The sequence below is a fragment of the Ursus americanus genome, chromosome 9 (assembly GCF_024610735.1).
Source record: "Ursus americanus isolate L20-20 chromosome 9, mUrsAme1.1.p, whole genome shotgun sequence".
NCBI lineage: Eukaryota > Metazoa > Chordata > Mammalia > Carnivora > Ursidae > Ursus > Ursus americanus.
Window position 1 is genome coordinate 22,075,566 of NC_142135.1, and position 72,089 is coordinate 22,147,654.

Consider the following 72,089-nt stretch of genomic DNA (forward strand, 5'->3'; position numbering starts at 1 on the left):
TCTGATTATGTTCTGTGAAAGAAATTAATCTAATGATGTGATGGAGGGTGAACTGGGATGTCATTTTGACTAAGGTGGCCAGGGAAGGCCTCCCTAAGCAAGTAACATTTTGGTCAAGGCCTGATGGCTGAAAAAGAATCAATTACTTGAGCAGCTGAAAAGATTTGGTATCAGTATTCCAGGCAGAGGAGACAGCAAGTGCAAAAAGCCACAAGCGAGAAGGAGCCTGGGGTATTGGAGGGACAGAAAGCAGGCCAAGTAGCCACAGAGGCTAGGGCTACTGAGAAAGCAGAAGAGTGGCTGGAAGAGAGAAGCAGGCAGCAGGTCAGTGCAAGGGCTTAGATGACTCAGAGGCAGAACGAGGAGCTTGAACTGTATTTCAAGTGCAGTGGGAAGCCATTGGGATTTTTTACACGGGGGAGTGAGATGATCTGAGTTTTGTTTTAAAATATTACTCCGGCTGCTCTGTGGAGAGTGGATCATGGGAAGGCAAGAATGGGAGCAGGGAGACCCATTCTGCTAGTTTATCGTAGTCTAGGGAAAAGATAATGGTGGTCTGGATAGAAGAGTAACCAGAGAGGTAGATATAAATTATCCAACTCTTGACATATTTTGGAGAACGTGCCTATAGGTCTAGGTGACAAATTGGATGTGTGTATGGAAAGGGCAGGGAGGGGGAGAGAAAGGGAGTGATTGGGGATGTCTCTTAGGTTTTTGGATGGATGATACTTCCTTTTACTGGGATGGAGGAGGGGCATATTTTGGAAGCAGAGCAGGAAATCATGAGCTTTCTTTTGGAAATGCGGAGGTTGGGGTTGCCTACAAGAAATACAAGCCAAGATCTCGTCAGGTAGGCAATTCCATATATGACTATCTAGCTCAGAGGGGAGGTCAGGGCTAGACAGTAAATTTGGGAGGAATGAAGACATTGGGGTCATTTAGAGCCCAGACCTGGATGAGATCACCAATGAAGAGACAGTGTAGACAAAGAGGTGAGGCTGTAACGAGTTGGGTGTGCTGACATTTGGAGTTCAGACAAGCATGTTGAAAATGTGCCAGGCCATGTGCTGGTGCTTGGCCATGCATCATTTTATTCAACCACTTAGTCTCAATTTGTTCCATAGTATTATTGGTCATCTCTATGCTTTGCTTCTCAAATCTGACCAAAACTGGATAATCTAGTCCACATGGCTCAAGGACTAATAACTATTGGCTGAATTCAACACAGGATGAATCTCTTATGACTGTGAGTTCTCACACAAGAGAACTGCTTCCTGGAACTTACTGTGAGAAGAAAGAAACAAGACAGGCAGCTGGGGGAGGGGAGCGAGGGAGGCATCCAACTAAGAGGTCTCCTCACCCTACCTGACAGAAATGCTTGCTAATGAACCCAACTCTTGGAAGAAACGAAAGCCAGGAACATTGTTGCTGACAGGAATATTAGGGATAGGCTGCCTCGTTCTGAAATTTTGACCAATCCAGTCACTGATCTTATGCCAGTGTAGAGACAAAAGATCACAACAGCATGGTATGACAGTTAAGAAGGTGGAGAATTTTTGTCTTTCCTCATCTCACCTCCACTTTCTGCTCCCCCAATCAATATGGCGCCTATGGATATAAATGGGTAACTTTGCCCTCAAGCTAATTCCATAGATCAGAAATCGTGGAACAAATCACCTTGGAGTCTAAGGGGTGTCTTAGTAGTGAGGTTGACAATTTACCCTGTAAGGAGAACTACATAGTAATCACTCCAGCACATGACATACAGGTGGCATCCTTTTGGTACAGCCAGGGTTGTCATGTGCCGACATCAGTAAAATGTTAGAGAATGGATATTGACACTCAGTTTCTGTCTCTTTTAAGAACACACTTAAATGTAGATGGAGAGCTGCCGGTAATAAATACTGACTTCCCTTCTACCATTCTTTCTTTTCTTATATAGACCCTTAAAATATTTATATTTGTATATATTTAGCCATATTAACAGAAAGATACATGTGTTCTATGTTTTAGATCAAGGGCTCAGTGAATCCTGCATTTTTCCCATTTTTAAATAGATCCCAACAAATTCTAGACTCATAAGTAGATGACTTGGGTTCTAGCCTTTTCTGTCTTGCTGTCTGATGATCTTGGGCAAATCATTTAGCCTTATTGAGTCTCGGTTTCTTAATGAGTAAAAATAGCAGGGGCTGATGAAGCTTGAGGTAAAGGTTAGTGAATAATCCGGAAGCAGAAACCCTGGGAGGGTTCTGTGAAATCTGTATACACAAATGAATAGACAGGAAATATTTATAAGGAATGTACATAAACACCTGGAACATTCAGATATCAGGCTGCTCTGGATCTCATCAGACAAAATATTCCATCAGCAAGTTGGCTTAGGTTGCAAGCTATAATTATCTTTATAAACAACAAATGAGATACCCCCCAAACCAATTATTTTAATTGAAATAACAGAAATAGCAAATTTTGCCAAAGGGCAGGAGTATGAGTTATTTCTGCAGTCAAATCTAGAGTTAGCTAATATTATGTTTCCATGTGTTCTCTGGGATGCCTTACAGAATGACACATTTGGAGCACATATTCAGCAAACATTTATTGAACACTTACTATGTGCCACTGGGCTCAGCACTAGAGATAAGAGAGCAGACATAAGAAGCTGCACGGTGTCACTGCCCTCATAGAGAAAATAGTCTAATGGGAGGTACAGACAAGGCAACAGAGTCCCAGTGCAGTGTGGGAAGTGCTTCCAGAGAAGAAATAGAAGAGAGAACTTAGTACAGATGTGGAGGTGAGCATGTCAAGGAAGGTATCTTAGTCTGCTTGGGCCGCCATAACTAAATACCAGAGCTGGGTGGCTTAAGCAATAGGGATGTATTTTCTCACAGTTCTGGAAGCTTGAATTCCCAGATGAAGGTGCTGGCCACTTAAGTTCTTGGTGAGAGTCTTCTTTCTGGCTTGTGGAAGGCTGTCTTCTCACTGTGTCCTCACATGGCAGAGACAGAGAGAGTGAGCAAGGTCTCTGGTGTCTCTTCTTAGAAGGGCACTAATCCCAGTATGAGGGCCCCACCCTCATGATCTCATCTAAACCTTTCTTCTTTCAGAAGAAAGCCCTATCTCAAAAGACCATCACATTGCAGCTTAGGGCTTCAACATATGTCTTTGGGGGGTAGGATGCAATTCAGTCCATAGCAGAGGCTTCCTGGAAGAGGTGAGCTCTAAGCTCAGATCTCCTGAAGGAGTTTATTAGGGAAGGTAGATGGCTTAAGGAGAGATGGAGGCAGGAATGGAGAAATGTTCCAGCTGAGTATCCCAGATTACTTACTATTTTCCTACTTCCTGGGTTTTTAAGCAGGATTTTTTCACCACCTGGAGGCTCCATTACCCCTGCCCCTGCCTGATGACCTTGTACCTGTGTCTCTGCACCCTGAACTCAGGTGCTCCTCCCCGAGCACTTCCCTACTCCAGCCATAGTTAATCTCATCGTCCTCCACACCCTCAAAGCAGACATCAGTGCCTCTCTGCAGAGCTCATTTCTATCCGTCCGATCTCATATTTATATATATCTATATACTCCTATAAGGAAATAGACCTGTACATATGTAAATATGAGATAAGATGGACCCAAGTAAGCAAAGGCAAGGTCTTATTTTTTCTTGCCTCCCTGAAAGTGTCTCACACCATACCTACATACAAACCATCCCCAAAACTTAGTGGCTTAAAACAATAAACCTCTTATTTAGTTCCTGTTTCTGTGGGTTGTCTGAGCGGTTCCTCTGGTTTAGCAAGGGCAGGTGATCTTTCCTGGGCTCTCTCAAATGTCCATGGACAGCAGGCAGGCAGACTGATGGCTGGTGATCTCAGATGGCATCACTCACACGTTGGCTATTGGCCATCTGTAAACAGGGACACCTTGATTTTCCTCAGTGTGGTCCTCATGATCTGGCTTCTTTACCTTTCAACATTTTGTCCATGAGCCCTATCGGCCAACCGTCCTCATTTGTCCACTCCCTTCAGAAGGCAGGGACCATGTGGGTTTTCCTCAGTGCCACGCAAGTCCTACTGGATGAATGAGTGAAGAAACTTTGTTCGCCTGCCCAGAATAAGCAACCCTTGCTGCTGAGGGTAAGATCAAGGATTCTACCAGGACATTTTACACCTCTGCAGTGAAGAGTCTCTGCAGGCCTACTCCTTCTTCAAAGCTCTGTTCGGATGTCATCTCTTTGGAAGCTTTTCATTATTTCCTAGCCAAATTAATCAGACTGTCTTCTGTATTTTCACGGCACTTTGGATAGACCTTTACTTTAGCATGAGTCATATGATTCTACTTACTACTTTTGGGTCTCTTTTGCAACTAAGCTGGGAGGTTCTTGAGGTGGTGTGATAAGAGGGATCTGCTCATAACATGTCTTCAGTGTGTCTGCATTTTGAATCCTGAGCTCAGTTATTTACTGTCATGTGACTGTATAAAATGGGGTCCATTCAATCACATTAGTTCTACAAATATTTTTAAAGCTTCTCCTGTCTGCCAGGCACTAAGCTGGCATGAGGGATAAAGCAGAGTTCCCATTCTAGAGGATGAATAAATAGGGAAGCACATAACAATGTTCCTATTTATGCAAATGTGATATGTGATGTGAGAGGGAATAACAGGGGGACCCACTTAATAAGGTGGCCTGGAAGGCCTCTCCGAGGAGGTGGTTTCTAACTTGAGACTAAAGACAAAGGGAGGCCAACCATGTCTAAGTTGGATGAAGTGTTCTAAGCAGCAGGAGTGATGAATTTGGAGCCCAAGTGAAGGAAAGAGCTGAAGGAAAACTAATATGGCTAAAAAAGCAGGGAGCCAGAGGGAGCATGGAGGGATGTATTTGGAGACATGGCCATCTTGTAAATAGCTAAACCCTCTTTGTCTGTGTGGGGCATATCATTGGTGCTTAATAAGTACTTGCTGAATGAAGGAATGAATGAATGTATAATTGGAAGATTGGAGTCAGTCCTGGTTCTCAACCAAAAGTTGGGCAATGACAGGGTGAGAATTCCCTGTGGTACTTTGCTTTGTCTTCTTACCTGTGTCCAACAGACTGTGGCACACAAACCTATTCTAATGGGCTGGGCAATGTGGAAAACACCCCACAAATGAGTTTTGTGGGCTCTCATTACTCTACTCCACCCCAGTTCCCTGTGCTGGGTGCTGGCTTCCCCAGGACAGGGCTGCTGTGTCATGGGGTGCCATCACTCTTGCTACCTTCTCTCAGTACCACTGTAACTGCTGGTCTGGGCTGTCTTTTTTGCCAATAACAGGACCAATAAACAGGGGTCTTCAGGGATCCAAATTGCTATCTTCCGTGGGTAGCAATTCAGCACTGTCTGGCTACCACTTAAATAAAGCTGTTCCTGATTTCTCTGCACAACCACTCCTCTGAGGAACAAAGTGGAGACAAATCTGAGTGCAGAATTGCTGGTACTTCACTCAGAACTGCATCTGTTTCCCAGTAACTAGCGCTTTGTCACTGGTCCAAGCTTCTCTGCTGATCCCCTTCCTAGTTAGGGTGATAGCCCTCCCAGAAGGCTTCTCATTCCCTTATGCAAATGTCCTGCTGGCAGCCCAGCCCCACCAGCTCATTAAATATGTTTAGATAAATGGGAATCCCAGAGGTGACATAGCTTAGCCTCAGGCTGGGATACCTGGTAGGTTTGAGGCTACCTTCTGTTCTCCTCCTCCCTCCTCAAAACCCTTAATCGTCTCTTCCCTCTCTGAGGAAAAGTCTGGTAAAGGCATTTGAGATACGGGTTATTGATGCAACATAATGTTTTACATCTGCCAGAGACGAAGCTGAAATCCGAGAGAGTGACTCCTTACATGGAGGGAGGTGTTCTCGAAGTCACATAACATGGGCATCTCTCCATCTCACCCTTGCTTAAAGCTGCTCTTTCAGGGTATCGTGCTTGGTCCTGCCAGGGTAGGCGGAGCTGAGGTGAACAGCAGCTGCTGTGCCAGCGAGCAAAACGCAGCTAATCACTCTGAAGCTGAAAGGAAGTTGGGTTGCTCTGTGAATTTGTCCATCACAACAAGACTAGGGCTTTGGAGCCAGGCGTAGTTGGTGTGGAATCCCATTTGATCACTTACCAGGTTTATGAACGTAGGTCACATTGTCTCCCTGTCCCTTACTTTCCTCATCTGTGAAATGGGTACAGTAATAATTAAGAGCACTGACGTCAGAGTCAGGCTCCAATACTTACAATCTGTGTGAACTTGAGCAAGTTATTTTATCACTCTGCGCCTCAGTTTCCTAACAATTAGCACACCTGCCTTATCAGGTTGTCGTAAGTATTACACTAGAAGCACTTAGAACAGTGCCTGGCACAGAGCAAGCGCTGCGGGACTCCTGGCTATCATTGCGGATATTATTCCTGTTAGCGCTTACTGTGTAGGCTGTGTGAGGATGAGTGAGAGAAAACAGGTAAAGAGCTTGCCGGGCTCCGACCGCATTTCAGCCCGCGCCTTTATTAGGGTAACAACAACACGGCGCCCTGAGCATGCGCGGCGCCTGCGCTCAACTCTCTGTGAACTTCTTGAGGTGAGGTTTACAAGTTTAGGAGAGGCAGGGCTCTCAAACTTGTTTTTCACTTCCACACACTCACTCCAACGACCCGGTTTTCTCCAGCATCTTCTGTGAGGAATGTCGAAAGCTTTCATGCGTGTAGGAGCTGCCCTTAATCACTGATAAGGGGAATAACGAGAGGAATACAGCCGCGCGATATTAGAGCACGGTGGGTTTACGGTGTCACGTTAGGGGTGTTCTGATTTCTCTGCTCTATAAAACACCCCATATAAACTATAAAATAAAATATTTACATTTTTACATACCTACAAGTACTGGGTGGGTAGACTGAAGGGACTTGGTAGATTTCCAGATCCATGAGGCTTGGGGGATTCTGGTTTTGCTTCACCTGATGCAAACCGATACTCCATGGATTCTATGGAAAGCACATTTTTCTGCTTAAGTTATTCTTGGGGTGGGGGGAGTAGGAGACCATAGCCTGAATCAAGCCTGCTTGTGGCACTTTGAATGAACAGTCACTCAAGTTTTTGATAACTGGAGCAGGGGAAATGTTGATACATATATATATACACACACACACATACACACACATATCAATCATATATATACACACATATATATAATTTTTCTGTTTATATGCAAAGGAATTTTAAAGACATGCAATCTAAAAATTTCTACTTGCAGCTGGTTAGTTTTCTGAGCCACCATGAAGACAGAGTTAACACCCTGCCAAAGTTTAATCATAAACTGATAGCTGTAGCTTGGGGTGGGGGTGAGGGAGGACCTGATTTAATAAGACGACAGATAAGACAAACACCCACAAATGGTAATTTATGGCTGCAAAGGGCAGTGTTTTAAAATCACCCTGGTGAATTATACGTTTCTGAAAAAGTAACTATGTATCTGAAAAATTATGTTCTTTGGTAATACTTTAGACAATATTTTTTTGGCCGTGTTGCCTCACTAAGGTTATAAATAACATACTCCTTTCTACTTTTATTTTCCTAGATTAGCTAGTTGCCACCAGCTCCGGTTTCCTGGCTGTAATTGAACTGCATTCCGTTCAGCTGCAAATGCTGTCATTCCTCCTCACTGTCACCTCAAGGAGATGTGTGGGGCACAGATTTCAGCTGCCCCTGTGGGAGCTGAGTGCCTTGGGGATCCTTCCTTCTGATCCAGTTGCCCTTGTTGCTTTTCCATGTCTACTCCAGAGGCCACTCTGTTGAAAAGAAAGCACAGGTATTTCTCGCTCCTTCATTCACTCAGTTATCTGCTTGTCCCTGAAAGTCTCCAGCGGCAGAGCGTTGTGCTAGGAGGAGGGCTGGAGCACCTGAAGATGTGTCCAGACGGGGTGGCCAGCTGTGGCAGCTTGCACCGCATTCCCCAGCTGTGTATTGAGGGGGAGCAGAATACACCACCCCAAAATATGCCACTTTGGCATGTGGATTATTTTGAGCTGAAGACAATCAAGGCCCCACAGACTCAGGAGGAGCTGTTCACCTTCCTTCCCCGCTAGGACCTGCACATAGTAAGTGCTGTGTGACTATTTGCTATTATTGTTGATATTACTACTGGGCGTGCCCACCTTGTAGGTCATGTGAGAATGAACGAGATAAAAATCGTGTAAAGGGCTCAACTGCTTTGAAAGAATTTAGCTACAGGACCTGCACCCGGAGAGAGCTAATGCAAAAGTAACTTTTTATCGTAAAGAGTTACCTGCACGGCACAGCAAACATTTGTCTACCAAACATTTGCTCTTCTTATCTTCCTGTGAATGATCTTCCTCCCCTTTGAAGCCTCAAACCCCCAACCCCTTCTCCTTAGCTCAGGATGGCATCTGAGCCTCGATTGCCTGTCTTCGGGTCTCGTGTCTTTGGGGCTCCTGTACGTCTGAAGTTTGTTTTTCTCCTGTTCATCTGTCTTAGGTCAATTTAATTACTAGACCAAAGAAACTAGAAGGGAAAAAGAGAAAAGGTTTCCTCCCCTAGAGCATCCACCTGGAAGAAAGGGCACCTTTGTCACAGGTACGTAAAGGAGCTTCATCAGCTACTGAAGAGCCTGGTTAGGAGCACTGAGAGCCCACGGGAGAGGCTTTGTCTCAAGGAACATCTGCTTCTCGCTGCCATTTAGCCATGAAACCCTGTGCCAGTGGGACCTAGGGCCTGAGGAGTTTTCTGCATTTTCTCACCTTAGTTTGGCTAAGTAGGGATTCGTAAGAATGACGCTAGCAGCCTCAGTGAGGACAACAACAGACAGTGGCCGATTGTATTTTCCAGACTTGACTGCAGGAATATCTCATCCTGCATGTTCTTCCAAAATGTGAACTTGCCACTCCTTCTCAGAAGATGGAGTCCATTTCTCTACCCCCTTGGGTCCCATGACTGCTTTGGCCAGTAGGATGGGGTGGAAGTGACACCGGCATTTCTGTAGCCCTTCCACGTCCTGGTAGCCCCCATTTTCAGCCTCTCAGAGGCCGGCATCCATGGAGACTGAGAGACTCCCCTGTGATGCCCGGGTTGTGAGAAACCCATGTGGGGAGGCAGGGGAGGAAGGCGCAGACACCCGTGTGAAGGAGACGTCTCAGAGATCCGGTGAGCCCTCAGATGACCCCCATCCCAGCTGTCCTCTGGCTGCAGCCACACGAAAGCCCCCAAACGAGACGTGCCCAGCCATGGCCAGTCAGCCCACAGAATCATGAAAGAGAAAACACTGCTATTTTAAACCACTAAGTTTTGGGGCACCTTGTTGTATAGCAGTGATACCCAAAATACCCTCCCTCGCTCCTGCCACTTCCTTTGAAAACAAAATTCCATGTTTTCAAACTGAATGCTCTTTTGCTTCTTGCAACTTCATTGCCAGGAACTAGAGCCATGGAGGGGATGAAGAACGTAGGATGTGATAGAAATCTCAGTGTAATAGATTCCTGGTCCATGGTGACCCCATTTCTCATGAGCTGGTTTTTGGTTTGTATTTTCTTACTTCTCGTTTTACCTTGTTTCTACCTGTCCTGCTCTTTGACATAAGATGCATGAGAACCTATGAACTCCATTCGTTCATATATTTATTTTACTTGTTTGGTCATAGAGGAGACAGTTACTGAGAGCCCAGGACTCCTGGCTATGGGGTGTCAAAGAAAAGAAAGCACCTTCCCTGCCCCTGTGTGACGCGCTGCTAGTCAGGGAGACGTGCGTAGAAACAATGAATGACACCACACGGTAATGCCACAGGAAAGGTACCTAGGAAGTACTTCAGAGGAAAGGAAACTTCCACCATCCCTCTCCTAAGGCCGCCCACAAGAGAAGACTTCAGGGGATTTAACTGGGCTGAGTCCACACTACCACACTCTGTCCTTGGGATGCTGTTGTCTGTGAGGATGGAGCCTGCTTTGCGGTCTGTGAAGATGGCGAGTGGAGCCATTGTTCACTCGCTTGCGATGCTGCGCTGGTGACTCACTTCCTCTTTGGCCATTTGAAGCCATTCTCTTTCCCACTCCACACAAACACTTCTAGGCTCAAGCTCCAGGGGCACTTAATGGTCTGACTTCCTTGATTTTCCTTGCCTTGTATCATTCACTGTTTCATATGTACCTGTTTGACTTCCTTAAACAGCTGGATGTTTCTTGAGGGTCTTATTCTTCCGTTTTATCCTGGTGTGGGTGGTATGGGGCACTTAGAACTCAATAAGCACGTCACAGTCGATTGGTGAATATGGAACTGGATTGGCCCTATCACAAAAACAAAATAAGGTGTTCGGATACTGAGAGAAAGTCTCAGGGGTATTAAGTCATTTGCAGAACTCTTAGCATGTGTTAGGTGTGGTGTTGAGCACTTTCTAGTCATTGACTTATCAAATTGTTACAACTCAATAAGGTAGGCAACATCATTCTTTTTTTTTTTAAAAGATTTTATTTATTTATTTGACAGAGATTTTTTTTTTTTTTAAAGATTTTATTTATTTATTTGTCAGAGAGAGACAGCCAGCAAGAGAGGGAACACAAGCAGGAGGAGTGGGAGAGGAAGAAGCAGGCTCATAGCAGAGGAGCCTGATGTGGGGCTCCATCCCACAACGCCGGGATCACGCCCTGAGCCGAAGGCAGATGCTTAACCGCTGTGCCACCCAGGCACCCCTAACATCATTCTTATTTTGTAGCTGGGGAAACAGTTTTGTTAGAGGGCAAATTACCCTGGTCAAGGTCATGTGGCGAGTGAAACCTGGGTTTCGAATCCATGGCACTTCAGCTCTGAAGTTTATGTCTCTACCCTGCTGCCCCCTTGCCTTACCTTTGGGGTCCAATGTGCCAATCCAGTGGGGCTGTCTGTCAAATAGAGTGCAGTTTTTATGTGTCTGGTTTCCCAATTTCCCCATACTTTCCAGTTCGAAAGCTAATACACTTGGGTTTAAATTTAGCAGTCTCTCGTTCCCAGCCCCTAACTTAGTTTGGATATCGTATCCAAAAATTTGGATCCAATGTGTATATTTCTTGTGGAAGCAAAAAAGTGCAAACCTTACAGCATCTGTTACTTATAATTGCTCTGCATTAAATTACAATTTTGGATTTAAATTTGAAAAAGTACATTTCAGTACCAATACTTTGATGTGGAAATGAACAAGGGTAGGAAGTAACTGATACCCTCCATATTTTTCTTTAATAGAGGAGGTGTGTAAAAAAAATTCAAAGTCAAGGGAAGGTGCCCTGGTCTTTGTCCTTAGTCTTTGGAGGAGACTGTGGATTGTCATACTCGTGCTGGTATTGAGGACCAACGTTTACACAATACATCCTTAAATCTAGGCTGGTTAGCCTTAAAGTTTTACCCCAAACACTTCCTGATTCCCATTCTCAGTCTACAGTTGTCTTTCCCTGCTGGATCTCACTCAGCTCCAGGTTGGGATACCCACGTAGAAGCCAGTACACACATCCTCAGAGTCCTTTGGCCAGCACGTCTGTCCTTATAAATCCAGTGAACGTGACATGGTTGGTGGAACTCATAGAAACCAATTAGAAAAAGACTAATTGGATAGAAAGATGAAGAAAAGATGTAAATAGGGTATAATCATTTGCTAGGGCTGCCATCACAAAACACCACGAATTTGGTGGCTGAAACAACATAAATTTATTGCTCGCAGTTCAGGAGGCTGGGAAGTCCAAGATCAAGGTGCCAGCAGGGCTGGTTTAACTCTTCTCTTGGCATGTAGATGGCTGCCACCACCCTGTGTGCTCGTATGACCTCTTCTTTGCATGAGTGCAAGGAGAGAGAGTGAGCCATCTTTCTAGTCTCTTATTAGGACACTAATCCTGGTGGATTAGGGCTCCACCTTTATGACCTCATTTTACCTTAATTATTTCCTTAGATGCCTCAGCTCAGATTCAGCCATGCTGAATTTGGGGGGCGGTTAGTGCTTCAACATATGAATTCTGGGGGGACACAAACATTCAGGGCATTCACAAAAACAGTAATGAAAATAATCAGAATACAGGCTAAAATGCTTTCAACAACATTAATGATAGCTAATGTTAACGTGGAGATTACTGTATCCTATATGTTGTTCTAAGCATTTGGCATTCCTTCACTCATGGTATTCTTGTAAGACCTCATTGATGAGGTAGGTTCCACTACTATCTTATTTGACACAAGAGGAGCCTAATGCACAGAGAGGTCAGGCAACTTGGCCAAGGTCACACAGCTAGGAAATGTCAATACCAGAACTCAAGCTCAAGATCTGGCCTCTGAACCTGTGTTCTTTTTTTAAGATTTTATGTATTTATTTGACACAGAGAGAGAGAGCGAGCCAGAGAGTAAAAGTGGGGGGAATGGCAGAGGGAGAGGGAGAAGCAGGCTCCCTGCTGAGCAAGGAGCCCCATGTGGGGCATGATCCCAGGCCCCTGGGATCATGACCTGACCCCAAGGCAGATACTTAACTGACTGAGCCACCCAGGCGCCCCTGAGCCTGTGCTCTTGACAACTCTCTAAGATGCTCAGACTTATTCGTAGGTACAAACCAGAACAATACACTAATTTTTAACCATTGGATTAATAAAAATTTAAAACCTTGGTATATCTAATGCTGGCAAGAGGGTAGGGGAAATGACATCTTTACACACCTTGGGCGGAAGTGGAAACTTTTGAAAGGCAAGTTGACGATAACTATTGAAATTAAGTGTGTGTGCACATATACTTTGAGCCAGCAATTCAGCTTCTGGAAATTTACTTTATAGATATGCTTATAAAATTCTGCCAAGATAGTTTAAGGATATTCTCTGCAGCTTTGGTGTGAATTAGTCAAAAACCTGGAGTCAATGTAAATGTCAGCCGGTGGGTCGGGGTTTAAAGAAATCTACAGACTGGGTGGCATCAACAGAAATTAACTTTCTCACAATTGTGGAGCCTCGAGGTCCTGGAGGCTTCTCTCCTTGGCTTGTGGATGGCCCCCCTTTCACTGCCTCTTCGTGTGGTATTCATGTATGTGTACCCTTGGTGTCCCTTCGTGTGTCTTAATTTTCTTTTCTTATAGGGACACCAGTCGCATTGGATTAGGGTCCACACTAAGGGCCCCTTTTTACCTTAATTACCTCTTTAAAGACCCTATCTCCAAATACAGTCACATTAGTGGGACTTGGGGCTCCAACATAAGAATTTTAAGGGACACAATTCATCCCATGAGATAAGTGAAAAAGAAAGATGGATAATCTCGTGATTAGTATAATCTCTTACGTGTAATTTAGAAAGATGCATATAGGCTGGTATATGCATTGACAATTTTTTTGGTAAAGCTTTCCGAGGAACTTGGAAACAGCCTTACTTGGGAGGCAAAACACTAGAAGAACCTGGAGTGTGGTTGAGAGTAAACGCCTATTTTACTTTTCTATCTTTCTGTATCTAATATTCTAATCATGTGGAAGCATTGCTCTATTTTATTGTTCAAATGTCAGGAAGAGCTGCCTATATGGAGGGATTGATGATGATGCATCATTTTCATTTTTGTTGAAAAACTTCATAGATATTAGTAAGATAAAAAGTATATGTTCTTAAAAAGGAAAAACAAGAAAACCGAGGGGAAATGGGCAGAATGTATGCAGAGAGATTACTGGCTTATGCTTAACTTTCATTGTTTTCAGTATGTTGTGATATATTGATAGAATTTTTTATTGTTTTTTTTAAGATTTTATTTGTTTATTCATGAGAGACAGAGGGAAAGGCAGAGGGAGAAGCAGGCTCCCTGCGAAGCATGGAGCCCAATGTGGGACTCCATCCCAGGGCCTTGGGATCATGACCCGAACCACGGACAGGCACTTAACCGACTAAGCCACCCAGGTACCCCACTGATGGGCTTCGAAAAGAACTTCTATAAAGTTTCATAAGCCATGATCCTATCCCATTTTTCTAGTATTTCAATTTATAAAGTTTTCTTGAAGGTTAGCTTATATTAGGAACGTGTTGTGCCTTCTTTTCCCTGGAAACAGTCCAACAAGAAAAAAAGACATTACTATCAACTTTTGACTATCTCCAGTCTATCGATCTGCTTTAGGGATTAAGCATAGCGAATTATTAATCACTGCCGACCTTCTTTTACCAGCAGGCTCCTGGGTCACCTTCTCAGATCAACAGTGTGTTCATTAAACGTCAAAGAATTTTAACATTCGCTCAAAGGAAGTGCAGTCCGGAGGGAAGTCTGGAAGTCTGCCGCAAAGGGGAAGCTACACAACCTGTCTCCATAATTTTTCACTGCTCGCTGCTGGGTATTGACATACCACCACTTCCCTCTAATAGCTCAGAGCCTTTGAATTGAAATATTTTAACAGATTTGACCCACGGGGAAGGGAGAAGAGGAAATGACTTTTATCGAGGGCCCACCACATACCGAATACTTTACATATATTTTCTCATTTAACCCTCACAGCGACCCTATGAAATGAGTATTATTACTTCCCGTTTACAGATGAGGAAACAGAATCAGAAGGTTAAGGAAGAATTTCAAAGTCTAGCAGCTGGGGTATGGGTGGAACCGAAATCCATTACTGGGTCTTTGCATTCAGAAGCCTGTGTTCAGCCCTGCCTCTGCCCGCAGTTCACACCCAAGGGCTCCGTAGGGCCCTCTGGCTACGGGGCTTTGGGGATTGGTGAGACAGAGCAGGACAGCAGGTCCAAGGCCTGGGTTTCCCTTGGAAACAGGACAATGGAAGAATCTTCACTCCAGGGAGCGTCACCAAGGGAGACACTGGTTGGAAGGAAGAACAATGCAGCTGGCGGGGTTTCCACTAATTCCTTCCTTTTGTTGGGGGTGGGGAATGAGGCCGAGAAAGGTTAAGCGAAATTTGCTTTTATTTCTTGTGTTCCCAATTTCTTCTTTCTTTTTGCTTTTTTGTGGATTTAAAGAACAAAGTAGCAGGTTCGGGAGTGCCGGGAGACAGTTTGCCAGGGGATTCTCTGTGGGCTGTGTGGCCTCATTCCTTTTTATCAGTCCGCCGCCTGGGTATACTTGAGTTTCATCCTGGGTTTTCCTTTCAAGATTTCATTAAGAAATGAAACTTTGGAAATCCTTACTTATTTTATTATACATGTATTTTCATGGGAGAAAAGTAAACATATACAAAAATGTGAACCCGAAAATGAAATTCCACATAATTTCTCACTCCAGAAATCAAAATTTGGGGTGTAACCTTTCAAATGCTTTGCCATGAGATAAATGAATTCGCCTCATGCCAAGCCATACTGAAGTCTGAAGCAAAAAAAAAAACCAACAACAAAACAAAACCAAATGTCAACAATACTGATCTTTTCTTTATTTAAAATTTTGGTATTTTGTTCATCATGGGTTTTTTTTTTTTTTGCATTACTTTGATTTTTTAACACCACATTGAAATATTATCTGTTACTTTATTTTTTAGTGCCCGTTATATTGTATACCTGAGGTGAATTCTGTTCTCCTGTGTCATTGTCTCATGCTCGTCCTGGCCTGGGGATACATACAGTACTATTAAAAAGGGTTTCATTTTCAGCTTATTTTACATTAAAAAAAAATCATGCTATAATAAGAGTTTACACTTCTATAGCACTAACTGTTTATTTCTATAGAATCACTGTTCTTTGTACTGTATATGTGTTAACTCAATTTTTCTAACAGCCCGATGAGGTAGGTATGTTTATATTATTTCCACTTTGCAGATGGACAAACTGAGGCATTGAGAGTGACCATGCCCAAGGCCCCATGGCTAGTGAGGGGCAGAGTGGGGATTTGAACTTATGCAGTGGGGCTCCTGTGGTGTGCTCTAACCTCCAGTGAACTCTCTGTCTCTCCTTGAGCACAGTGTCCTGTTGCCGACATAGTTTTCTTACTCTATCATGGGCGTCTTTCAGTTTTCATGTGAAGGACTGCACCCATCTTTAGATTCCTGATATGAATGGAAATAGCAAGGAAAAAACCCCAAACAACTCTCAAGAGCACCTTGACAATCCCCTCTCCTTTAGCCCATGGCACTCCCTCCACCCCTGCCCTTTGCCTAGCAGGACCATTTCTCTCGAGTGGACTTTTGACCATTGCAACTCTAGCGTCTCCTCTTTTGTGCAATGCTCTTATTGTGAACAGAATTGACTTGAGCCAGCAATCTGCCTGCTGTGTATGCAGAGCAAGCCACCTCTTCACAAGCCTAGGGGAAACATTTGGAGCACAGATTGCAAAGCACCTGAATTTGAAATGTTTATTTCTTGGCTGGCTTTTATTTTCTTCCAACTATCAAAGGAACTCTGGCTGAAGTTGACGCATTAATCACTTGTCTAATTTCATTTCTTAAAACCTAGTTATTTTTAAATGATAAGTAACATGATTTACTGCCCTTTTTGATTTAGAAACCTGTTCAAAATGCAGAGTGGTGTCTGCCTCTTTGTTAGCATAGTCTTGGGATGCTTTTTCTTTTGCTTTTTGGGATAATTAAATGCTTATGGTTCTTTCATCTAAAATGCATGTTCATTATTGATATAGTTCATGCACTCTGGACCATTTAATTTAGGTATTGGCTATTTCTAGTAAAATGCAATACGGTTGGCATCCCTAGATAAGTGAGCTAAGAGAAATACCCTGACCCGTTGTGCTTATTTTGCAATATGGTACCTTTCCGTTTGTGGGTAGTTAGCAAATCCTGCTAACAAGGCCACTAATTCAATCCCTAGATGGCTCACTTCCGTGGTCAAAAGTCTGTGCTAGGATTCTGTGATGTGGAACACTGATCACAAAGTGTGTGTGTGTGTGTGTGTGTGTGTGTGTGTGTGTGTGTCCCTTTAAATCTTACACCACTTCCTTTGGTCTGAGTAGAAAATAGGCCAGGCATGGTCAGTTCCCTTTAAGTGCCAAGAGGTGAGACATAGTCTGTGTGTATCACCATGTGAGGGTGGTGGGGTTGGAGATGGTGGGTAAGTTAGGTGGTGTTATGGGCTGAATTATGTACCTCAAAATTCATATGTTGAAGTCTTAACCGCTAGTGTCTCAGAATGTGACTATATTTGGAAATAAGGTCTTTAAAGCAGGCATTAAATTAAAATGAGGAGACCATGACTGGTGTCTTTACAAGAAGAAATCAGAGCACAGACACACACAGAGGAAAGATGATGTGAAGACACAAGGAGAAAATGACCATCAGGCTGGGGGCCTCAGAAGAAACTAACCCCGCCAACATCTTGATCTCAGACTTCCAGCCTTCAGAATTGTAAGGAAATCAGTTTCTGTTGTTTAAGCCAGCCAGTCGGTGGTACTTCGTTATCACCGCCGTAGGAACCTAATTCAGGTGGAAAGTGGGTAAAACAAGGTGGACTTTTGAAATGAATTACATACATTTTTGGTAAGCTAGTCAAGTTAAAGATCTCATTAATTTTACCGTCCCTGGTAATTTATGTGCCTGGAAATAGATTTCCTATTCTTGAATTGTTGTGATTCTCCATGTTATAATGAAGCAGCTTTTGTAGCCAAAATGGACTGAGTGTACTAAGTGGTTGGAAGTTCCAGTGAATCACCTCTGAAGAATGGGCCATGGAGGACTAAGGAGCAGAGCTGTCCTTCTAAGGCTGCTGCTGAAAGACAGGGCGCCACTCCCCTTTGAATAGAGGAGAAGAAAACCATTGCTCTCATGCGACAAACATTGTACTGTGAGTTTTACATAATGGTGTCCTTTGATTTTTGCCACAACCTTACAATGTATTAGCCCTATTTTATAGTTAAGAAAATGGGGCATCTGTGCAGTCAGTTGATTAAGTGTCAAACTCTTGATTTTGGCTCAGGTCATGATCTCAGGGTTGTGAGACTGAGCTCCATGTTGGGCTCTGCTCTCACTGGGGAGTCTGCTTGAGATTCTCTCTCTCCCCCTCTACCTTTGCCTCTCTCCTTTCTCTCTTTCTCTAAAATAAATAAATAAATCTTTAAAAAAAGAAAGAAAACAAGACATGGTAATTATAAGAATTTGTGACCCAAATAGATCTGCCTGTATCCAAACTCCATGTTGTTTTTATGACACCATGATGCCTCTGATTTCTTTTTTTGAAACATTACTGCTTGGTCCCTATGATGGCTAATTTTATATGCCAACTTGGCTTGGTTATAGCGCCTACTTGTTTAGTCCAACAAGAAATTATTTGCCTGGTTGTTTAGCCAGTCTAGAAGTTGCTGTGAAAGGCATTTTAGATATGATTATCATTTATAATCAATAGACTGAGTGAAACGAAGATTACCCTCTAATTGGATGGGCTTCATTCAATCAGTTGAAAGCCTTAGAGCAAAGATTGAGGTTTCCCTAAGAAGGATACATTCTGCCTTAAGACTGCAGTATCAACTTTTACCTGAATTTCCAGCTTGCTGGCCTGCCTACAGATTTTGGACTTGCCAGCACCCACAATTGTGTCAGCCAGTTCCTTAAATCTCATTCTTTCTACATACGTTCTATTGGTTTTGTTTCTCAGGAGAACCCTGGCTAGTTGAGTCTTTAAACTTGAGTCTTCAGCCTGGAAGGTGGGAAGTCTCTCCAGTGCATCAGAGTAAGTTACTTGATGCTACCAAACAAGATCTGAATCTCGCTGGGTTGACACAATAAAAATTTTATTTCCTGCATATCATGATCCAACAGAGTATTGGCAGGTTGGTCTTCTCCATGGTAATTAGGGAACTGGGCTTCTACCCAGTGGTTCTGCCAACTTCCAGGGTTTCTGATGTCCACCCCCAATCCTCTGCATCTGGCTGGGAGAGTAGGGAATTGAGTGTGTTAGAGGTCAGGCCTGCATGTGGGACACACTTTCTCCCATATTCCACTGCTCAGAACTCCAGCATATGCCTGCCCCTAGCTGCAAGGGCATGGAGTGTAGAGTCTTCTTGGAAGAGTCCAGAAAGGAGAGGAGAAACACATGTATTGGAGAGCCCTGGCTTTCTCTGTCACACTCTTACAACTGTCACCATGGCTTATCATGTCAACATGGTAAGGGGGAGTGGTAGGTAAAAAATGGGCAGCGTAAATGGTGGGTATTTTTGAATGGGAACACAGAAGGTTTCTATATGTCTATTTTTAAAGTTAATCCATGGATCTTAATTTTAATGTATGGATACACAATTCCAATAAGAATAATTATAGGATTCTTGCCCTGGAAATTACCAAAATTGTCTCAAAAACTCATTTGGAAAAATGATGGAGCAAACAACCAGAGACAGGTTTGAGCAAGAAGAGCAGTTAAGGTGGGGATTCTGTTCCCACTAGATATTAGACAAGAATATAAAATCATACCTTGCAACTGAGATACTGTATAACACCAACTGGTAATGGCCAGTGCTGGTGACCTTCTAGAAAAATGAATAAGCTCAGACAGAGTCAGTGGTACTATCATTTGATACAATTCTTTCAGAAAGCAGTGTGAGATCTCTTTTTACATATATGTATCAGGAGCCATAGAAACATTCCTACTCCTTGACCCAGAAATATTGACCCTAGGACTATTTCAAGGAATGGATTCAACTTAAAAGGAAAGCTATTTGTAAGGATATATTCATTGCATTATTAGTCTTAATAGGAAAAAAATTGGTGTTAAGTTTGCAAATACCTAGTAATTATCTTTAATGAGAGTCCTCCTCTTTTTATAAATACCCAATGTCTCACCAGCCACTGGTAGGGTAAGAATTGAAAAATAGAATTTTGCTTTAAATTGGCGAGGAAAAGCTGGGGCAGAGCATGGCTGTAATTGAATATCTGCTCACCATTGTGGAATCAGATCATCTTTGTAGATCTAACCATGTTTCTTTCTCTCTTCCTAGTCTTGAAGCACACTGTGGTCATTATTAAGGCAATTTTCCTAACTCTGAAAAGCCTCAATCTTGCTTGCCTTTGGAGATTCTCTTGGGGGAACAGAAAAAAGGAAAGATTAAAATAAAACCTAGCCTCACTAATGTTTGCTGCTGGCAAACGAAGAGCGCCCCAGCAAGGAGACCAGGTGAGGGTTTGATAAATTTACGCCCTGATTTGTGTATGTGCATGAGACTCTGTCAGGGAAAGGATAGTCTGGCTTCTTCTTGTAAGTCACGGACATCTTTGTTGGTTTACCCTTTTGTCCTAAGGTGTGTGAGGTGGAATGCTTGGGCCCTTTTGCCGGGGGGAGTAAGACTCTGGGCCCCATTCTATCCTCCTCATTCTTGACTGAGCAGAAGCTACTGTGCGGATGTTAGTGGGGGAGGATTCCGAGTGCGTTGGACACCTCTTCGCCTGCAGGATGTCATGGTAGTAATTTCCCTGGGTGGTACTAGTTGAGCGAAAAGGGGCAGAAGGTAGGGAGGGACAGCCCACCTGTTGTCTGTCTTTGTCTTGCTGATGAATGTGAGCCTTCCCTAGAGGCATCTGTCTTTTCTTCAGCCCTCTCCTGAGCCACTGCAAGAAGACAAACCCCTCATCGCTCCTAGGTCCTATGAGGAGTCCAGCCAGTAGCCTGGCTATCTAATCTTTTTTTTTCCAAAGGTCTCTGTGTAGAAGACACAAGTGGGAACAGATTTACCAAGAGAAATGGCAATAGAGACAGAAATCATAACAGCAAACAATAATTATAGGATTGCCAAAGACACAGTAACAACTCTTTCCCAATGCCTCCCACTGTCCTGGCCAGAATTCCCGATTCCTGGGCCCTGAGGCCTGTGCTCATGGCTACTGCGGTCCCTGCAACTAAGTGCCAGGCCCGCTCCCTGGTGGTTCCAAGGGCCCTGCCTGAAGTCCTGGGCTTGCACCCCCATGGTAGCGGTGGGAGCTTTAAATAAACACAGCTTAGGGAAAGAGGGAGGGGAATAAGAAGCCTGTGTTCTCCTACGGCACACAACAAGGCTCCTTGTGGCACTAGCACAGGGAGCTCCCCTTCCAGCTGTCCCAAACATTTTCTCTTCCAAGAAAGCACTTTACAAATGATACCTCGGACAACAGGAACAGTTTTGAGTCACCGACCACATAGCAAGCTAGAGGTTTGGGAAAGTCTCTCAGTGCTGGGTCAAGGCAGGCAGCAACTTGGAGGCTGGAACACAGTGTTCTTGTGGTCTCCAGGTGTGATCCAGATGCTGGCTTTCCTCCTCTTAGGAGAGTACTAGTGTGGGCAATGGGTCCTGGCTGCTCAGCCAGCCGGGGATCAGTGTGGATTTCTTAGCTTTGCAGGTCAGCTGGACATTCTTTGTTCTCTCTCATCCTCTCTCCCATTCTTGACATCTCTCTCTTTCTCCTTCCATCTTATTTTCATTAGTTGAGTATTTATTACGTACAGAATATTGTGCTGGGCATTTAGGAGGCTGCAAAGAAGTAAAAAGGCATGCTTTCACTCTCTAAGCAGCTGAGAGCCTGGTTTTGGAGACTGTAACCTGAGCTGGGAGTAGAGTACTTGGTTCCAAAACTTCTCTGTCCTAGATCACTGATATGACCTTAGGCAAGTCGCTGACCACTTTTTGTTGTTGTTGCTGAATTCAGTTTCCCCATCTGTAAAATAAGGGGTCATACACGATTATCCCACCCTTTTCTAAACTCTGTTGCGTTTTTATGGTGAGTGGGTGAATGTCAAATAAGTCATTTGTTCACTTGGTGAAGGAAAGTGGTATTGCAGAGTTCTTAGAGAAGGCTTCATGGAAGAGATGGGACCTGAGTCCCAAAGGATGCATAGGGAATACTAGCAAGGAGAAAGCAACCTACAAATCCAAGAGACTAGAGGCATTTGGAGAGGAAGAAACGATGAGGAAGTTCTGAGCTAGGATGGAGGCGGGAGGAATTGAAAAGAAAGGGCAGATGAGACAGATATGAAAAATAGATCTTGGATATAGGAAAATGAGAGCGGAAAACCACCAAGTGGTTTCTTAATTTTAAACACAAACAATTTCCATGAAGGTGGTATCATTGAGGAACCAGAAGACAATAAATGGAATTCATCTAATGGGAGGGATGGCTCAGTTAGGTTTTAGATCTGTTGAATTGGAGATGGGACTAGGACATCCATTGGAAACGTCCAGGGTGCAGTCAGCAGTGTGTAAACAACCCTTAGTAAAAGGTCCTGAGTGACCTTTTGCTTGGTTAGAGGGAGTTGCTTGGTTAGAGGTTTGTGCTGAAGTGATGAGCCTGGACAAGAGCTCTGACAAGATGTGAGAAAAGGAATTGCAGCGGGTGAAGGGATGAGATGTGGGGACTCCTCGCCATTCAAAGAGGAGCCAGCAAAGGCGACAGGGGAACATTCAGAGCCAGAAGGGGAGCTAGGACAGTGAGGGGGGAGCTGGTTTCCAGTCAGGTGGGGAAATCTGTAGTAGCTACCAAAACATGAAGGACACCTGAGAAAATGCTGCTGGGATGGCAAACGGATGGCCACTGTAGAGCTTTCCTGATTTTGTTATTGGTTCTTCCCTTCTATGGAAATTTCGGATGGGACATTTAGGGAAGTTTGGTGGAATTAGTTTCTCTAAGGGTCTTTTGGCTTGTTCATTTATTTTTAAGAGAAAACCTGGAGGAAATTGAGTTGGAGTGTAAGAAATCCTTATTTAAAAATATTATTGCTAGATTTATAGTCAATTTGGTATAGTGACGACTTCATTCCTTAAACAGTAATTTCTAAGTTGAGATTGAAATGTGTAAAGTATCTTAACTTTTTGGGAGAAGGCATATCACAGTATGATCCTTCTCCCCAGGAAGATACACAAAATAAACTATGGTTCTTCTCCCCAGAAAAATAAGCAAAAAATTAACATACAAATTTATGTGCAATTTCTCTAAAGCCCCTATGGGGCCATGTACTCTACTCAACTGAAGAGTGCCCATATATGGTCCCCCTCCTGACACTGTAACCTGTCTGTGCCCATTTTTCTTATTTGTAAAATAAAGAGAGCCCTTTGTACAATGAAGATTAAATGAGCAAACTCAAGTGCTCAGAATAAAACATAACACATGGCAAGCGCTCGCTGATTGTTATCTCTTATGGTCATGATTGTTATGTTATTGGATGAAATTTCCTCAACTACGTGACTGTTCTCTGGACAAAGCTACAGTCATTTAGTCGAGGAAATTTCGTCTACTTACTCACTCACCCATTCACTCATTCACTTAGTCATTCATTCATTCACTTACTCATTCACTCATTCATTCACTCCCTCATGAATTCATTCATTCACTCACTCTTCATTCACTCACTGACTTATTCACTCATTCATTCACTAATTCATCACTTATTTACTCACTCATTCACTTACTCATTTCTTTTCTTACTTTCTATTAATTTATTCTAGGGTCTAGGGAATAAAAGAAGACTAAAACTGCAAACCTCATCATCAAGAAGCTCTCAACCTTGTGACACATAAACAGACACATTTCACCTGCCAAAGTTTCAGAGTTGAGGTTTCAAATAAGAAAAGGGCAAAGAAATAAGCTTGGAGCAAACACATTGTTTCTATTGATAAAATTTTAGAAGATGAGTGTAATGTATTTGGAGTGTAATGTGTTTGGAATCCACTAATTAGGAGTCGACGAGGGTGGAATTAAATTTTTGTGAGACGGAAGAGTAGCATCACTTTCTGCCAGTCTTAAAAATGAGGTTGATTTAAAAAAGCAATAATGCAAAGAACCAAGGGGACTGTCCATTAGGTGCTCCAATAAGACTCTGGTTATACTTCAACAGTAGTGTCCTGAAGATTATTGTCATCATCTGCCTACATTAGACTGTGAGCCACCAGAAGGGAGTCTCTCTCATTCATTTTCGTGCCTAATACTGACTAATTGGATATATGATGATGTTTAAAAGGGAAAAGAACTTTCCCATTCCTTCTTTAAGCCATTTTAACAGAATGCATTTACGTAGAACTTATTAAGGCAAAATTACCAGTGATTGTCTGTTCATTAAGATGTCTACCTGGCAAACACCTTGTTAATCTATGATTTGTCTAGAAAGTATTAAGATAACTTAAAACATATTGAATAGTTCAGAAGTTTCACCAGCTCTGAATGACCTTACCAATTAGATTAAATTAGCGTAATGTGCATATTTACTTTTTTAGAAAAGCTTTTATCTTAGAGAGGAAGTAGGGAAAAGTCTAAGAATTCACTTACCTTTGGTGTCTTTAGGGTTAAAAAGGGGCTTCATTAAACTTCTTTTTTTTTAAATTAAAATTTCTTTGAAATAGTTTTCTGTACCACTTGAGTCCCATTATGTATTTTTTACATTAGGGCTGAACAAGCTTCTGAATATAAAATCAAACTGGGATTTGCTCTTGACCAGAATGAAGGGAAAAACAGATGTTTTTTTCATGACCATATCTGAGTTTATTAGGAAAATGTACTTTGAGTTAAAACATTTTTAGTAAGAACTAAAGACAAGGTGCCCCATTTTATTGAATAAGGTAGAATGTGGGACAAAACCCAGTCTTCTTGGTCTGACTTCTAAGGACACCCAGTGTCCAAGTTCAACTCACTTTTCTAGTCTATCTTTCTCTGTCTCCCTAACCATACCCTCTGTTCTACCCAGACACATCTACTTACCTTTCCCCAAACTCATGTGCTTCCCAGCCTCTTACCCCTACCCCTCACAGCCCACTGAATTCCTCCCCCAGTGCCAGGATTTAACATTCGGAAAAAATCCTACCATCCTCTGGGAAGTATTCTCCTCTCTCTCTAGGTCCCATGTGGAAATGATTCCTCCACCCATACTTCTTTTTAAATTAATAGTTATTGAGTGATTACTCCAGGCCATTCACTGTGCTAAGAATTTTATAGGCATTATCATAAAAAACCTATGAGGTAGGTAATGTTATCAACCCCATTTTACAGTTAGAGAAACGAGTTTTGAATGGCTGTTTAATTTTTTCAAGATCATTATAGCAAGGAAATGGCAGAGCCAAGATGTGAACCCATTTCCATGTGATTCCAGAACCTGATTTCTCACCCATCATATTATTCTGTTTCCCCTGACCCTCTCATAGCACACTTTTATTTCACAACTCTGTTACTGAAATAGACTTCCTTTAACTAAAAATATATTTTCATATTTTTCATGTTTATACTGCACATTTCTCTGATTTTCAATTGGACCATGGAGCTCTTTGAGAGCAAAGATCATGTCTTCTTAGTCTTCCCCTTTGGTTTCTAGCACCATGTCTTTTGCATAATTAGTAAGTGCTTCCTGAAGAAGTAAAAGTAAAATAGATCGAGTAGAACTAAATGGATTTCCCAAATCTTGAAGGTCAGAATTAGCTCCCAGTGTAGGCTATCTGCTCTCACAGAGTGTTATAGACTGAATTTTTGTGTCATATATTGAAGCCCTAACCCCCAATGTGATGCCAATTGGAGATGGGGCCTTTGAGAAGTACTTAGGGTTAGATGAGGTCATGAGGGTGGAACCCTTATGATGGGATTAGTGGCCTTATAAGAAGAGGAAGATGGAGGGGAGAGAGATATCTTTCTCATTACCATGTGAGGACACGGTGAGAAGGCCATCTGCAAGCCAGGAAGAGATCTCTCATTAGGAACCAATTGGAGGGCACCTTGATATTGGACTTCTAGCCTCCAGAACTGTGAAAATGAATGTCTGTTGTTTAACCCCCCCCCCCGCCCCCCGCCCCTGCAGTCTATGGTGTTTTGTGATAGCAGCCCAAGCAGACTAAGGTACAAAAGTATATTAGAAATGAGAGGTCCTTTAAAAATGTGCGGAGTGTTGGGATGAAAGGAGAACACCAAAGGGGCACTTAGAGAGAGAGAGGCTTGCGGAAGCCTCACTGAATGTATGCCTAGCTCCTACAAAGTAGGTTTTCTCTGCGAGCAGTCCAAGCGTGGTGTTGCATCCAGAAAAAAAATAACAAATTTGGTATCTGATGTTGACAAACAATGAAAATCTTTACTTCAGTCTCCAATAATCAGAAAGGGAATCACAGTGCATTCTCTCCTCCCCACGTAGTTCTTTCAGAGTCCTCCTGATAGAGTGTGGCTGCCTTTCTAAACTTCCTGGTACGGGCTCACACATGGCCTCTGGTTCTTCTTGGTTCTGTCCCTTCTGTCTGTCCTCAGGTGGCACCTGATACCGCTGGCCTTGTGCATAAACACAACATCTCTCTTGGAAGGCAAGCATGTGTTGGAGGTGGGGGATGTGGTCATAGTTGTAGCAGAGTGAGATTATTCTAGAAATTCTGGTGAAAGCAGTTGGGGAAGATTTGGGACGCAGCTTGGCTTTCGGGTACTCTAAGGAGTTCAAGAATGCATGAGCACTTTACACTGGCTTTGAAAAAGGGTATGTGAGCCACATAATGGTCTGTGTGATATGCTGGGATGGCAAGGATGACAAGGGACAGGAAAATCATTTCCGGCTTCTTAACATTACTGTGCAAGTACCCAAAGCTATCCAGTGCTTAGTAGGCACTTTTCCTGGTTTACCTGCACCATTTCCTTTGATTCCTTCAATAAACTTAAGGAAGACAGAAGCACCACAGGGGAAGAAGTTGAGGCAGAGAAAGGATAAATTATGCATTCAAGGTTAAAGACAATAAATGGCAGAACCAGGAATGGAGCCCAAACAGATTTTTTTCTAGAATGTGTGCTTTTAATCACTCTTGTCTATAGCTTCAGGTGGAGTGGTCCTGCTTCACGATCCATACTCTTCTCTCTGGTGAAGGTCCGAAGGAGAGGATATGTCAGTCACTGCAGGTTCACTATTTTCTAGGAGGAGCTCTTTTGGAAGCCCTAATTTTTGAGTCACAACAAATATACATTTGGTACTTTCTTGACTTCCAGATGCATTAGGAGGTAGACTAATTATTTTGACTGAGAGAGCAGCACAAGGGAAGGTGGCAAGGCAAACATGAAAAAGGGATCCTAACATCAGACCCTGTGAACCTAGGATGGGTGAGGGTAGAGTAAGTTACGTACCACCCCTTGATCTCAGTGGCTCAATGGAGTATGCTCTATTTCTCACACGACCTGTGCAGTGTGGGCCAGCAGGGTGCTCTGTAGTCACTCAGGATTTCAGAATGACAGCTCCTTCTTGAGAAATACCCACAAGGTTGCTGTAATAGGTGAAGACAAAGGGGTAAAGAGTGTCCACTTGAAAATGACTGGCATCACTTCTGTTAACATTTCACTGGACAAAGCAAGTCATGTGGCCAAGCCTCATTCCAAGGAGGGTGGAGAAGTGGAATCACACCATCTTTCTGGAAGGAGAAGAACCAGGAAGAGTTGATGAACAGCATCCAAACTAACCCCATGCCCAGAGCGCCTCAAGCGGAGTGTAGATCCTGATTCAGTCCTGGGAAGGGACATGCTGAGCAGAATGCAGTTTGCAGACTCAAGGAAGAGACACAAGTGGAACCTCCACATTCTTTTCCCCACAACAGTTGCTCACTCCAGTGCGAGAAGACAGAAAAATGCACTGAGATGCCCAGAGAAAACATCATCATTTAAAATTATTATCATAAAAAAAGTGTTTCCTATCATCTGCTTATGTGAACCAAGAGCAATTTTGTGGCTGCATGGTATCACGGAGAGCGAGCTCTGTCTAGGCTTGGTAAGAACGAGCTTTATGGCCATTTTCATCTCCAGAATTGTCTACATGCAAGAACTCTTGTTCATAATCCACAGTTCATAAAATTTTATCAAGTGCCAACATTAAACCCTAATTTACTTGTTTCCCTTTAAGTATCATTTTATGTTTCTTTTTTTTTTCTCTTCAAAGTTGAGTTAAGAATCCTCTTCAGGCTGATAAGAAAGCTTTATTTTCCAATTTGATTAATGAGTGCTTTTTCAATTATGTTTCTTTGGAGTTGGAAACAAAGTTACTTTAGATACTTTCCGATGCTTCCTCACTTGTCATAAAAGTTTGGAGGTTACAGATTTGAATTCATCTTCCCTTCCTTTCTCTTCTCCTCCCTGTCCTTTGTCCCCTTGTCTCCTTGCCTCCCCTCACCTGCCCCTTCTCTCCGTCTCTCCCTCCCGCCCTCCCTTCCATTCCTATTTTTCTATGCAATTGTCATTTTACCAGCTCCACACCTACCTTCTATCTGATCAAACCTACTCATCCCTAAGGTCAATGCCTAACATTGTTCCCTTGGGGAAACCTTCCTTGTCCTTCAATGCCAGTTTGTCCTTGGAATGAATATTTATAGTGTCAAGTACTTCCTCTTCAGAGTGCTAATGAAAATGTATTTGTGGAGTTGTTTGTTTAATCTCTCTCCCCCAATAAAAGTGCAAGCTCTCTGAAAGCAGGCATCAGGATTCTCACATTGATTACTAAGGCTGGAAGTTCTAACACAGCCCCTGAGCCATGCCGGGTTCTCAGTAGCTATTGGGCTATCTCCTGAGTCAGCAATGTTATTACTTTCCCCCATCCTTATATTTGGGTGGCCTGATGGCTTTTTGGGGGTTGAGAGGTGCAGGCCAACTCAGAAGCGATTGAACTGACCGTGGAGAACCCCTGTAAAAATGAGAACAATGAGACCAGTAGGAACAAACATACCTGCTCAGCACCAACCTGCTTTCTCTAAGTGCTGAGATTTTGTGGATCGTGGTCAAGTGACAGTTTAGAACAAGACAAACGTGTTGCTTCGAAACTCTGCAGTTTAAAAGTGCTATTGAAGGAATAGTACATGGGGGGAAAAGAGGGAGAAAACTCCCTTTTTTTCTACCGGTTACGTAAGGTCCTTTTCTGCCTGCCAACATGTCTGATATGATGGACTGAAAGCACCATTTTCTTGGTAAAACAAACACAGACTTCTCTTTAAAAACACCTTTTGATACTTTATGAGTAGGGCTGGTATATGTAACCGATCAAGACCCACATATGGCTTATTATGACATTTAGCTGATTAAAATAGTCTAGACATAAACTTGAGATTTCAGAAATGTTTAAGTTAAGTAAGAAATACATTTTAATGTACAGTAGATGTGTACTTAGTCCTGGGCCACCTGTATCCCTACAGGAATTGCAGAGCAGGAAGTACTTTTGACTCAAGAAGTGTGTCTGAAAATTAAGGTTGTAAATTAACAACAGCTTGTCTATTAGATTATTTCAGCCATAAAGGACTCAGTATGTTTCAAAATGCTCATGATTTTCAATACATTTCTGTGGCTCGATTTAATAAAGAGTGATGCTGGGAATGGCTTTGGCTTGAAGGTCTGCAAAAGCACATTTTTAGAAAATCCCAGAGAATAAATAGTAGCTGCTAGTTAGGCTGTGGTAAAACACACCTGTGGCTAATGGAAAAGGAAAAGTTGGAGCCGCCCCTTGGCACCGGCGTCTGGACCCACACCAGGGGAGTGCTGTGGCTTACTGGTCTGTGCCCAGCCTCCGCCCCAGGGCCAGGAGCGCCAGGCTTCGCCTCCTGCCTCCGAGGCTGTGGGTCCAGCCACCGCTCGCTCTGGTTTTGTTTTCTGGGTCTGTAACTGATGAATAATGAGGCCTCATTAGCACGCGAGGTGGCTGCAAGGATTAATTGGCTAATGTTTGGGGAGAAGCACCTTGAAGTGGACCATCTTATGACTCATGGTAGGGCGATGCTGAGGTTTGGTTTAGGTTGTGATTTCGATGCGTTTTTCTGTCATCGTGATCCCTCTGGGCATGGAGGAGGTGGGCGCAGTCAGGGAAAGACAAGGGGGTACATCAGGGGGCATGCTTCGTTAGCTCTCTGAGAGAGAGAGAGCTTGAGGAAGAAAAAAGATGGGAAGAGAGAGGAGGAGGAGTGAAGGAGGGAGAGAAGGGAAAGGAAGTGAAGAGAGAGAGAGTGGACACTTCTGAGGTCTCCGAGGGCCTAGTTCCCAGGTGGTCTCTGAGTGTTTGGAATTGACTGGGATGAGACCGGGGGAGAGCACAACCTGGTGTTTTTGCCTTTTCTCCTGCAGCCAAACTATTGACCTGGCAGGAAGACATGGAGCACATGGTGACCTGAAGCCCATTCACTGTACTTGCTTTGCCAAGATTTTAATTCTGTCTGTATATGTGCACTCTGTTAACCTTTTCCTTTCTGAGCGTTCAGGACACAGGCCTGGCGGCCAAGAGAATGGAGTCCTTCTCCAGGTTTGTGATTTACAGTGTGACCCTAAGTGGGGTACTTGGTTCCCTGGTTTCCTCATTTGAAAAATGAGGAGGATTAGATGAGCCAAGATGTATCAGTTAGCTTTTGCTGCATGACAAACCACCCCAAAGCTTTAGGGCTTACAACGGCAAACATTTATTTAGCTCACAGTTCGGTGGGTTGGCATTTGGGATTGAACTCCTCGGGGTGGTTTTGATGGTTGGGGCGGGGCTTTGCTGACCTCAGCTGGGCTTGCTCATGTGTCTGCGGTCAGCTGGTAGGGCAGCTGGGGCCAACTGGTTTATGACGGCCACGCTTGGACGATGGGATGACTGGAGCCTTTCTTCACGAGCTCACGCATCCTCCAGCGGGCCAGCCCAGGCTGACTCATGTGGTGGTCAAAGGTTCTAAAAGAGTGGAAACGGCAAGGTCTTTGGAGGCAGAGGGATGAAACTGGCAGGATCAATTCACACACCCACTCAGATCGGAGGGTGGAGAAATACACTGTGCTTCTTAATGGGAGCAGCAGCAGAATGTTGTGGCCAGTATTTTCTTTAAACTGCTATACCGAGGTGTCTTTCAGCCCCCAGTAAACAATGAGCAGAAGTCAGGACTAGTAGAATAGAATCTATGTTTTTGGAGTTCAGGTTTAAGAATCTGAGGTTATGAGTCCTGGCTGGCTGTTTTGAATTCATTATGTGACTTTCAATAAGTTTTTCAACCTTTTTGTTGATTTTAAATTGCTATACTAGGCTCCTTTTGCTTATATATTACTAAGAAAACAATCCATGAAGAATTTTAGAGAGAAATTCAGGTATCCACAAGGCCCGGTGAATAAGGGGCATTCGGTAAATAATATTGAACACAAAAATCAATACACGTATTAATACATACTTAGGTCCTTTAAACTTTTTGTTGCAATACAAACTTTTACTCATGGCAGAAATTTAGAAAAGAGGTATAAAGAGAGGAAAATAGAAGTCCTATTTCCTCCATCATCAGAGGTAATAATGTATAAAATTATTTATTTTTTGGTGTAGTTCCTTCAGGAATTTGTTCAGTCTGTATATGGTCTACTGCAAACAAATGTAAGATTATACTGTCATACTGTTTTTATAATCTGCTCTTTCACTTTGATAAATACACTATCCCACCTCACTTTTAGTGATTGCATGGTCTCTAGTGCACACATGGGCCACAGTTGACTCAACCCATCCCCCAGTGCTAGGCACTTAAATATTTTCTTGCTTTTAAAAATTATTTTAGAAAACATCATAGAAACATTTTACCTAAGTTCTTTGAATATATCTGTGACATATTAAGGAATATGTTTGGTCTTCATCCCTGGTTCCTGGCATAGGGCTCCTAAAACCCATGCAATTTCCTGAGTATCAGAGTATCTTTCACCATTCATAAGGAGCCCCATGGGGGCACACCTGAGTTTAGGCTAATTAAGTGACATGGGGTGGGGATCCTACATAGCTTCATAATGGGGCTGTTCACCAGAAAGTCCAAGTAATCAGAAGGTTGGAACTTTCAGCTCTGCCCATCAACCCCCGGAAATGGTAAGGGGGGAGAGTCCTTTTGAGAGGACTACAGATTTTCTTTTTTTTATTATTATTATGTTCAGTGAGCCACTGTGTAGTACATCATTAGTTTTTGATGTAGTGTTCAGTTATTCATTAGTTGCGGATAACACCTAGTGCTCATCACAACATGTGCCCTCCTTAATGCCCAGCACCCTGTTATCCTGTCTCCCCATCCCCTCTGAAACCCCCAGTTTATTTCCCTGGGGTCCACAGTCTCTCATGGTTCATATGGTTTCACTCATATGTGGAACATAAGCAATAGCACAGAGGAGCATAGGGGAAGGGAGGGAAATCCGAAGGGGGAGAAATCAGAGAGGGAGATGAACCATGAGAGACTATGGACCCCGGGACTACAGATTAAACTCTATAAAACTCTTAAACAAAGATATTTGATGAACATCTTGGTTCGTGAGGGCATCCATGTGCCAGGAGGGTAGTACACCCTAGTTCCTAGGAATAGAGACTTTTGTGCCCCAGACCCTTTGGGACCTTGCCCCTATGTACCTTTTCATCTGGCTGTTCATCTGTATCCTTTATTATATCTTTTGTATTATAAACTGGTAATCCATTAAGTAAACTGTTTTTCCTGAGTTGTGTGAGCTGCTTTGGCAAATTAATTGAATCAGCGGAGTAAGTTGTGGGAACCTCTGATTTACAGCCAGTTGGTCAGAAACACAGGTAAAAACCTGGACTCTTGATTGGCATCTGAAGTGGGGGGTGGAGACAGTCTTGTGGGACTGAGCCCTTAACCTGTGAGGGCTGATGCTAACTCCAGGCAGATAGTGTTAGAATTCAGTTCAATTTGTAGGATATCTAGTCAGTATCTGCTGAGAATTGGACAATCGCTTGGTGGTATTGGAAAACACATTTCTAGAAGTGGTGTTGCTACGTCAAAGGCATATTTTAAAGACATCATTGATTCTTAAAAACTCAAGCAAAGTTCAACTATTTGCTCCCACATTACCGATAAGAATGCCTACATTCTTTGGTCTACCATTTTCACCACAAATTTGTAAATGGTTTTGAATCCTTCTGTGATGACTCTATATCTCATTGGAGGTTATACAACTCTCAAGATAAACAAACTGCAGAAATGGGAGGAATCTCAAAGGTCATTAAGTCTAACCCCATAGGCAAAGCTCAAATGCTAGCACCTTCTCTCTGTATTCAATTAAAGGTATTGGGTTTAAAGAAACATAACAGACGTAACGTTAAGGTGTATCTGACAAACATCAGCCCCACTTAGAGCTCTTGAGCGTAACAGAGTTTCTGTTCTTTCTAGGACAAGGGAAGGGGGCGGGGAGAACAGACCTCCAAATGACCCTGGTTTCTAAAAAAGAGCAGAACAACTCCTATAACTCAGTTGTTCATGTCCCTCAGCGTAGCACATTAAAACAATTAGCAGAATCTCTGCTCAGTGATGGGCTTTTGAGAAAACTACAGATGTAAAGCTAGAGCATTCTTCTATCAGAAGACAAATGATGAAAAATAAATGAAACACATCTAGAACAAGCATAAGAAATAGAATAATTCCCCTGGAATTTACTTGCCATTCTTTACAAATTTAGAAGCTAGAACAATTAGCCCTTCTTAATCCCCTCCAATGTTCAGAGTTCCAATCCTTATCTTTTGGCTAGCATGCTGTTCAAGATCAGAAAGTGGATTTATAAAAACAAGACAAAACATAGAGCCATCTCTCGGTCCTACTCTTCCTCTGGATCCTGCTCCTTCTTCCAAAGGGAAGATAGATTCCAAACTGGTAGGAGCACCTGCTCAAACTTCACAAATATATGAGATTGCCAGTTTCCTGACAAGTCTAAGTGACATGTTCACATTGACATTTGTTCATTCCCTCCAATAATCAGAGCATTTTGATGGGGCCAAACCTGTCAGTCCGACTCCTTCTTCCCTTACGCTGAGTTCCTTTCTAGAAGGCTCTTGTTCAGTATACCTTCCTGATAGGTCCACCTCACTAGACACACTGAAGTAGATCGGAATTGTGCTGAGCAGACATGGCTTTGGCTGAACATTGCAATGCTCAGTTTTTGAAAAAGACAACATTTACCAAATTTCTGATGATTTGGCTTTACTCCCATTTTTTCTCAAAATTCCCAGTATCATTCACTCAAGGGTTCTCTTGGTTTCCTCATGAAATTCATCAGAGCATGGAGACTTGAGTCACTCAGGACAGTGATTTGTTTGTTAATAATCTCCCCCTCCCCTTTTTAAACAGAGAAGATAAAAGCAACACCATAACCATGGAGTTTCATGTTTCTTACTGTCCCATGACACTGTCTCTCCTCTTGGGCAGGTTTGAGCCTTCATTGCTTCTCTATCGTCCTTGAATGTGATGGAAAAAAACCCTTTTTTGTTTTCCTGAACATTTGTTTCTAGGTTTAGTTCATTCTGACTATGTTCTCTGGCAGTGTTATTATAACATCATTAATCACAACAACAACAGTAATAGCAGCACAATAATGACATTTCTTTGTTCTCAGGGCCCTTACAGCTTATGTACATGGATCTGTCAAAGTTGGCAGAAATGTCTTCCAGGACTTCAACATAGTTCAAAGACACAGGAAAGAAACTCAGCCATACTGTGGTGGAAAACTCCCTGAAATAAGGGGCACTTTTACTAGTAAAGAATGGCAGGCAAATACCTTGTTTTAAGGGGGAAATTTAGAGAATGCACATGTGCTTTTGAAATGCTTCCCCTCATGGCCTCGTTCAAGCATCCTTTCCTTTGGATAGTGTTCCCTGGTGCTGGAGTCTGGTGCTTTTTCTCTTCTCTGACCTCTCAAAGCACTTTGTTGCATCTCTGACATGGTAACAACCCCCCTCTACTGTGTTTCAAGTTTTTTTTTTCTTCCCAACATGCCTTAGAAACTTTGCTACGTTGTCAGTTCTTCGGCTCATCCATCTTTCTGTCTGTAGTTCTAATACAGTGTCTGGCACACAATAGGCACTGACTCAATGCTCGATTGAAGGAGCGGAACTGGGAAGGAAAGACTACTTGCAAGGACAAATTATTCAGAGGGAAGCTCTCCAGAATACAAATAGGAGACAAGCACTAGAACCAAAGAAATGAGAAGGAAGCTAGAAGGAGCTTAAGTCTTGAAAATCTCAAGTTTACACATTCTCAGTTGTTTTGTAATCAGTTCAGTTTGATTTAATCTAATGTCACGTGTTAAACATCATTCGTGATCTGGCACTGTGTGGGGATGCTGTGTTGGTCTCAGCCTATCAATAGTGATTCCATTGGCTGGGAGCACCTTGGGGGCACTCACCTGGCTGGTATTAGTTGTGACAAGCCCCGTAGACATTTTCCCCAATGTCTGGAGACAATGTTGTGGCTGGATCAGCCTTTATGATTCTTATTATATGATTGTAGGACACACCTCAGCAACAACCTTCAGGGAACTTTGAAGAACAAGATTTATTACTCACATGTTCTGGAGGGTACATGGCATGCCCAAGGGCCACACGGCAAGGTCATGAGTAGAGAGAAAACCTGTAGACCTAGGGCTCTGCCTTTATTAGTGTCTGAGTGTGGCATGTCTAGGGTTTAGCAGGTTCATTCTTTTTTTTTTTTTAAGATTTTATTTATTTATTTGAGAGAGGGCGGGGGGAGAGGGAGAGCAAGTGAGGGAAGGGTCAGAGGGAGAGGGAGAAGCAGATTCCCTACTGAGCAGGGAGCCTGACACAGGACTTCATCTCAGGACCCCAAGATCATGCCTGAGCCGAAGGCAAACACTTAACCAAATGAGCCACCCATGTGTCCCCTAGCAGGTTCATTCTTTATTGGATAATTAAAAGGAGTGAGAAAGGAGAAGCCAGGTCACTCAAACGGTCAGTTATCCAGGTTTCGCCAGGGTATTCTAAAAGGGGAATTCATGGATGGCGGTGGCCTGCTTCTTGTACCTATTTGATTTGCCGGTAGCTGTGTCATATGGCTGGCAGTAAGCTTCTTTAAGATGGATAGCTTTGAAATGGACGCCTCAGCAATCAAAAAGCTTAAGTCAGGCACTTACACTACAGGGGGATATTTAAAAAAAGTAAATTCTGCATCTGTCCTCATAGAACCCAGTAGAGTGGACAAGCGTGTGACAAATAATTATAGGACACCATAATTAGCTCTACACAAGCTATTCAAGGCTTGGAGGTAGTACAGAGGATAGCATGACTGCAATGGAGGGAGTGGAGGGTCTGGAAAGTTCCAGACACATCTCCTTGGGTTTTCTGGAAGTTTTCCAGGTGGACAAAGGAATATAGGTTGTGTGGTGTGCGGAAAACTTGTTCCAGGCAGAGTTAACAGAGTAAAGAAATGCATTAAATCATAAATTAGCATGGAGTGTTTGGGAAAATACAAATAGTTGTTGGAACACAGAGTACAAATCGGAGAATATCAAAAGATGAGGGTTAGGAGGAAGGGAGGGGCAAAAAGGAGAAGTTTGACAAAGAGTTTCCAATTTGTGCTTTTTCTAAGCAGGAATTTAACTTCTACAAGCTGATCGAATCTACTATCTTTACCCCATATTGTGCTATCAGAAAATATCCAAAAATCAATTTGTGTATCTTTTTCCAAGATAAAAATTCCCTGAGAGTAGGAACTTCATGTGTTGCCCACTGCCATGTGAATTATCATCTTTTTTAGTGGCCTTTTTGATGCAGAATCATCTTTGACTTTCTTTGTGAAGGACTGAACTTTATATGAATTCCATAGACAAAAGTGGTGATTGAGACAAAGGAAAAATTTGGTGTTAAAATAGAATGTACACTGTTGGTGGGAATATAAAATGGTGCAGTCACTTTGGAAAAATAGTATGGAGGTTCCTCAAAAATTAAAAAAAAGATATAACTACCAGGTGATCTAGCAGTCCTGGAATTGGAATCAGGATCTCAAAACAATATCTGCCTTTCCATGTTCACTGCAGCATTATTCACAATAGCTAAGAAGTGAGTAAAACCCAAATGTCCATCAATAGATGACTAGATAAAGAAAATGTGGTAAATTCATACAGTGGAGTATTATTCAGTCGTAAAAAAAAAAGAAGGAAACCTTGTCGTAACCAACAACATGGATTAACATGGAGGACATTATGCTAAGTGAAATAAGCCAGTCACAGAAGGACAAATACAGCATGGTCCCACTTATATGAAGTATCTGAAATAACCAAACTCATAGAAGCCCGGAGTAGGTTGGTGGTTACCAGAAGTTGAGGGATGAAAACAACAGGGAGTGGTTCAATGGGTATAACGTGTCAGTTTTGCCAGTTGAGTAAGTTCTGGAGATCTGTGCAACATCGTGCCTATGGTAAATGATACTGTGCAGTGCACTGACAAATTTGTTACGCGAGTAGATCTCAAGTTAACGGTTTGTTACCACACGTACAAAAAAGAAAGAACAGAACAGAAAAAAGAAAGAGAAAGAAAGAAAGAAAAGAAGAAAAAAAGAAAAGAAGGAAGGAAGGGAGGGTGGGTGGGTGGATATGGGCTCTACAGACAGGCATAACCAGTTTAAATCCTGCCGTTGTCAAATATTAGATAGCCAATCTAGGGTAGGTGTTTATTCTGAGTCTCAGCTTTCTTGTTTGAAACAGAGGCGATAAGAGTATCTGGGGATAACAGGGTCTGTGTGGCAGTGCTCGATGGCAGGTTGAAACGGGAAAACACATACGAGCACATTTGGTGCTATGTGCTAATGTATATGATATGTTAGGAAATGCTAGTTTTCTTTGAAAATGCTTTGTTCTGTACTGTAATTGCCAACCTTCTGAAGCATTTTTTTAAAAGTACTTGGGCTGCTAAGAAGTTCCCAGTTCTTAGAAGTCTCTGCATTTTTGTAGTTTTAAGTCAAAGAGATAATTCAAGACATTTGTTACTGGATTAGGTGTCTTAGAGAGAAAACTAGAAAGTAACCTGGCAGAGGAGTTTGTTTGCTTTCTCATCCATCCGTCCATCCATCCATCCATCCAATAGGGAGATACACACACACACACACACACACACACACACACACACACACACACTTCTTTTTCTCTTTTTTCTTTACTGGAAGTTTCTTCTTCGTGTTAGATGAGATTTTTGAAAGGCTGAGGAAAAGACTTTAGGAAAGAGGACGAGCTAGAGGACTCTGGAAGGGCCACAGAGCTGACCCCGTGCAGTGGGAGAGGAAGGGTTTCTGACAACAGCTGTGATGAGGCTTGTCCTGACTTCCCACTCTCTGGTTTTAAAACCCTGGGCAAGTCACTTAAACTCTCTGAGCCTCAGTTTCCTCATACCTCTGAAACTGGGTGACAAAGCTACCTGTAGTGTTGTGGGGAGGACTGAATTGATGTGTAGATGAGGTCCCAGGAGAGAGCTGGACACAAGGTAGACGTTCAACGAATGGTATGTGTTCGTCTGAATGTCTGTCTTCCTATCTATCTAACTAACTGCTATGAGATTTGAATACAAATTTAAGTTTAGCCTCTTTAGACAATTATTTATCACCAAAAAATCCTAAGTGCCAGCAGGAGATTGGTGGCAGTATTTGCTATGAAGATGGCCATCTAATTTCTCCAGAATATGCTTATACTAGTTTCAGCATCATTCTTGAAAGGAAAGCAACAAAAATTCAAAATTTCTCATAGTTCTCAAAAGCCCCTGAAAATACATTCTACAGCCTATGAAGAGTCAGTGGTTTGTACATGAGAACATTGAACTGAATTATTTAAAATTCCTCTTTTAGTCCTAAAATGCTACTTTTTCCCCTCAAAAGGCAGAGGTTCTGTGGAAGCCAGAAACAGAACAAAGTTAGTAGGGAAAGAGTGTTGTAAGGATGTGCGTTCACTGTCATATTTGTTATCTTGTTTAACTCTTATGACAATCCTCTGAGAGAGGTATTAGTATTTTTGTATCTTAAAAACAGAGAAAATGGGATTTATACTGACTAAATGACTTGCCTTAGGCCACAGGATTTTCACAGAGGTGTACGACTGATCTATCTATAATTGCACTGTTACATCTGGGAAAGAAAATTACATTTTGATCATTCATTCATACGTTCAAGCAGCAAGCATTTACTGAGTATCTACCGTTGACAAGGCACTGAGAAATCTCCAGGGGATGCTACTGACCTGATACTCCAATTTGTAGAATGTAAAGTGAATGGAGGGTTTTGGAATTGTGTGAGGTAGTATCCCCACACTATGCATTTTGCCTTTATGAAATAAAAAAGACAGGATTGATTTATCATGAAAGGTGAGAGATGAAGAATCTATGAAGGCAGGTAACAATATATTTTGCCCAGTGGTGCCAAATCTCATCTGTAAAAGTCCTGGCTGCACGATGCTGTTCTTTACGTTGGAGAGGCCCATGCGTTTGTCTTCTGGGCACCCGTGTGTAGAGAACAGCACTCCATTGTGTTGGGGAAGAGCTTCCACCTCCCCTAACCCCAGCGTGTCTGAATGCGATGAAGCTGGCATATTCTTCTTGGACTCCATGTACCTGGCCACAGAAATTGTTCTAGAGAAGACAGGGGGCCCAACCACAGTATCTCAACCCCACTTCCTGCCACAGGGATTAGCAGGGGTGGCTGTGCAATCCAAGCCCAACCAGAGTCATTCTCTGGGATTCTTTCAGCTCAGAACTCAGAGAATAAGGCCCTTTTCTCTCTCAGGACAAAACAGGAAGATGTGAGCCAGAAGCTACTGGTGGCCCTGGTTCCTGCCTCCTGAGCAAGCCAGACTGAAGGAACAAAGTCAGCAAGCAGAGACGAGTAGAAAGCTGAAGTTAAGAAAATCCTGACAGCTTGAGGCTTAGAGGCACCCGGAGAAGGCCCTGTTCCCACCTTCCTAAGCTTCACGTCTGGGGGCCGCTCACCATCCTCCAGAAACTCCCTTCTTCAAAAGCTGGTTTGAGTTTGAGTTTGGTCCAAAAGAATCTGGACCCAGTATAATGCTTGGAAACTGGGGAGCAGTGAAGCGAGGGTGTTTGGGAAGCCTCATTGCCCTCTGCTTGCAGGTCTGAATGGAGGAGAGCGAGACAGAGGGAGGAGAGCAAGGCTTGTTCCCCCCGCCCACTTCCTTGCCGTAGGTGCCTGATAAGAACTACAGATGTGAGGCAGGGCTCATGCAGCGCTCTTTGAGGCCGCGCTCTTTGAGGCGTGGTGGGAACGGGGGTAATTAAAGACTCAAGGAGAAATAAAGAGCGTAGCAGTTCAGCCACTGCGCCTTTCACCTCTGGTTCCTTCTTTTCAGGTTTCTCTAATATCAAGCGCTCCCTTATAATAATATATCAGTTTACACATTCAGCACTTCCTGTGTGCCAGCCACTGCTCCAAGTTTTTTCTGAGCCCACTGAGGCCAGGATTATATTTATTTTATTTTATTTTATTTTATTTTATTTTTTTAAAGATTTTATTTATTCACAAGAGAGAGGGAGAGAAAGAGAACAAGCAGGTGAGGGGCAGAGGGAGAGGGAGGAGCAGGCTCCCCATAGAGTGGGGTGCCCAACCTGGGGTTCCATCCCAGGGCCTTGAGATCACCCCAGCCCCAGCAAAAGTACCCGAGGTAGGGGCGGTGAGTGATTGTGATAGCAAATGCTGTGCTCTTAGACAGCAGACCACTCTAGTCATGAAGACAATAATAACTTACAGAAGTTTTAGGGAAGGAAGAATGAAGAAGAAGCTGGGTTTTCTCCATCTTTCAGGTTTCTTCTTTTTTTTTTCTGCTTTTTAAAGATTTTATTTATTAGAGAGAGAGAGCACAAACAGGGCAAGCAGCAGAAGGAGAGGGAGAAGCAGGCTCCCCGCTCAGCAGGGAGCCCGACACAGGGCTCCATCCCAGGACCCCAGGACACGGGGCTCGATTCCAGGACCAAGGACACGGGGCTCGATTCCAGGCCCCCAGGATCATGACCCGAACTGAAGGCAGATATTTAACCGACAGAGCCACCCAGGTGCCCCTTTTAGGTTTCTTCTTGAAACTGTAAGAAATGTTCATAACTTCATAACAATTCCCCTTTCCCCACCCTGCTCTCCAGCCTCCCTTCTCTCCTTGGCGAATGTTCCCCTACAAAGGATGTCCCATGTAAAAAGTAGCATTGTTCTACGTACCGCCTTCCCGGGGTTCCATTAGTGGGGGCCTGCCAGTTATGGGGCCTTCAGTGGGTAATTTCTGTGTATGGCCTTCTGTTAATTTGCACTTTGGGATCAGAAAATAAGTTAAAAATGTGCCCTTAAAAACACGTTAGAGAATTAACTGCTGGTTTGAGATGTCATCCGCCAAGTTAGGGCCCCAAACACATTTTATACCTGAGTTAAGCGTCTGAAAACGGAGTCCATAATTGAAGCACTGAGCTGACGTTGTCTCTGATGCTACACGGGCACGGCTCCCTGAGCAAGACAAACTCACAACGCGCAGAGAGAGCCAGGGGCAGGGGACTAGTGGAAAATTTGAAGAAACATTCCTTCAGGCACATCTGTCCACGCCCTCAGCTGCATGAAGTAGTTGTAAGGAGCAGTTTCCTCCCCCCCCCTTTCCCTTTGAGCCTGTACTTCTTTTAAAATCTTAATCTGAAAATTATACTCTTCAAAATAAAATTCAGAAATCTGAATCACCAAATCACCAAAACAGCAACACAGAGCTGTGATTGATGAGGGACCCGGAGGCCTATGGTTCGGTTGCAAAATTTAATTCTGGGACTTTATTTTTGTTGTTGCTGCTTTTTTTTTTTATAACTGTGTTTTTACTTCTTTTTCTTTCTTGTAGCTTTCCCCCCTCAAAAGTAAATTACATCTTAGACTTTTGAAATAGCTTCAAAGCAAAAGCCTGCATTTTTAAAAATAACCCCACCTTCTCTGAAGGTGGGGTGTTGGAGTTTATTTCAGGTTTTGCAGTAGGACGCACCTCCAGGCCACAGCGAGGGACGATGGCCAACTGCCTTGGCAAGTTTATTCCCCCCCCCTTTTGTCCTTTCACAGATGTCCACTAGGACCCCAGACCCCCCTTCCCCCTCCCTGCCAAAAGAACATGTGTTTCTGTTATTGAGAAGGGTGGCCTGCCGGCCAGCCAGAGCATGGTGTCCCCTCCTCTGCGTATTTGCACCAGCCTTAGTATTTTTACTCTCAATGGAGGTTTCTATGACAGACACTTGCCTCCCTCCCTGGGACTGCTTAACAGGTTGGTCGACTCCCCCTTGCTCCCTGCCCTGAAGTCCTCCCCTCCTTGCTTTCCTGGTGCCCACTGGAATGTGTTTCATGAGCCAGGCCAGTAGAAGCGCCGGCCGGCACCTCCAGCCTGGCAGCCGGCCAGAGGGGCTGAAGCAGCAACAGACACTAGGTTTCTTGTCAGCCACTGTACGCTGGGGGAAGGACAGCAGCCACCAGCCTCCCCACGAGACTGGCCACACAAACAAACAACGCCAAAGACAAATGCAAACGAACGAAACCATGCACACTCTGAGAGACACAAAGCAAATCTCAAGAATGCTATTTTCTGGGGCTCTCACCAGCCGTGCGCCTGGTGTCCCAGAGAGCTGATGGGGCGGCTGGGTGGTTTGGAGATTCCTGTGGTCTGAACACACACCCTCCTCATCACCAAGATGTGCCTGGAAAAAAGTGGTCATGGTACAGGCCTCTGATTTATTTCCTGATAAAATAACCTTGACTCTCCGAGGCTGTACTTCCCATCCCAGCCTTAGAGAACCGGTCTTTATTCCTGTCCACCAAAGCCTTCTGCAAATTAGGTCATTCTGTCTGTGGTCCTGGAGTCCCAGCTCCCGCCCACCCAGCCAGCGCTACAGTGATTCCCTGGGCTCTGCCAAATGTCGACGTGGAGGACGGTCACAGGCAAATTATAGAATTTCTTTAAGTGGAAGGAATTACTTGACATTTGGAGCCAGTAACGAAACTCTGTTTGGCACTGGAAAATGATAGATTCTGATACGGCGTCTCCCTCCTGCCCAGCGCCCCACCCATTCTCTTTCCTGCTACGCAACATTTCACATCTAATTGGAAGCCTGTCCCAAATTATCTTGAAGCCTCAAAAGATGGCTTGAGTTGCCTGGACCTCATGGTGCATTCCTGATCTCTCTGTCATGTCAACACTCTCCTTTAAATTAGTGCTACTTACTATCTCATTTTAGGCATATTCCACATCTCACAGAGGGGTGGAGCTCGAAATCCTGCTTGGGCAATGAGAACATGAATAATCTTTTTCCTTCGTTGTGTCCATTTTCACCAAATTTAAGAATCTTGAGAGTTGCTATCAGGCAAGCCACATGTCAAAAACTCCAGCACATTGCTGGTACATAAGCAGTGCTTAAAAATGCCAGTTTCTGTTTCCCTTCCCTATTGCTTATGCTATTGTCTATCAGTTATTGGGGAGGAGGGGTGCTATTTATAACCTCTTCTGACCTTCTAGGGAGGGTGGATCTTGGTGCTGGAGGCTCTTTGCTGAGTGTTTGTGTCCTATGGTGTGTACCATACTGGTAAAGCCACATTGCTCTAGAAGGGAGGAAAGATATCTAGGTATGCGGTGGTGGAGGTTCTGGGACCAGAAAAGACATCTGTGGTGTGGTATAGCACAGAGACTTGGGAGAGGCGGCATGTGGAGTGTATGAGGCTGTGGGCTTTGGGGTGCATGCTGTAAACTTTTCCACCCCACCTTGCTCCCCACCCCTCCCCAGGAATTCCGCCATATAATTTGTGTAATGCACGCACGTTCTTGGTATGAGTGGGTTATGTGGCGGGCTATGAAGTCCTGTGTATTTGTGCATCAGGATGAAGTCAGGGTCGGCCTCCACTGAAGTGATTTCTTCCTATCTGCTGTCTCTTCCCTGGCTGTCTCTGCCACCTCGGTCCCAGTTCAACTTCGTCTCTCACCCCCTCTCGCTTTCTCTTTGCAGATTTAGTGGTTCTGGGTCATTAAGCTGTGTGTTCTTTGTGCCACACGCCTTCCAAAGAGAATATAAAGTAGGGTCCCATGGAATGTGAACTCGTGTCTCGTGGACAACTGCAATTGTATTTCTTAACTGGAGGGTGGATAATTGAGAAGAAAGAAGCGGCTGGAAAGAAATGCAGTAAGAGTTTCATTTGTTTGTTTCTTTTAAATTCTTTTGGAAGGGAATTATCTATTGGAGAAGATGGTCAAGGAAACAGTGATGGGGTGATTTGTACTATAATGGAGTTATTCTTAGGAAGAGGTCAAAGCCCAGAAAAGTATTACTACATTGGAGAAGAAGAAGGTACAGACTTCAAACAAGTGGGAGGAAGGGCAACTGAATCTCTACTCTGTGGTGGCCCCATTGTGTGTCCCTGGCTCTATCTTGTACTCCCCGTATCCCAGAGAAACCCCCTCCAACCCAGCCGAGTGAGGTTTTGGCTTCCATAAGATCTCCCCTATGGCTTTGGATGGTACCAGACAGAACCTGCTGTGGTACCTGGAAGCATGGAGGAAGGGAGCCCAGAGGAGGGAGGAGACAAAAGAGGACCTTTGTGGCTTATAATTTTGTCTCAGGCATTGTTAACTAATATTAGTCCTAAGCTCACTGGCCTTGCCACTGATAACCTCTGGGAGCTGTTTTTGGAGTGGGGCCAGGAAGGAATGAGAGTCAGGCCAGCATTGGGAATCTGCGGTCAAAATCCAAGGTCTCTTTTTAAGATTTTATGTATGTATGTATGTATGTATTTATTTTGAGAGAGAGAGAGCATGAGCGGGGAGGGGCAGAGGGAGGAGAGAATCTCAAGCAGACTCTGTGCTGAGCATGGAGCCCAACATGGGGCTCGATCTCTTGAGCCTGAGATCATGACCTGAGCCAAAACCAAGAGTCAGATACTTAACTGACTAAGCCACCCATGCACCCCTCCAAAGTCTTTTTTTAAATAGCTGTCTGATCTTGGGTCAGGACTTAAACTCTCAGAGCTTTAGCTTCATGTCATGTATTTTTTCAGAGAACAGTTTCCATGACATATTTCATGTAAAAGTGTCTATGTTTCATAAATGAACATAATTTATGCCACAGTAATATTGCACATTTTAACTATGTTGGTATGAAAGGGACTATATGATAACAAATCACTATTATAACTTTGTTACCAAAGATATCAGTAAATAATTTTCAGAGCTTATTATTAAAGCTGGAGATCCATATTTTTTCTATGAAGAAAGAGTTATTGGCCAATGTTAGAAAATTGCTACCTCTGAAATTTTTTTAATTAAACATGTATTAAAGAACATGCTAATTACTATGTGCGGAAACTCTGGATACAGTGTACTTTGAATAAGAGAAATTGCTCAAAATGCACTGTAGTAGCAAAGTGTTAGCAAAGTCTTTTCTTCTCAATGTAAACAACTCCAGTATTTGGGCTGAATCACTAAAAGCATCTTTGTTCATTTTTCTCTATGGAGACATAATTAATGAGAGGGCTTCGACTGGATCTGATGTTAACCCCATGAGGCTAATTTTGTATTTAATGGGTCATTTCTTTTGGTCCAGAGCCTTGGGTATTTGTTGGAGTCAAAGATACCACTCTCAGAGCCAAACTCAATGCTCCCCGCACACTGGCTTAAGGACGGGCTTAGCACTTGCCATGGAAGGACGGGATGGGTAGGTAGATCGTGCCTCCTTCAGGTCAGACTTCTGGGTCCTGTTTGAGTTCAGAGATGGCAGACATTTTTGGTTTGAACTAGCTGGTTTAAAGCTAAATCAGGTACCTCCTTTCCCAGACTTGTCTACATGTATTCCCTGTCTTCACTCCATACTCTGTCTGTAAAACAACTCCTAGCTGCATGCTCCGAGTCCCAAATACCTAACCACAGCATTCGAGACCCATCATGTCTGTCCCTAATCAATGTTTTCTCCTTCCCTCATCTCTCTGATTAGCCTCACAATCTACACTGCTATAACAACAAATCACATTTCTTTCCCTTGGAGGAAGCCATTTATATTTTCATCTCCACATCTTTACTTACGTTGTGTTCACTGTTTGGAACGTCCCCCACCCATCCTTGCCTTCTCTGCTGGTTAGTTCTATGCATTATTCAGGACCCAGCTGCAATGTCTTCTCCTCTGAAGCCTTTCCTGTGTTCACAGTGAGGATTAATTACTCTCTTCTGTAGCCCTTTGTGTACATATCATAGTCCTGTGTAGTCCAACAGTGAACTAACTCATTCCTTCCCCACCATCATTAGATAGTGAGATCTTTGAGGACAGTGGTGTGAGATCCACCTGGACCAAGAAAACCCAGCCAGGGAAGCACTTTGTTAAGGGTGCTCTCATCTGGTTTTTTCCATCTTACATACTGAAAAGTACATGGATCTTAAATGTATAGCTTGATTAATTTTTACATATATAGGCATCTCTCTCTTTCTCTATCACTCTCTCCCACTATCCAAATAAAGATATTCAGAACATTGTAAGAATCCAAAAAGTCTCCCTTGGACCCCTTCCAGTCAGGTAGTAACCTCAGGCATCCACTATCCTGACTTCTATCACTATATATTAGTTTTGCCTATTTTGAACTTCATGTAATAGGATTATATAGTATGCACTCATGTGTGTCTGACATTTTTCACTCAACATTGTGTCTGTGACATTTATCTGTGTTGCTCCATTTATCAGTGGTGCTTGTTACTTTTTATTCCCGAGTAATATTCCACTAGATAAATATACCACAATTTATTTACATTTTCTTTTTATGGACATTTGGATTGTTTCTAAGCTTTAGTTCTTAGAAACAAAGCAGCTATGAACATCCTTACACGTGTATGTATGTGCTTCAGTGGTCACGAGCACTATATCCAGGAGAGAGTTGCTGGGTTAAGAGTCATTGTGTATATTTAGTTCTAGTAGGTTCTATGAACCTTGTTCCCAAGCAGATGTACCGATTCCCACTCCCATCAGCAATGTAATAGCTCTGGTTGCTCCATGTTCTTGCTGAGCCTTTGTATAATCAGTCTATTACAGGTTAGCCATTTGGGGAGGGTGTTGTGGTATTTCACTATGGTCTTAGTCAGCTTTTTTCCCCTGGTGACTGATAAAGTTGAGCACCTTTTCTTATGTTTATTGGCTATTTTGACATTCTCTTTTGTGAAGTGTCCATTTATGGTTTTTTTTTTTTTTTTTTTAGGTCTTAGAACTATGGTAGCCAGGTAATATTCACTGAGTCCAGGATTGTGTCAATAACGTTGCTTGAAAAACTTCTTTAATACAAGGCCTTATAAAGGCATCTAAGGAGAAAACTGAGATAAATTGAACTATATCATGTAATAGAAAATATAAACAGTTCATTGTATTTTAACTCAAACATCATTAGATACAATTGATAGAAATTTCTAATCCTTTGTCCTGTGACTCTGGTGAAAGTCCTTGAAACCTTAGACAATTCTTTTAAGAGTTGGGTCTGTCCTGTTCCAAGTCTTGATCTCTTTTCTTTGGGGTCTGTCCTGTTCCAAGTCTTGATCTCTTTATATCACAGACCATCTTCTACCTATATTATTGCATTTAGATCAGGTTCACTTTTTGTATTGGGATCTTTATAACAACCATCAGTTAATGGCTCCACCATTGCTCAAAGTTGGTGTTTTAAGTACAGGAGCTTTAGCAAGTCAATTCTCTTGAAAGGAGGCTTCTTTCCTCTGGTATTCTCTGCTTAATGCTGTCTCTACTTCTTTCTTTTCTAGCAGTGGCCTCTCCCTTGAGGCCGGTAGTTTCTCATCTCTCTTTGTGGGCTTCCCAGTAGCTGATCAAGGATTTTACTCTTCAGCTACTTGACTTTCAATATCATGTGGGCCATTGCCTATAAGCAGTTGGTGCTCAATAATTGTTGACTTACATTCAACTGGGATTTGAGTGGTATGGAATGTTATCTGTACTGGTGTTTTCTTGGTAGGTCTGCCTTCATGAGACAACTTTAGGGCAAGCCATGTATCTTTATGACTATGACTCAAACAGTAGTAGGAGCTATCTTGATCTAAAATATGCAAAGCATTTCTAGCATCTAACTGGCTTGATAGTTCACCACCGTTAGAATATAGTCTTTGAGTTAAGTCACCGCCTTCAGACGTCTCTTATTGGAGTATTTCTATGCTATCTAGCAGGAGAAAACAAACTCAGTGGCATCCATTCACATTTTAGTAAAGGCTCACTTATTAGTTATCTGGTCTCAGAAAGAAGATTCCTAAGTAATGGGACAAAGAAGAGGTGAGTCTGGGTGTAGAGGCAGGGTTTCACACCCAGGAGAAAGGCCAGGGGAGATAGATGAGTGCACTAGTCAGGCACGGGCACCATAACCATGGGACCTTATTCATTCATTCTTGGAGTCAGGAAACCTGGGTACAAGTCACAGGTTGCTGTTTTTTGCTAAGCAACTTTGGATACGTTACTTCACTTCTCTGCAACTTAGTTTTCCTTTCTGTAACATGGAGATAATATCTCATCTGCTTAACTCACAGGCTGGTTGTGGGGACCAAATGAAATGATGTATGTGGAAGTGCCTTGTATAACCTCAAGGACTGTCACACATGTTATATTTATTTAATAATAATAATAGTTCTGTTGAAGTGTGGTGAAAAACAGAGGCGTTGGAGACTAATTGCTTACTTTATAATTTTACTCTGGGCTGTGGCCTGTGAACGCAAAGACTGGCTGATGAACACTTACCTATATGGAGAGTTTTATATTATCATGCAAGCAATAGCAGAAAGGTTCAAATGCATGTGCATAATGGCACAAATGAACCCATTAGTGGAAAATTATTTTTTTAATTAAAAATAAATGTAATGTATGAGGTGGCTTGCTTTATTTCCAGGATGTCGACGGTTAGGGTCATTATTCTTCCTCCATGAATTTGATAAAGTTCCTTTGTTTTGGCATGGGGCAGACCGAGAACAAACTGCATCTGCCTTCAGCTCACGAATTAGATCGGTCTTGGGTTGTTTTACTTTTCCACTTTATTCTTCTTCTACTTGGTTGACATATGGTTGATCTCTGGAGAACAGGGCCCTATTGAAATAGGCCAGACCTACATCACTAGCCTCGTTCATTTTATATCAACCAGATGAAATGTAATTCAGTGAGTGAAGGAAGACTACAGATTTCAACTGAAGATATCTATCTATTTTGATTATTTGAAAATGCATCCTGCTTTTGTTAAGAAGAAAGACCTATGCTGATTTCCCAGGTGTAGGCAGAATCATACAATGTTTGATCTGGAACGGACTATACAAATCATCTAGTCCAACCCCCCTCACTTTGTATTTAGAGAAGCGGAGATATAAAAAGATTTAATAACTTGCTTCAGGTCATATTGTTGGTTAGTGGCAGAGCTGAGGCTGAAAGTCAGGGCATTTTCTCTCACCTGCCATCTAAGGGTGTGCAAGTGAAAAACATTTTTGCTAAACAATTGCTTCTTTACAGCCTTTTGTACCAAAGGTGATTTACTGGTTTTTCATAAGAATGGCTTGTACTTTTTAAAAAGTCAAGTATCTAGAAAACTTAATTCTTTGAGACTAGTCCCAATCTGCACCTTTGAAGAGGAAGGAATGCATTCTTTTTTTTGGCACAGTGCCCAGTCCTTAGCGCTTGTCTAGTGCTTGGGCTGTGACAGTACAGGCTGGGGTGACGCCTGGAACAAACACTTGTATCAGAATCTCCGGGGTGAGGGTTAAAAACGCTGATCCCTGGGTTGTAGCCCAGTTCCGTGGAGTCATGGTTTCAGTGGCTTTTACCTAGAAATATACATTTTTAACACCTTTTAAAAAATTTTTTAAAATATTTATTTATTTGAGAGAGAGAGAGCAGGGGGAGGGGCAGAGGGAGAGGAAGAAGCAGACTCCCTGCTGAGCAGGGAGCCACACACAGGGCTGGATCCCAGGACCCTGGGATCATGACCTGAGCTGAAGGCAGATGCTTAACCGACTGAGCCACTCAGGCGCCTCTACTAACACTTTTTTAGGTGATTTTTTAAGTGTTTTAATGTTTGAAGTCATTGCTCAGAGACCTTCTTCCTCCTAGTTTCCTAATGCTTTAGACCGATGGATTCCAGATGGACATGTGGTCAGAAAATATTTCAATTTTTGTTTACATTTTTTAATATAAAAAATTAAATAGGAAAGTAAACGTTACTTACATGTAGTACATGGGTTACCACTGCAGGCATGGCACCCCGAGTGAGACTGGGAATTCCTCAGTGAGGACAGTAGACAATGCTGGCTTTAGTTGCTTCCAGTGTATTGCCACAGAATGTACTTTAATGCTAAGGATTGCATCAAAGTATTTAATTTTATAAAACTCTATGTACACATACATGCATTTATTTAAAAAAAAAGACCTCTACACATTGTGATGATTAATTTTCTGGGTCAAGTTGGCTAGGCTCTGGTGCCCAATTGTTTGGTCAAACACCAGTCTAGATGTTGCTGTGTGGGTAATTTTGTAGACGTGATTCAAATTTAAATCAGTAGACTTTGAATAAAGCTGATTACCCTCCATAATGTGTGTGGGCCTTATCTGATCAGTAGATGGCCTTAAGATAGAACGAAGACTGAGTTTTCCACAAGACTCCAACATAGAAACCTGCATGGGTTTTTCCAACCTGATGGCCTGGAGAATTCTGACTCCACACTGCAACACGAACCCTTATCTGAATTTCCAGACTGCTGGCCTGTTCTATGAATTTTGAACTTGCCAGCCCCCACAATTGTGTGAGCCAATTCCTTAAAATAAATCGTTCTTTAAATATACTATATTGGTTCTGTTTCTCTGGAAAACCTTGACGAATACCACACACTAGAAATTTATCACTTTGTATTGAGGTGGTGAGTGGCCATATTTTGCACTGCACAGGGTTTCAACAACGATCTTATTACAAATTTTTGAGTTATCAAACTGAAAGATAAGTTGCTAATTTTATTTTTTTATACAAAATCACAAGTATTTCAAGTTGATATCAAGTAGTCCTCCTTGAAATGCTACCTAAAGATATTTTTGAAAATATATTTAATCTGTCCCTTCACATACATACACATACATACATTTTGTTTTGAAAATAAATAAGAAATAGGACTTTTTTCGCAAATAAAATCTTGCTATGGAGAAAGAATTTTAAAGATGCAATTTTGAAACTAGATTGTGCTTTGTGTGCTTTTGTCTCCCAAAATGATTACAAGTTTTGTCTACAAAAACTTTTATATCTGTGTATTAAAAAAACACAGAAGCAGACTTTCCTAACCTGTTTGAATGTCTAGAATTCCAGTGGGTTTTTTTTTTTTAAAGATTTTATTTATTTATTTGACAGAGAGATAGACAGCCAGCGAGAGAGGAAACACAAGCAGGGGGAGTGGGAGAGGAAGAAGCAGGCTCATAGTGGAGGAGCCTGATATGGGGCTCGATCCCATAACTCTGGGATCACGCCCTGAGCCAAAGGCAGACGCTTAATGACTGCGCCACCCAGGCGCCCCTCCAGTGGGTTTTTAACCCATTTGTGAAACATAAAAATATAGCATCTTCCAATTAGTTTACAAACAAAAATGAGTGACATAAGGAAAGACAGAAACGTACTAGCTGAATTTCCACCAAAACTTTTGCATAATTAACATTTAACAAATAAGCATGGCTATGTACATATAGCCAATGACATGGCTTTTTTCCCACTGGGGTATGTGTATCTGTGGTAGGCATCCATTTCAGTTCTGAATGCCCATAAAATTAAGCATTCAAATACAGAGATCTGTATTTGAGATGAGAACATCCTTGAGTTCTGGTATCCCCAAGATTTCCAAAAGTCATGCTGGACACTCAGTCTTTCCGTTTGTCGTAAAATATTATTAAAGATAATTCAATTATTTTGTTTCATTATTAAAATATACGCTATTAAGATACTTATTGAATTCTTATTTTTGTTATTTTTTAGAAATTATGCAGTGTATTTGTATAGTAGTAGAAGAACGTAGTTTATAAATAAATATATGCATGTTGAACTTGAGTGCTCAAAATCTACTTAAGTTTGGGGTAAGTAATTAAAGGGCGTTTGGAGTACAATGCTTGGATTCTTGAAGAGTAAATGAAGCGTGCCCCCATGTGGTGAGGGGACTGGTCATAGCTGTAAGCCACAGGCTTTAGGGCAGGCCTTCCGCTACTTCAGGACAGGAAGTAAGGAAACAATCTATGCCCAATGGAAAATCCCAAGGGGGTAAAGTGAGGCTGAGGCCAATTATGCCAACTGGAGTCTGTCCAGGAGGCTAATACCTCTCTTCTTGTAGAAATACCATGGGACTCGGAGAGGAGGAGGGAAAAAGAAGAACTTGGAAGCCCATCAGGAAATACAGGAAATTTAATTTTAAAATTAGAGAAAGTTTTCATTTAATGGGATTTAGGAGAACATTGGGTAAGTACTGTTTAAAAATGTAAAAATGTGTACAGCATGGCAGCCTGCCAACAACCTATAGTCAGTACTGTCTCCTCCCCCCTTATCTAGAATGGCTCTTTGTCTTTTTTTTTTTTTTCCCCCCTGAAATATTAAACTGTTTGGCTGGTTGATCCGTTTTAGAAGACACTTTCATATGAAAAAGATACCACGTGATGGTGTAATTTTTTCCTCTTCTTCAGGATCTAACTTTGGTTTAAACTACTGAGGTCTGGTTAGGGTTTGGAGTAAAAGATTCCGTTCCTCAGCTAAGCAGGGTGTTTACTACTGACAAAGAAACTATGAGGCACAAACAAGATAGGAATGGAGCCAGGTTGTTATTGTTTTTTTAAATTTAATTTATAATGCCAAAGTAATTGCCCATGAATAGACGCAGTAAGGCAGATGTGTGCAATGGCTTCCTTCAGAGGCAAACAGGGAGGGATAAAGTTTTCAAAGAGTATATTGTATTTTGTTGCATAATTCTCTCCTTCCTCTTGGCAAATATTTGATTATCATGCAGGGAGAGGAGGCGGGGAGAGAAAGGGATTTTGCAGGGCACTTCAGATAGCAGTTTCCCATCAGAACCTCTGTGGGTTTCAATAAAGCAATAGAAGAAACAGGGACGACTCCTAATGCTTGTCCTTACATTCGGCAGATGGCGTTCCACCAGTCAAAATGTGGACCTCTTCAAGGCTCCCCCCTCCCCAAGTCTGTCTTTGGCTCTCTCCTCAGTCAGGACTAGAAGAGGGGCAGCCAGACTTGGAATCCTGGAGGTCCATAGATGGAGCTGCCCTTGCCTAGAGTGTGGTCTGTGAAGGAGGCAAGTGTCTGTGAACACTAGTCATGTCCTGGAGCCACCACCACTTGTGCCTGGATTATTGCAAACTCCTTCAGCTGGTCTCTCTGCTTCCACTATGCCTGGAAGAGTCTATTCTAGGCATACAGAGTGATACTCTAGGTCAGATCATGTCCTTCCTCAATGGCTCCCCACTTCACTCAGAGTAAAAGCCGAAATCCTTTAAAGATCTTGAGAACCCTACAAGATTTGGCCCTATCTTCTTTCTCATCCCATCTCCCTTGAGCACATCATTCCAGCCACCGAGGGGTCCTGGCTCTGTTTCAAATATGCCAAGCAGAGACTTTCCTCTTAAGGCTCCCTCTGCTTGGAATATTCTTTCCATGGCATATCCATATAAATTGCCCTGTGTCCCTCACCCTCTTTGGGCGTCTGCTGACCAGACCTTCAGATATAACATTGAAATACTCTGCTTTATTGTCCGTTAAAGAACTATCACTATTTGACATACATAAGTATTTGTTTTTGTGTTGTACAGACTCGCTTACCAGGGAAGATCCCATTGTGTTCGTACTTATTAGGACTAGCAGTACAACCCCTTGACAAGTTCGTTATTTGCTGGTTTAGGTTAGAAATGTACTTGAATGTCATAAAACTGCATTTTATTTATTTTAAAAAGAAGGCTGCAACATTCCTTCAATCCAGAGTGGATTTGGGGGCAGTTGTTTTGAATAAGTGAGGGCTTTCTGTGTAGGTTCTTAGAAAGGTATTAGATGGTTGGGGTTTGGCAAATCTCCAGGATATCAGTTGCTATGGACTGGAATTGTGTCCCTTTATAATTCATTTGTTGAGGCCCTAACCCCCAATGTGATTGTATTTGGAGATGGAGATTTTAGGAGGTCGTAAGGATGCGGTTTAAGTCTGATAGGATTGGTGCCCTTTAAGAAGAAAGCTCTCTGCCCGTGTGCATGCACCAAGGAAAGGATATGTGAGGACATAGGAGAAGGAGGCGGTCTGCAACCAGAACGAGAGGTCCTACTAGAAACCATATCATCTGGCTCCTTGATTTTGGACTTCCCAGGCTCCAGACTGTGAAAAATAAATTTCTTTTGTTTAAGCCCCCCAGTCTAAGGTATTTTGTTATGACAGCCTAAGCCAACTGAGATACTGGTCCACCAAACAATGCAAAATGGTCAGATTATTTTGAGAAAGTTCTGGATGCCATTTGACTTCCCAGAACTAGTATTGCCAATACTGTCATCTCTACCTTAAAGGAATGAGCATCCTTTAAGGACAAGGGGAAGACAAAAGAGGTGATGTGAAGTGATTTTATAGAGGGGGCTAAATTTTCTCTTCATGAAAGGACAATATATTTGTTTTAGAAAATTCAATACAGAAGTGAATAAGAAGAAAAGAAAAAAGACTTTATTATTTTCAGAGACAGCCATTGTTAACATTGTATTTCTTTTCAGTCTTTTTCCCCTGTATAGTTAATGATTCTAAGTTTCTTTGGTATTTCTGCTCTCTTCTCAGTGTCCTAGCACGGTGTAACTACTCACGAACATCCCACCTTCCTGCTATGGTTGCTTGGAGTTGTATTTTTACCCCCTTTTAATTTAAACCAATTGTTGTTATTGTTTTGTTATTGTTTATAGTCAATAGTAATTATTATTACAGCCAATAGTTAATTTCATTTACGGATATTAACACATCTTTGTGTGTGTGTTATTCACTGTTGGGTTTTTCTTTGTTTCTTTTTTTACTTTTATTTCATGTTCTTCCTGTGGGTTCATCTTTCTCTTTGTTAAAGTGCATTCTTTAATAGTTGTTTTAGAGAGTGTCTGTGGGGGAGATATATACTCTTGTTCTTTTGTGGTTGGAAAAATATTAGAACACATTAGAACAAGTGATTAACTGAGTATAAAATTCTAGATTGATACTTCTTTTCCCTTGGCACTTGGCAGGCCCCACTGCACTGTCTTTTGCCATCTATGGCTGTGGCTTAGAAATGCTCTCAGGGGCTACTTCCTGGTTATTTGTGTGTAATCTGTGACTTCTCTCTGGCCCTTTTTGAGATTATTTCTTTATCCTCCATGTCCTGCTAATATAGGCTTATTTTTATTTATTGGAAGGCATTATTGCTCTGAGAACTCATACCTCTCTTTCACTTTGAAATGCTCAGCAAATATCATTTTGGGTGTTGTTTCTTTGTCATTTCCTCCATTCTGTACTTTGTAGATTCCTATTTGTTAAATATCAGGGACTCTCATTCTCTTTTCCATATTTCTTAGCTGTCCTATTTTTTAAAGTAATTTTGTCTTTCTGTGTCATATTCAGGGTGACTTCCTCAGGACTATCTCTGACATAATGAATTCTCTCCTCTGCTGGGAACAGTCCAGAATTTATCCTGTCATGACATTTTTATTTCAATAACCGTAATGTATCTTTCAGGTTTAATTGATCATTTTTCATAGCCTCTTGTTCTTGTTTGATTTCTGCTTGCTTATTAATTCCTTGTACTTTTTAATGGACGTGACAGCTTCATTTATCCTCTTTAATGTACTTAATTTAAAAGTCTTCATCTGATATTTTTATAAAATAAGTTTCATATGGGGGAAAGTTGTGTTCAAGTTGTTTATTTTTTTTGGCTGTCTTTTTTGGCTTGTTTCCCCATGCATTTGCAATTTTTATTTCTATACTCATTTTGAGTGGAGGGGGGCTTTAATTTTGTTTGTTTTTCTCTAGTGGTTTTCCAGTTTCCTTCATCGAGCTCTCTGGGTCCCTGAGTCAGAACCAGGGCCAGTAAAGGCAATTGTAGGGATTCCTGCCTCAGGGTGTATTGTGGGTAGAACTGAGTCCCCTGACAAGATATGGTGAAATCCTAACCTTGGTACCTATGAATGTGACCTTGTTTGGAAATAGGGTTTTTACAGATGTAATCAAGGTGAGATGAGATCATCCTGGGTTAGGATGGGCCCTAATCCAGTGGCTGATATCTTTATTAGAGAACAGAATGGGACATTTGGACACAGAGACACATCCTCAAGAGAAGACAATTATATGAAGAAGGAGGTAGAAATAGGAGTTATGCAGCATAAGCCAAGGAACACCTGCAGACAACAGAAGCTGGATGAGGCAAGGAAATATTCTTCCCTAGAGCCTTCACAGGGAGCATGACCCTGCTGACATCTTGAGCTGGGATGTCTAACCTCCAGAGAGAATAAATTTCTATTGTTTTAAGCCAACTGATTTGTGATATTTAAAAATAAAAATTATTATTGAAGTATAGTTGGCATACAATGTTACATTAGTTGCAGGTGTACAACATAGTGATTTAACAATTCTACATGTTATGCAATGCTCACCATGATAAGTATAGTCACTATATTAAGTTATTACAACATTACTGACTGTATTCCTTATGCTGTAATTTTCATCCCTGTGACTTATTTATTTTATAACTGGAAGTCTGTATTTCTTAATCCCCTACATCTATTTGCCCATCCCGCCATCCCCTTTCCCTCTGGCAACCACCAGTTTGTTCTCTGTATTTGTGAGTCTGTTTTTATTTTTGTTTGCTTGCTTGTTTGCAGTTTGTAATACCTTTCTATGGCAGCCCTAGGAACCTCATACACGGTGGTATTGGGATATTAGGGATCCATCACAGGGACAGAGGGTAGCTTGAGTTGGTGCCTGGTTCTGCTTGCTTTCCTGGACTCACCTCATTGAGAGGCACTTGCTGCAGAGGTTGGGCTGAGCTCTTTTTGTTTTTGTGCTTCCTCTGAAGTGAAGAGGCTGAGAAAAGCCACTCTAGCCCCTGACTTCATGCTGTGAGCCTGGCTTATGACTCCAACCCCCTGTACCCTGAGCGAGCCCGTCTTATGACCCCATCTCCTGTACCCTGAGTGTAACAAATACCTACCTGTTGCTGCCATGATTGAACCCAGAGCCTACCAGTCCTGAGATTTCAGTCCTATCTAGCATGTTGCTATTCTGTCCCATCAGTAGTCCATGAATGTACTTATCTTATTATTGAGTCAGCTATGTCTTTTGGTTTTCCTTTCTTATGTTTTATCAATGATTTTGTACATTCAGAGCACAGGGAATGAAGGATGGGACTTTCTATGGCATCCTGGCCAGAAGACAACAGTCTCTAATAAGTGACTTTTGTTCACTAGTAAACTGTACATAGTTGCTTTTTTTCTACTCAACAAAAGTAACATCAATATTGTTCCCTGCTATTGTAAACTCTTTATGAACATAATATCTAATGGCTGTGTAATATTCCATCAAATGTAAGTGGGGTCGTTCTTTAAGGAGACACTTTGCAGTGATAAAAACCTTTGCCATGAAATATCTCAATTTACAGCTTGAAGAATCATTGAAAGCATCTTAAGGCAGAGGTGGTGGAGGGCTGCGGGGCCCCCATTTTATGTTTCAGTTGGAGTGGAGGCAGTAAAGTTCAGTGACTGACCTAAGAGAAGTGTCGCTGCTTGCGTTCTAAATTTCCTGAGCAAGGAGCAGTTAAGAGAGGCTTCACAATCCACTGAACAGCGTAAGTGGTTTCCATGGAATTTCATTTGGTTTCTGAATATAGCCTCAGGTTATGTGCTGTGAAGGAAGTTTTGACATTTTAAATGATTGTAACTTGAAATCCAAAACATTTTCCTTTGGAGATGAGAAACAGGCAACAAACAAACTGTGTTCTTCCACAATAGCTAGGATTCAGTTTTTGACATTCAGAGCTTTCTCCTGAGATTCTAACAGGGACCCTTTGTAGGACTCCTTTGCTCCCTTTCTTTCTTGAAAGTGACACTGAAAGCATTGTGTTTGGGAGAGCAATGTGAGTTTCTGTCTATTTCACAGTAGCATCTGTTTTAGAAATGTGTGGGGCTAACAGCATTCTGAACCCACTTCATAGAGAGAAAAAGAGAATGTGGACGTGTCTCAAGAAATGTTGCCCCATTAGGACGTTTTATGGAGAGTTGCTCTTTTATCCATAGGTTGAGAAAAATAATTTCACTCTCTCAAATTATGATATTGCCAAGGTTGACAGGGCCTTAGCTGTACTTAGAGCAGCTCTCATTTAATTTGTGAATCTCTCCTATAACCTCCCCAAGAAGTGGTTATTAAACTTTTGCTTGAATATCTCCAGTTATGGGGAAACATTACTTATGAGAATAGCTTATTCCATTGTTAGACAATAATTGTTAGAAAATTCATAATATTGAGTAAAAATCAGTCTTTCCATTTGTCCTAATTTCTTGTCTGGAGCCACAGAATAAATTTAGAATTTCTGCCATTTAGCAACCTTTTGATTATCTAAAGACATTTGGTATGGGATCCCTGGATCTTCTTTCTTTAGAGAGTATATCTCAGTTCCTTCAAACATTTCTCATATTTCTTTAACTTCAGCTAAAGAGATGACCTAGCTTGAGTCTGGAACAGAGGTCACAGATGGTGTCTTAAAACACAATGTGGGGCACCTGGGTGGCCCACTTGGTGAAGCATCTTCCTTTGGTTCAGGTCATGATCTCAGGGTCCTGGGTGGAGCCCTGAATCAGGCTCCCTGCTTGGAGAATCTGCTTCTCCTCTCCCTCTGCCCCTCCCTCTTCCTCTGCCCCTCTGCCCTACTCGTGCTCTCTCTCTCTCTAATAAATAAATAAAATCTTAAAAAAAACCCACAAGGGAAGCCAACTATGCCAAAGTCATGCAAGGGCCAGTAACAAAATAAAGTTCAAAAACAGAGATCATTAATGAAGAGGGAGTTGGTGCCAGGAAGTTACTGTAGAAGAAGGGTGAAATCTGAGAAAGAATTTAACAGAAGATTAGAGTCTAATACTTAGGGCGATGGCAAATAGTGGGGGTGAATTCCAGAAAAAAGGGCCTGGATAGGACAAAAGGTAAGAGTCAGAGTCCAAGAGACTCCACCGTATCAGGATAGAGGGGAGCTTTCTGGAGGCTAGACAAGATATCATCATCTAAGAGAACAACTCTACCTCTTGTGACTTGCCCGGCCTGCTTCTTAGTGGGAAACAGATGTGGCCTTTGATAATATGAAATGGCTTTGTGGTTCTTCATGATCCTATTCTCGTCCCAAAGTACTCGAGTCTAAGTCACTTGATTCACGTCTAGCGGACAGCCTGTGGAAGAAACCAAAGTTGTGTTCAGAAACTGCTGCAAAATCCTGTCATGTATGCTGGGGGTTTATTGAAGGACAACTAGATGTCATTGTTAACGGCAGCTTGTATCTAGCGGCTCCTTCCACCCCTACCTGTATCGTAAACAAAGATCCTGAAGAAATGTGGTCTGAAAAAAATCTAAAACTATTGCTTTTCGATTTTAAATAAAACTTTCGCCTGGTCAAACCTCATTTCTTCCAATTCAGCTCAATTTCCTTCAAATTGAGGCCTATGGATTTAGGCTACTATGGAAACTTCTCTCTATATCCATTCTTTTGGGTAGAGCTTGCTCAGATCATGAGCTAAGGAATGTGAATTTGCAATTTCACCGTGGTTAGCTTGACCTTTTTACTGGGAAGTCAAGCAGCTGTGGGCTAAAATTCTGGCTCTGCCATTTCTAGCCATAGAACTGGCCTTGGGCGAGTTTCCTCATCTGAGACTCGACTTGCTCCTCTGTAAAACAAAGAAAGTCATGATTTATGGGATTAAGTGACATGATAGATGTAATGTGTTACACAATACCTAGCACAGAACACATGCTTTATAATGGAGACTTTAAACTCTAGGCCAGTCACAAAACTTAAACTGAACAATGAATATTTGTCAAATAATAAGTGAGTGAGTATCCTCCGTGGCAGCACCCATGGTGAAAGCTATGTATCTGTTGACCAAAATGTCTTCTATAGTATTGTGAAAATTATTTATCCAGGTTGAGGGACCACTCAATACATGTGAACGGATCTCTTTCTATAATTTACATGTTAATAATAGCACCACAGACAGGGAATTCTGAGGGACTAGAACTGTGTTAAATATATGTAAATGTTATCTTCTTTAATTTTCACAACATACCTATGAGGTTGGTATTATTATTATTATTTAAAGATTTATTTATTTATTTTAGAGAGAAAGAGTGCATGGGGGGCGGGTGGAGGGGAGGTTGGACAGAGAGAGAGAGAGCGAGGCAGACTCCCCACTGAGCATGGAGCCCTACATGGGGCTGGATCTCATGACCCTGAGATCATGACCTCAGCTGAAATCAAGAGTCGGACACTCAACCAACTGAGCCACCCAGGTGCCCCAGTATTACTATTCTTTTTGAAGAAGAAGAAAGTACGCACAATGAAGTTTAATGCTTTTCCCAAAGCATATCTAGCTAGAAAACCATATCCAGTTAGAAAAGCAGCTGAGCTCACATTTGAATCCAGATGTAACTTCAAAATCTCCTTTAAACCCAGTGAAGAGGGGATCTTGGAAAGATTTGAGGCTTTTGTGTGGGTTGCTCATTCCTAAGAGAGTTTCCCCAGGAGAGCAGAGATTCCCCTGGGTCTGGGACAGTCAATGTTGGGATCCAGAGTAAGCAAATGGTGAGAGCCAGGGGGAAATGGGTATGACTGGGAGGGGCAGAAATGGTAGAGTCAGGGCAGATGGCCTGGAGGCAGGTGGGAAAGAGTTTGTGAGTGTCCAGGATACCTCTTTAGTACAATATGAATAGAGAACCAACATTAGCCAAGTGTCTAGAGGAGGTGTTCCTGTAGGACCCGAGCCACCAGCGTTTGAACTCCATGAAGGTGGAGACGTTGTCTTGTTCATGCTATGAGCCATGCTTGGTCTATAGTGGGTACCCGCTAAACAACTCTTGCATGTATGACTGAATGAACAATTAAAATATTTGCTCTAAGACCATGGTTCTGAAATGGAGGAAGTCACTGGCCTAGGACAAAAGGACTGTATGTGCTGCTTGCCCACCGTGATGGGCACCCTGCTTTACACTGTTGAAGAAGATAAAGAAGCAAGGAGTGGCATCTCCTATGGCTTCAAACAGAAACATAATGTAGGTATGATGTTTATTGTCTCCTTTTAAGCTTCAGTTTGTAAAACAGGCTCTGATAAGGTTGTTTATTTTCTGTTGCATCCTTGGCCTCCACAGTAGGAAAACCAAAACCAAAAACCAATCCCTTAATGCAAATTTAAATCTTTGAGTGGGAGAAGTGTTCTTTACCAAAGCCGGAAATGATTCCATCGGTTTGGCGAAAAGAGGACACAAAATAGCTAAACCTATTGAAATGCATGTCTTTACTGGGGATTTCTTCTGCGTTTGTACAAACTGCAGTTTAGAAGCCCAGACAAGTCTAATTGCATTAAGAAGTGTCAGATTCCATGTTAATTCCCAAGAGTCTCTCTTCCTCTAGGCTACTTAACTTTGGCCACCATTTCTTAAACTGCATTTATGTTTCATGTCTCCTTGGTCTGTCAGTACTTCTTACACATGCGTCAGCATGGTGGGTTTGGAGCGAGGTGGTTGGGGGAAGTGAGGGATGAAGAGATGGAAGAGGTTGTTTTTGAATGGAAGAACTTTTTGGCCATTTTATATCACCTTTTACGCTCTCGCTTTCAACCTGGGGTCTTATCGTTAATATCCAATGGTTTCTTCATGGGTAGGACCTTAATACTTCAAATGTATATTATAAATAGAAGTATCTTTAAAAATCTCTTTTATTGTGTTCCTCAGTCACAGAAACCTTTTTTTTATTTTTTCATGCCTAACACACACTCAGTGGAGCAGACAATGTAAAAATGTTTTTAAAAAGTTGTCCCAGGACATCATAAGGTGGGGCAGCCTGTCACTGGCGTATATTTAACTAGAATATTAATGAAGGGAAAAGCCTCAGTATTATTGTGGTTAACGCAGTTCTTTAAAACTTCACAGCACAAAACAACATGTTTTACATTACTGCTTACCCCCTTGAAGGAAACGGTTGTTTTAAGGGGACATCATGAGACCGATCTCATTATGTGCCACCATGGCGGCTCACATATCTTCTAGAAATCTGAAATGCTTTAAATACATCCAAATATTTCCATGGCGAGAATTTCCATGTGCAGCGCTGCCAAGCTCTGCTCTAGTCACAGAATGAGATTAATTATTTACCAGAGGTCTCTGTTAATTACTAAAACAAATGATTTACCACCTCTTTTGGATAGGCATGGCAGTATGTAATTATGGATATTGGAAACCGCACTTTGTCATCTACGAATTTAGATGTTTCTTTTCCCTTCTCTAAATGTCAGAAGGGGCCTGAACATTCTAGTCTTTTACTGACATTTCATCCCTCTGCCCAATTCATTAGTGGGAGTTGGGGAGTAGATAATTCTATATGGGGCTGGAACAGGAGCGGATGGACGCCCTGCCCACACCCCCTTGGCATTCACCTGTGCTCTGAGAGGCTGCTCACTGGGCCACCCAGTGGCTCTCTGCTCCAGGACATTTTTTCCTGGCTGTGAAGTGCTCTTAGGGTCTGTGGGGCAAACTGGAAGTTCTATTGAGTTAATTCCCTGAAGCCAATGAAGAAGAATGAAGATGAGGTGGATAAAAGCCACAACTTCCTTGCTCCTTAGGATAACTCAGTGTGGGGAATTCCTACTGTCTCCCAGCGTCCCTGGAGGGATTTAGCTCCAGGTGCTAACTGGCTATACAAAGCCCCCTTTATGCTTTTCCCCCACCCTGCAACAGTTGCTTGAGCTCCAGACTGATGATTCCTACACTTGAATCTCAGAATCTGCCCCTGAAGGAATCCGGAAATCCTCAGGAAAAATTTCAGAACTGATTTTGGGATTCAAGCAGAATGCATCTGAGTTATATTGAGCCAGCTCCAGCTTGTCATGAAGAAGCTCCATGCCTCTTTCCTTTTCTTTTCTTTTTTTCCTAGACTTTATTTATTAGAGCATTTTCAGGTTCATGGCAAACTTGCACTGAACATATAGAGGGTTCTTGTATACCCCGTGGCCCACAGGCACAGTCTCCCCCACTATCAATAGCTCACATCAGAGTGGTACGTTTGTTACAATGGACGAAACTACATGGATGTAGCCTCATGTCCCCAAGTCCAGAGTTTACCTGAGAGTTCACTCTTGGTGTTGCTCGTTCATTCTATGGATTTGGACTAATGTATAATGACATGCATCTACCATCCTCTCTGCTTTTCCTTAAGGACTGAATTCATGCTTAAAAAAAATAAAAACCCTCTAAATTAATATTTAAATTTCACTCCTGTCGCTTTCGGCCCTGAGCGGCTGCCGAGTGGGAGTGCCTGGTGATAATTTGCTGCATTTCATCTGTGTTGCAGTGGTGGGCAAGCCGTCCCTCGGCAGGTTGTTGGGGGTAGCTGTGCATACCTAAATGTGTAGGTATTGTCATCTGCCTTGGGATCTTTAGTAGAAACAGACTATGTAAATACGATCTATTATTATTACTAATAATTACCCGCAGCTGTAACGGTGATACAGCTTGTGTGCCGTGAGTCCCAGATGTGAGCCTCCCGGGGCCCTCGTGCTCCACGGTGATGCGAACTGCAGTGAACTTGTCTTGTCAGGCTGCATCTCCGCACAGAGAACAAAGTCCCCATTGCTCAGAGATGGTGGCCTGTTGTGCTGTACTGCAGCTCAATCCTCATTTGCACTTCCGAGAAGGACCCCCCCCCCTTTCTTTTTTAAAATGTAGAATGGAATAATCAGTTATAGTTCTCGGTGGGAGGTCCCCTGTGTTCTGCCCTAGATTTTCAATCTGGCTGTCAGGCCAAGCCAATTGTAGATGGAGGAGGGTTTTTTTGTTTTTTGTTTTTTGAGTTTTTTTGGTTTTTTGTTTGTTTGTTTGGGGGGGGGGGCTTGGCAATTTTCTTTCTTTACTTTTTCTTGTTTTTTCCTTTCCTCCCGGTCCCCCCCTCCCGCTTCTTTTTTATCCCCTGTAAATCATAGTGCTTGCAGCTGCACTATGTCACAAGCCGTTCATGCTCCCTGCTGGGCTACAAGCCATGGCTTATCTCCCTGCATGGACGGGGAAAGTGACCACCTGGGACCTGGGAGCCTGGCTGAAGGCCCCTTGCTTCCTATTCCCCATCTGTTTACTACCTGTGAGTATGGGAAGCATTGTAGAGCTACAAATATCTTTCTTATTTCCTCTTAAAAGTCTGTCTTTGTCTTATTTAAAGCAATTTTGATCTGGTGCCATTGTGTTTGTTGGTTAATTCACCTTCTCAATCAACTGCCTCCCTTACTGACTGTAAGGGCCACACTCTGGGCCCAGCACCCTGCCTGGCACTTAGTGAACGTTCAGCAAATCTTTGCGTGGAGTGAGCAAACGCATACAGTGCTAGAAGGAATCCTAGTGGTCACATGCCCCACTGTTCTCACCCTGTAGATGAGAAAAACTAGAGCTCAGTGTAATGACTTCTTCAAAGTTGCAGGACAAGGATACAATGAGAAACCACAGGGAAGTAAGTGTTTTCAAGCTATGACATGCCATGGAAATACAAAGTGTATTGCTTTTCTTCTGGTGGTAAACTGGGGAAGATGTCAATATGCTGAGATGGGAACAGACGAGAACCTAGACAAGTTACCTACCCATCCAGAGGGGTGTCTAATGCCCACCTCAGGCCCTACAACAGTTTTTACCAAGCCTATCAGGCTGCACTGGCCACCTTCATGGGATTTTAATGGGCTCATTTTGAGGGCAGGAGGGAGGCACTTCCAATTTGTTTTTCAGCCCCATTTCCATTCTAATTCCCTTCCAGCCAGCTGCATGTTTCAGTAGCTGTCTTTCAAACCATAGCACCTTCAAATGGCTGATCACTTCCCAGGCAGTTATGTTTATATTGACTGCCTCCCTACCTGAAGTGGGGTGAATGTGTTCTAGACAAATACTGCTTTCTATGAAATATGGTTGGAGAAGTGGTCACCAGTCTTGGGGGCGGAGCTAAAGGCATGGAAGAATATTAAACTCTAGGGGCTGAATGTGTGCAAAAGGAGAAGCGGCTTCAGTAAGGCTACTTTATTGGAGTGAGGTGAGGTCTTGTGATTCAGATTAAGGACCAGGTGCCAAGGCTAGAATGGCAATTACAGAAGGAAAAATGCATTAGCTATTACTTCAGTCTGGCGGACTCTAGACAGACACACAATAACGACACGGCTGTACCCGTAAGCCGGTTACATGCCGAGGAGCTCAGTTTGGTTTTGGGAAGCCATTCTTTCAAAGTGGGTTTTTTCCCTCCTTTCATTGATGTTTCCACCAATGAAATGTTCATAAATGCTTTTTAAAAAGCCCAATACTTATGGTCATATACCTTTTTATTTTTTTAATTTTTTTTTTTTTTAAGTTTGTATTTATTCATTTGAGAGAGAAAGAGAGCAAGAGAGAGAGCACAAGTAGGGGAGCAGGGGCAGAGGGAGAGGGAGAAGCAGGCTCCTTGCTGAGCGGAGAGCCTGACACAGGGTTCAATCCCAGAACCTGGGATCATGACCTGAGCCGAACTGAGCCACCCAGGCGCACCTCAAATACATTTTTAAAAGGAAGGCTTCAATGCACTTAAACAGGTTAAAATGGGACCTTTCTTCATCTTTGCTATGGGAGTGTTCTTTGGGAATTTCCAAGAGCGGTTATTTTTGTTGACTATCCTGATCTTATGGGGTACTTTTTTGGGAGAGTATGTCAGAGGATTCTAATTCTGAGAGACACACCTTTGGAAACAATCTTTTGGTGTTCTCCCAGGGTTCAGCGATTTGTGATTTGAATGTCTCCTTGGCTTCCATGGGTAAATTTTTCCTGACTTAAAAAAAAATTTTTTTTTCCTGCCTTGAGAATTGAATTTTCCTGAAAACTTTTCTACGATGCTTGTCTTGGCACTTATTTGAATCAGTAGTTCCATAATAGTTATCAGCATGGTAGTTTTAGATGCATCTAAATATTATTTGGAACTTGAAGAAATGAACATCCAGATAGGTCAGATAATTTATCCAAAGTCACATTGTTATTTTATTTTATTTTATTTTATTTTATTTTATTTATTTATTTATTTATTTATTTTTTCCTCTCTGAATACAAGAGCTGCTTCAGTGAAGGTCTTCCCACTTTTCTTCCTTAGGCCATTCAGACCATCTTGGTTGAAAATGTCTCTTCCCGTGTTAGAGCAGGTCTGACTCAGAGATCTAAGTGCCTTTGTGTAAACTCAGCGAAAGTGATGCTCATTCCTGAGAAATGTTTGATCTTACGGAGGAACTCTGAGAAAATGTTTTTTGTTTGTTTGTTTAGCCTTAATTCCTTTTGCCTCTTGAGCAATGCAGAAACTGAAATGCCAAAGGGGAGGAGGAAAAGGAGAGAGAGAAGGAGGAAGAGAAGGAGGAGAAGCAGGAAGAGGAGGGGTAGGAGAGGGAGGAGGAGGAGGAGAAGGTGAAAAAAGAGCAAGAGGAGAAGATCACAGAAAAGTTGGGCTCCTCTGAGTAATGAACCCACTTTTTCCATAGCCCAATTGCTGGGACTTGAAGACCAGGAAAGTTTTCACCTGCATGATGGAAAATGCCAGGCTGAAAGAGGAGTTCTCTGTTCCGCTCCTGCTTGGTGGGAGGCCCTCCCAGTGCACACTTCTTTCCTGGCAGAGGGAGGAAGAGCCAGAAATATTGGCTTTTCAACTTTGTTATCAGCAGTTGTATTGGGAGGTTATGGTGAGTTTTGGTTTAGTTTTCAAATGAGTGATTGCCATTCCTCTAAGAAGGTCAGAGAGAAAGCTGCTTAAGGATGGGGATAGGGACAGCTCTGACATATTGTCACTCCTTCCCAAGGAAGATCCAAAGGACTTGAAGTCCATCAAAACAGGAATTCCCAAAGTGCATCATCAGGAAATATTTGAGGATAAGGTTTTATTTGGGGAATTTGACTATAAAAGACCACTGACTAGACAATAGGACTCAGCTTGGCAGAAGTCTATTACAGACAGTGTTATATTAAATTGGAATGGCGTGTCAGTGGCTTTTCCCACTGTCCAGAAAAGCAAAACGTCTCCGATATGTAACATATAATTCAGAAGTAGGCACACATGCTCAATGCATGTACCTTACACCATTAGCTAGTTCAATTTTGTAACCCTAGCACTTAGCGCAGTGGCTTGCATGAAGTAGGAACTTAATGATATTTGTTGAATGAAAAAATTACTAAAGTTATTAAAATTCTGATGTTGCAATGTCCTGGTTTAGAGATGGCTAAATCAGCCTAAGGACTTTGAGCCTCTCCTTTCGTCTCAAGTCTCCTACTAAAAATCTGATAATTCGCTGTCCTTTTGTTGTTCAATACAGGAATCTGGCAACCTTAACATCTTTGCAATTATAAAGATAAACTTGATGTTCCAGAGCAGTTGAGAGCAATGGGGAGACCACAATGGCCTCTTCTGTGTGACAGAGAAGCAGCTCCAGGGAAGGACCCTGTTGGCTGAACTTGCAGCAACTGTTTGATAAACTAGTTACTGGAGACACTGCAGCCAGATGCCTGGGGGTGAAACTCATCTGTGATGTGGTTTTGAGAACATCCTGGTTTTTCATGGTGTTTCCTCCTCTGAATTCCAATAACACCTTCTTTGTACTTTTCTTACATCACCTCGCTTGGGAAAGAGCAAAGGGTTTGGGGTTGAAATTCCTGCAGTCAAGTTGGGTTGCTGCTCCCTTACTGATGAGTGCCCTCAGGAAAAGTCACTGGACTGCACTGAACTTCAGGGTTCTATCCTGATAAAATGGATATAATGATAATCTTCTAATCTTGTAGCATTTGTCTAAGGATTAAACAAAATAATAAATGAGGAAATACTTGTCAAATCACAAAGCAACTTGCAAATTATGGTAGCATCTCATTTTATACTTCCATTGAGATATTCCTGCTAGACTGCTCACTCTCTAAAAGCAGGAGGCTATAGATGGTCAGTTTTTATTTTTATGTCACAGTACCTAACAGGGGCACTTATGTAAAATAAGTATTGAATCAGTATCCTGATAGAGTTAACAAATGAACCAGCCTTAAACTGAGAGCAATCTCTCTTTGTCAGCTCTGAGAAACTTAGGGCAATAAGGAGGGGCCCTTCAGAGATTGGGGAGGTTGGGGACATGTAAAGGTGGAGGAGAGAGTAATATAGAGGACATAGAGTATGTACATAGTTAGATAGATAGATGGATGGGTAGATAGATGAATAGATGGATGGATAGTAATAGAGAGGAAAGTGATATCAGAGGCTTGGGAAGGCAACCACCATCTTTTCCTACAAGGACATATAAGAAAGAAATAGCTGGGAGGCCAAGTGGAGGTGCTGAGAATATGAGTTCCTTCTTTCATGGCAGCCAAGCATTCATCTAAATTGATCATGAACAACAGCACTGGCTCGAAGACACCAGCCTTAAAAGCCAGCAGTGCCAAATAAAAGGAATAACCCGAAGATTTGAAAGAACCAAATGCTTGCTCCCCATGGAAGTTTGAAGGAGAATTATAGGTCCGTTGGCTAAGGTAAGATCTTATGTTCTATCCAGCTAGGGATAAAGGGGGACAATGGGAGAGTTGAGGAAGCTCCTTTTTTTTTTTTTTTTTTTTTGGCTGAGCCCCAGCTGTATTTGAGGGCCAAATATGTATTTGGAAGATGTGGTGATTTTGGAAAACTGTAAAACCATATACATATGTTTTTAGTTTACATGGGGTTCAACGTATGAAAGAGTCAGTTGCTTAAGTGTTCCTCTCATTCTCAGGGCAATCCAGGAATGGTTTAGTCTTTGATGATAGTCACTCCATGAAGCTCTGGACTAGGCATTACTGTCTCCATTAAAGTATGTCCTGGTCCTGTGTGCCTGACCAGTCTTTTCCTCGTTCTCCTGAGTCTTGTTTCTGTATCTGTTGTATTATCCTTTGTGTCTGAGGTTGGCACCTCTGCATGGGAGTTCTCTCATTGTGGGTTTGGGTGTGGTTTGCAAAGACAAAGATGAACATTACTGCTGGCTGTCTCCCAAGTGATTCTTCCAGTGGCAGCAGAAAAACACCTGTGGGAAAGTCACTGAAGGCTCAACAGGACCCAGAGAGAGTAAGTCTATCTCAATGCTTCCTTACCCAAGCTTTCGTTCTCCTCTAGGCTCTCTGTATCCACTGTTCTTACAAGATAACCACACTCCTTGGTTGGTCTTAAAGGCTGACTGTTTCTTGACTTTAAGTCACTCATGTTGCCATCATTTTCTGTGTTGTTTCTACATCCATTTGTGTGTTAAGCTAATATCTTCTATCTTCAATAATAAGTTTAGAGCCATGAAGATCACCTTTGATTTGACTGTATCTATCATAATGAGCATCTTGAGGGGAGTGACAAAGGCATATTCATGATTGTATCCATGGGACCTAGGGATGGAGCTACTGCTCTGATATCAACCACACATGGCTGTTGTTCAATAAAAATTTGGAGGATAGGAAATTGAATAATGCCAGGCTTGTACAAGTGCCAGGAAAGTAAAACATAATGGTCATGAATCATGAATGTGTTCATTAATGACCCAGGTGAAAATTCAAAGTGGTCACATGAGTGCAGGGCTAGTGATGACTTAAGATGAGTTTCTGCTTTGCTTTTGACTCCCTTATCATTGACAAGACCCACATTTCGACTGGTAGCGTGTATAGGATCTTTATTTATATTGGGATCTCTAAGTTCTTTGACAAAAAAAAAAAAAAAAAAAGACTTGAGCAGCCAAAAGCAGACTTGCAATAGTTTATATCTTTGGGGGATCAAGAAGGCTGTCTAGAAGTCAATGTGAAGCCTTGCAACTGTGTTGGGCAACCTTTTCCATAGTTTCTTTGCTGGCTCAATAGTTCCCTCTTCAGCTGTGTGTTTTCCCGTAATAAATCTGCTCATTATGTTGTGTACACACAGTTCTTTTAATTTCTGACTGACTCAATTAGTCCTCAGAACATCACATAATTTCTATTGTGAATTGTTATTGCATTGAGAGATAGACCGGAACTCATTTGCATGTATATCCTGTGTAAGCTAGTGCCACCATGACAACACACCACTAATTCATGACCTAAGATTTTTTTAAAATCAATGTCATCGTGCTGAGGTCAGCTTCACCTTGCTCCATGGACTATGCTCATTTTTACACAAGAACTTAAGAAACACTTTAGGGACCAGGATAAGGGGAATTATGCAAATCCTGACCCCTTTCTATGTGTCCAGAGATGGCATAGATGGGTTGAACTAAAAGTCTCATTTATAATGTACAGACAGAGATTAAAAGTGTAACAGTGTAAGGAAATACTTTCTAAGGTTATTCCAGGCATAGTTTACTATATACCAATTAATACGGAAGAAATTACAGGTCACAAATGTCTACACTTTGATTGGCTTGAAATGTGATTTAGACCAGTTCAGTTTAACAAGTACTAACTGAGCACTTATTATAAACCTAGAAAACTTAGCAGGTATTAGATATTCACAGCTGGACAACACAGGCTCAATCTTCAAAGAACTCATCAGAAGCTTTGTTCACAGGTATGAAGAATGCCACATTTTACCCTAAACACGCTTCTGAGAGAATGTAGATTTCAGACCAAATGTATAGCACAGGTACTATACTTCTTCCTATTGCTGATTATTCACAATTTTTTTTTCCACATTAGTGTTTTCACAGTGCCCATTAGTATCTGCAAAATTGTTTACCTGGTCAGTCTCAAACTTATTGTTTATTTGCCTGAAGGCTACTTCCTTTTGTAGGGGCAAACATATGTAAATAGTTTTCAAGTAGGTTTAAGAAAAGAGAAATATGTATAGACTCTAATTATTACAGTGTCAGATTCAGCAAGAATCTTCTTTTATACTTTTACCTGTTGCCATGAAGGTCTATCCTCTCTTTTCCCCTAGCTTGAGTTTTCTTCTTTCTTGGGTTCAACTCAAATCTCAACTGTTTTCTTGGGCCTTTCTTAACTGACCCAGGCCCTTCTCCAAGTCTTAAAATACTGGTTTGTCTGACTGTATTTTGGCACTTAACATGTATTGTATTATTATTTCTCATCTCTGTTCTTCAGTCAGCCCTATAAAAACTCAAAATATAGCCACATTGCCTCTTTTGTGTTCTTTGAGCATCTAGACTAGAACCTCGTATATAACGAGTAGTTAATAGCTCCTATTTGTTAATTGATTTTGCTTTTTCCTACGTGAGGTGTTGGTTACCCATATTAATTAATGCCCAAGGCAAAAAATGTGAGAGCTACATGTGCTGGTCTAAGAAAAATAAAAATCAAAGCAAACCCTTGAAATCTGAGAGCCTAAAACCTCATCTTGATAAGGGAAAGAACAGTTTTATGAGCTCAGGCATCATTTAGGATTTTGGCTTCTCCTCTGTGAATTGGCACTGGACCACACCACAGAAAAGTTTGTTTACTTCTCAGGACCCTGTGCTGGGGCACAATGCCACTCTCTGTTGCCTACTTTTGTCATTTTTTCATGTTTGGCAATTGAAACCCATCCAAATAAAACGTTCTTTGCAAAAGAGTTAAATACAGAATGACCACTGGACAGGCGTTCTTCTTTGAATAGGGAATATCTCTGTACTCCTTGTTTGGTCTTCACACCAGATTGGCAAATTACTGGTTTATCAGTGCTTGGCTGTTCACTAGCAGCATCTTATTGGAACAATTAAAATGGTACAGAAAAGTCATGGCAGTGGAGCTGAAGCTGGGAGTTTCCTGGGAACTATTTAAGATACTTGGCAGTTTATGCCAAACAGGCCTAGGCCATATGTAGGCAAATAATCATGCATTAAATAAAATTTCAAATCTCCAAGTAATCTCTTTTGGAAATCTTTTTTTCTTTTGTTTCCAAAAACACAAAATGAAAGAGCCAGTGCCACTGAGCATAAATCATCTTAAGTTGCTCAGGGGTGACAATGCGGGTCAAGGTCCTGGCAAGATGAAGTCCAACAGAGCAGGAATCTCAGGCTTGACCAACTTCCTCCATGCCGCCAGCCCACATAAACAACTTCCTTCTGGTTCTGATACATACCGTAAGCTTACAACTTCTAAGACCTAAACCTGTGTACGTGTCTGACAACCTACAGAAAACCTTCTTCTTTAGGGTGGTGGAGAAAGGAAGCAATAGGTAAATCTGATCACCCCTTTAAGCACAAGACCCTTTGTCCAAACCCTTACAATGAGAATCCTTTAAGAGTTGTGAAAGTAGAGTAGAATTCTAGTACTGTTCCTTTTCCAAAGGAAAAAAAGCTCTC

The 72,089-nt window shown here is 42.3% G+C and overlaps 1 long non-coding RNA gene across 2 annotated transcripts; it reads left to right on the forward strand.

Annotated features, from left to right (window-relative positions):
* The first annotated feature begins 6,423 nt into the window (after positions 1 to 6,423).
* Positions 6,424 to 24,284, forward strand: LOC123797773 (uncharacterized). Of its 2 annotated transcripts, XR_006781057.2 has the most exons (5): positions 6,424 to 6,771; positions 7,572 to 17,695; positions 18,503 to 18,577; positions 19,839 to 20,014; positions 23,310 to 24,284. It is a non-coding gene; the product is annotated as an uncharacterized LOC123797773 (long non-coding RNA). The 2 variants fall into 2 exon arrangements; XR_015725746.1 differs by having other exon boundaries at positions 7,572 to 18,577.
* Positions 24,285 to 72,089: the final 47,805 nt, after the last annotated feature.